This window comes from Sturnus vulgaris, chromosome 11 (genome assembly GCF_052056855.1).
Source record: "Sturnus vulgaris isolate bStuVul1 chromosome 11, bStuVul1.hap1, whole genome shotgun sequence".
In the NCBI taxonomy this organism is placed as follows: Eukaryota; Metazoa; Chordata; class Aves; order Passeriformes; family Sturnidae; genus Sturnus; species Sturnus vulgaris.
In genome coordinates this window covers 2486105-2547149 of record NC_142253.1, presented here as the reverse complement: position 1 = coordinate 2547149, position 61045 = coordinate 2486105, and the positions used below count along the sequence as shown (strand labels likewise).

The 61045-nt window shown below is 41.5% G+C and overlaps 2 long non-coding RNA genes across 3 annotated transcripts; both read left to right on the top strand.

Annotated features, from left to right (window-relative positions):
• The first annotated feature begins 16722 nt into the window (after positions 1-16722).
• LOC148222461 (uncharacterized) lies at positions 16723-25331 on the top strand. The gene is made up of 4 exons (XR_015805959.1): positions 16723-16952; positions 17853-17954; positions 19956-20012; positions 25155-25331. It is a non-coding gene; the product is annotated as an uncharacterized LOC148222461 (long non-coding RNA).
• A 70-nt stretch (positions 25332-25401) lies between these two features.
• Positions 25402-37885, top strand: LOC148222460 (uncharacterized). 2 transcript variants are annotated; one of them, XR_015805958.1, is made up of 3 exons: positions 25402-29001; positions 34374-34489; positions 34929-37885. It is a non-coding gene; the product is annotated as an uncharacterized LOC148222460 (long non-coding RNA). The 2 variants fall into 2 exon arrangements; XR_015805957.1 differs by having other exon boundaries at positions 34371-34489.
• Positions 37886-61045: the final 23160 nt, after the last annotated feature.

Sequence of the window (61045 nt, the reverse complement as noted above, 5' to 3'; positions counted from 1 at the left end):
GGTCCCACTGCAGGATTGGGCTGGGCTTGCCCAAAGTGTGTGTGAGACTCCTCCTGAGATGGATTTCCAGAATTTATTAGTGTGAGTGAAGCAGGGAGCCCAGCTTTAGAGTGCCTGAGCAGAAAAATTAATGCAGACACTGCATGAAACCCTGAAGAACAGATGCATGGGAGAGGTTTATCAGACACCACAGAATCCTGGGATGGTTTGGGCTGGGAAGGAACCTTAAAGCCCATCTCATTCACCCCTGCCATGGGCAGGGACACCTTCCACTAGCCCCATCCAACCTTGAAATAGCAGGTACTGCAGAAAGAGAAACAACATTCTGTATGTCAGAATCCAAAAGCAAGAAAAATTCCTTATTTTGATCCAAAAAGCAGAGAACTTGGTGTTCCAGGTATGGGAGCCCATCCTGGTGGAAGTGCCAGATGGGTTGAAATACAATCACAGCATCTGAAAGGAAATTGGAAAAGGAGAAAAAAGGAGGTGAAATGCATTTTACAGCAAGATTAAGTTAGCAGTGTGAGGGAGGTGTCCAGAGGGGTGACATTTCTGAGAGCTCAATGGGCTCCCAAAAACCTCAATGGGAGGTTTGGGGTCCCCATCCCTGGAGTGTCCAAGGAATTCCTGGAGGTGGCACTCAGAGCTCTGGGCTGGGGACAGGGTGGGGATTGGGCACAGCTGGGACTCTTTGGATGATCTTTGAGATCTTTTCCAACCTCACTGATTCCATGATTGAAGGGGAGAACTGTGGCATCTCCATCATTTTCAATGGTCAGTGCAGAAAATTCACCAATTCTTACTGTACGTGATTTCCTGAAAAATAACTTAGTTTTCCTTGCCAGCCCTACTGTCATTTCCCAGAAAACAAAGATACAGCCAGGAATAATTGCTTTAGCCTTTAGTTTTGAGTGGAATTTTTTCTTTCCCTCTGCCAAACAAATAGAAAAAGCAGTTGGACTGGTTTAACATATACTCCTATCTAAGAAAAAAAAATCCAATAGAGATGAAGATAACTTTATTTCTGTCAGCAAAGAAAAATATGTATTTGATCCAATCTACACTAAACTTTTCTCTGCAGTTCTTGAGAAATAAAAATGAAAAAAAAAAAAGTCTATATATCACATTCTTGGCCAGTATTTGATGACATTCCCCTTCAGTTTTTCCTTCTGTTTTCTTACTAACTACAACAGAAAAGGGAAAGTGTAAGTTTATGTAGCAGTAAAGGTAGAGCAGCAGAGCACCTCATTTCACATTTTGCTTTGACATGAAGTGAGAAATAACTGAGCACAACCTTTACTACAATAATTGGATTTTTGCCATCAGGAAAAGCTTGTTACATTTGTGTCCTCTGAGAAATAATACACTTTTTAGGTTGAGTTTTATAGACTCCACTCTCTGTAACCTTAGAGGGATGTGATGTGCAGGGTTGGATCCTTCCCTGCCCGAGTTGATCCTCTCTCATTGTTCTGTCAATAGTGGGGTTTGGTTTACCCCACCACAGCCTCAGAATCATTTTGTGAGACATGGTTTAGAACACAGGCTCATTTTAGTGCAGGCTCCTCTGTCTTCCTCTTTTTTTTTTTATTTTGCTCTTTTTTTGCTTCTGTTGTTTCGGGTTTTGCCAGCGATTTTTCGCCCTTTGCGCAATTTCCTTGAAGAATCATAGGAAAATAGAATTAATTATAAAATCTGCATGGCTATTGCACCCAAAATGTCAGGTCAGAGCCCAAGGATGATTGAGCTTTGTCAGCTGGAAATAGGAAATTCCTTGAATTTTAGCATCTCAGGTGGTTTGAATTTGCCTGTGGTGATTCTCTCCATCACATCTGGGCTCCCCCAACCCAAAAAACTGCTTCATTTCATGCATCTCATTAAACATGTGAGTAATTTCCTAGATTTTATTAGTACTACCTAGAACTTTACCATAAACATTGATGATGATGTACAGGTTTGTCAGGGATAGTTTTTGTTAATTTTCCAACCTATGCTTGAAGCTGAAATGAAGCACATATTGAAAAGAATATAAAAAAATTACTACCTTAGAATTTTTTATGATACCAAATTCCAAAATATTTGTACCTATTGTGATATTGCTTTGGTATTGTGAGTACGTGAGCAGTGAAAAGATAAAATAGGAATTTAAAAATATGAATTATGATTTTTTTGTAGTGTAAAAGAAGCAATAAGAACATTGCACGTGAGTATCACCTCTGGTGACCAATTCATGACCCCAAGAGATTGGCATTTCAGCATCACCAGGATTATTTATCCTATGAGGAATATTAGATTTGATAAAAGGATTAGATATTAAGAAGAAATTGCTGTTGTGAGGGTTGGGATGCCCTGGCACAGGGTGCCCAGAGCAGCTGTGGCTGCCCCTGGATCCCTGGCAGTGCCCAAGGCCAGGTTGGACATTGGGGTTTGGGACAGTGGGAGGTGTCCCTGCCATGGCAGGATTGGGACTGGATGAGCTTTAAAATTCCTTCCAACCAAATCCACTCTAAAATATGATCTGAACCTGTTTTATTTAAGTATAACCAATGTGAGATGGGAAGTGTGGAGTGGTAAAACACCATTTTAGGAGAGGGAGATGGATATTAAGTTAAAGTGCCTTGTACTCAAAATCAATTTGGATTTACTTCAAACTTTGCATAACCTTCTCCTCAGAGTTATACAAATGTCTTGATAGACTCATTAAAATCTGGAAAATGGGAGAGAAAAATCTCAAGATATGAGACTCCTGAACGAGTGGAAATAAAAATCTCTAACTGAAGTGTGAAATGAGAGTGGATCAGTGAGAATTTTAAGTTTCAATTTCTCTCACTCGTTGGCTTTATCACACACTGTTACTTCACCACTTTTATGGAGCAGAACGTACACGTTACAACCTATTTATTCCTATAAATATTCCTATTTATTGATTTCTGCAGGGTCTTCTCTTTGGGTGTGTTCTCATTCTGCTTATGGAGCTCAAGGTGAAGACCCCTCTGGTGTCTTCGAGAGAAGAGAAGAACCAGTGCTGGTGAATCTATGGAAATAACAATTTTTGAGCTCTCCTTTCATTTCCTTGGTGGCCAAAAGAGGAGAGGTTCTGATTAGGGAACCTTTACAAGCTCAAAGTTCCTCTCCTCCTCCTAGAAACAGATCTCAAATGCAATGTTCCTCATCAGGGGATGGTGCCTGGATTCTTTGCAGAATGTTCTGACTGAACACCAGATCTTGTATTTCAGGTTCCTGTCTCCCTCCATTCAGCACAACTGGCAGCATTTTATTTACTCTCACAAACCACAATTGTTTTCTCATATCTGCTGTTCCACTGAGCTTATGGCTCTTGTCCTTAAGGATACCTTGAAATGTGACTTTTATTCTGACAGTAGTTTGGTTTGTTTTTTTTGTTGAGACTCCCATTTACACCCCAAATTGATGGAGAAAAATAGAGATTTTCTTTATCATGATGGTACAGTATAAAACAAATTGCTTCAGATTATGATTCCCTCCAGTTTAAATTGTTCCATTGTTTAGACTGGAGCTGCCTGACAGTTTCTTCATTTATCTTTCTTGGCTAAAGCAGCCCTGGACATATTTGAGGCATTAGGCTGGGGCTGGTTTGTCAACCTTGACCTTGTGCCACATTATCTCCTTGCAAAGCTGACACTCTTCATTTCTCAGCCCTACATTTTGTTCTAAGCTCTCTGAGCCAGGATTAGGCACAGCTGCTTGTGAAATTTGTATGGGCAGGTATCAAAAGCCATCATACAGGGTTTTCTTTTTCACACTCCCTCTTTTCACCAGCTTGTATTCTAGATCAGAAACAAAAATGTCATCATTCACACCTCATAACAAAATGCATTTGCTATTTGTCTTAACTCTATTTTATAGACTTGTCTGGCTCAAAACCAACTTTTTACTCTTAAAACCTGGGCCATCAAAATTAGTAGTGAGTTCTTGCTACTCAGTGATTAGAAGTTATCTGTGAAGGACATCCTGGTGGTCTCTTCTAAAAATTGGCTTTGGTCAACTTAATCTGTAGGCTTCATTTTAGGAAACGAAGCAGCTTTGGAGTTGAAAACTGAGGAAGTTGTGTGACTTTAAGCTGATAGAATTCTGTAAATACTTCCATGAGAGCTTGGAGTTTATTCCACGTTCATTTTAAATTGGATAAAAGTAACCCCTGTTCCAAAGCCTCCTGGAGAGGCAGCCAGCGTGGTCTCATCTGTTTTTTGGGTTTGGGTTTTGTTTTTTCTGGTTTTTTTTGGTTTTTTTTTGTTTATTTTTTTCACCAGGAGGGTGGTTTCCCTTCTTCACAGCGATTTCTTGCAAACTTTGCATGTTCAAAGGCTGAGCCTCGTCTTTGTTCCTAATGGGAATTAATAGCAGCAGGAAGTTCTAACAGCAGTTAGAATATTTGCAGAATGATGGTGTGACTCACTGAAAGTTGCCTGTTTGGTTTTCCTGCAGGTAGGAACCCATGGGGGAAAAGAAAAAAGCCACATTATTCAAGAACCAAACAAATAAACCAAATTCACAATGACCCCACTCACAGGTAATCCCAGACTAGCTCATCTTTTTTAACTCACAAACCTTAAAAAAATCTTTTTGGCCTGAAAAGGTCTCAGGTAAAATTGTGCAAACCCAAAGCATTTGGGAATCAGCTGCTGAAGGAACACAAAAACAAAAATGTTGATTGCAGGTCCTGGGAGAGAGCAGGGGAAGCTCATCCCAGCAGGGAGGTTTTTCCATGGCTCGTGGAGGAGAGGGAGGTGTGTGGCACCCTGAGCCCACATGCAGATGTTTGGCTGCCAGATGTTGTGGTTTTAATGGGTGGATCACAGCTGCAGCCCTGAAAACGCTGCACTTCACTCTCCAATCTCTGCTGTCACTCCTGATGTCTCATTTTCACCCTGCAGATTATTTTCAGATCTTTATAATTTTTATTTTTTTTTTTACGATGGTTCTTTCTTTTTGTTTTGTCCTGTGCTGTTAGAGATCTTTGTGAGTCATGCAATTCTGTGTGGTTATTCAAGTAAAGCTTAAAATACTTGAAGCCAAAGATATTTTAATGCATTTAAATATTACAGAATATAGCCCCAAATCAATCAAATTGAAAACTGTAAGAAACTTAAATCTGCCATGTAGGAGGCCCTGGAGGGCTTTTTCTCTCCCCAGGATAAATGTTGTGTTTCATGTGGTGACAGACACCCAAAATGCAAATAAGGCTCCTCTCCTAAATTTGGATTGTTGTTCCACAGATTATTTACCTGTGTGGTTCTTCGTCACTGAATGGGTAAAGAAGCAAAAATATCTGCCTTTGGTGACCCCCAAACGATGGAGGAAGGCCAGTGAGCTGACAGGAGGGCTATCAGGGAACAGCTGGTGGCTTGCAGGAGCCTCAAATCAGAGTGACTGTCAGAGGACACGAAGGCTGGCCATGTCCAGAAGTGGAGTTTCTCATGACTGTGCCCTTCCTGTGGGGATAAAATGTTAAATGTTGATCTTTATCTTGTCTGAGCTATCTGCATAATCCCTGGCTGCTGAGCTTTCTCAACAAATCCTGCAGCTCAGGCACAATAAATTCTATTTTCTAACTCGTTTTGGGAAGGATCCATCTCACCCAGCACTGCAGGTTTTGGAGAATGAAAACCACCAACATTTTGTCTTCAGTGGAGCCTGGACTTCATCCTTCAGGCTGGAGCCAGAGGAAGCTGTGAATATCTGATAGAATCATGGAAAGGTAAAGGGTTGGAATGGGCTTTAGAGATTATTTAGCCCCAACACCAATGGGCAGGGACCACAGTCACTTGTTTACTTGTGAGAAGTGAGAATGATAATTCCTCTCAAGATCACTTCACATATTTTTCCTGAATCAAAACTATATAATATATTATTTTTTATTGACTTTTTATTTCAAGTAAGACACGGATGAGGCTATACAACACTTATTGTTGTATTTCACTTATTTCTCATCTTACAATAATGGTAATTTATGTCAAGAGCTGTAAATTGCCAAACCACAGGAAACAACATGAAATAAATATTTCCTAAAATGCTTTAATATGAGAGCTGATACTTCTAATGTGTGTGTCTTGTAACTTGGTTTAGTCTAAACTGGGAGTTAATTGGATTGTCATATTTACATGGGTAAGTATCCAAACATGTCTAAACTTCCTAAAACCTTCTGAAAAGAGAGACAGGCAGTGTCAGAGCAAAATCAAACCCAAACTTTTAAGCCTGTTTGCACAGCAAGCTCAATAAACATTTTGCTGATCTGTCTGAAACCTGGACAATTTAAATGCCATTATTCTCTTTGTCAATGCTCAGGCAAGTTCTGGTGCTAGTGGAAAACCTAAAAATATGAAGTTTTTTTTTTAATAAAGCATATTAAAATGGGTGGCATGAAACGGAATTATTTCAACTGGAATGTATACACTGGGGAAAAGCAAGATCTTGAATATTCACATTACAGCTCATTGAAAAGGCAATGGGCTATGCAACAAGATTGACAACAAAAGGAAAAATGATGAGGAAAATTGCCTTACTTATCTGCTAGAGTGCTCTTGACTGCCAACTGTAATTTTATGGTTCATTATATAAAAAAATACCATTAATGTTAGTACTTGTGTATCATAATCATGAGAAGAAGGGAAAAAGTTCATTGAAATGTGCTCCATTTTTAATCAAGACACTATAATTGTGTGTTTTTCAGGCATCATCAATTTCCATCAATTTTACTGCTGCACAAATAATGTGCTGCTATAGTTCTTCCACAGGTCAATTCCTGCATGAGGTACATTGACTGCAGGGATGTAAACTGTAAATAAACAGTGTCATCATTTATCTTCTCTGATATTACTTGATACACCACCAGCTTTACATTGATAAGGGGAGCAAATGGAAGGGCTGGGTTTGAATTGTGTGGTGCATCACAGACTTCAGAAATTGTTATATAAACGTCGTTAGATAAAATGTCAGGCAAGAGCCAATATTAGCATCGCAGAGCCACTGTCACACAGCAAATGTGTCTGTCAGCTTAGCTGGGTGTTTTTGGGAGTTCTGAAAATCAGATTGGGTGGAATTGTCTGAAACCACAGCAGGGGCTGCCCCGGGTCTGTTACCAGCTCAGAACAGCTCTGGCCATGGGACAATCCAGGTTCCTCACACCCAAAGGGAAGGGAAGGTGTCACTAATCCATCTCTTTTAGGAAAGGGAGCTCAGTGCCAGCTCTGAGTGCACAGAAAGGTTTGTGCTGAGCACATTTTCTGAATTAACGTTGGTGTTATTCCACAGGATGTCAGGGGACAAATCTGCAGCTGAGTCTCAGTCCCAGAGCAGAGGAGAGCTCCCAAGGAATTTCCTTCTTGATACAAGAGAGATGATTCCCAGATGATGCTTTCCTAGATGGAGGATGCTCAAACTTTCTTTATTCCGTGAGTTTATGGTTGAGAGTGACCTTTGGTAAAAGCTGCTCTTTTCTCTTGGGAATGTGCTGAGTTTTGAGGCCTGGGTAAGCTAAATTTTGTTTACAAAATTGAAGTTTAAACCGAGTCACAGCTGGCCAACCAAGTGCAAAAGGTTCATTTAAGTGTGCTATCAATGTTTTTTGAGAGCTTTTTTGTCTACTGATGCAGAATATTGATAAAAATTGATGATTTTAATGGGCAACCTTTATGGTGTCTGATCCTTAATCCCATTGAGCACACCCTTATCTTGAAGAATTAATCATGGAACACAGAATGGGTTGGATTGGAAGACACCTTAAAAATCATCTCATTCCAACCCCCTGCCTTGGGCAAGGACACCTTCCACTAGCCCAGGGCCAGAACTGCCACCAGGGTTTGTCCTCCTCACTCTATTAATCCCAGTCTGAGATTGGGATTCTAATCCCAATTAGAACTGGGATTTTAATCCCAGTCTGAGATTTCTTGCAGAGCAATCTCCATGTAGATGCCTGAGAATGGAGCAGGTTGTTGCACCCCATGAAAGCAGCCCTGGCACACACACCACAGCCAGGAATAAACACATTTTCTCTCCACTCTCCCTCTTTTGAAAGCTGCCCGTCCTTAAATAAAGGAGGAAAAGCTCAGTACACAGGACAGGGCTGGTGCTGAGTAGATCATGTTAGGGCAAACAGCTCATAAAAGTGGTGTGGTTTGGATGATATATTCATGTAGTATTTCAGCTGTGTTAGTGTCAGACACGATTGGATTTGTGGAGCTTTAATTATAAAATACTTGATGAAATAAGGTCAGCTGTCAAAAGCCCATTCCAGTGCCTGAGGCACTCCAAGTTTTGTTTTTTGGGGGGGGTTGAAAAAAGCAGTTTATTTTATTCCTGAAGAGTCTGGGGAAGTGGAGGATGGTGAGACTGAAGCTGAGGGGCTTTCCTGAGGCTGACAAACCCTCCAGAAATCCCAGCACTTTGCCAAGGCAGCACCATGCAGGGCCCTGGGAACAAACTGCTGCCAGCTGAAGCTCTCCTGAGCTGAGCAATAGGCCTGAAATAGCCGAAATAATACAGATATTTCTGCCTATTTTCAGCTAAATGTCACTGCACACCTCACTTGGGAGTGGGATCCTCCTGCAGAGGATGCTGAGCAGTGCTGGAGCAGCCTCTGCTTCCTCCTGCCCCCAGCAGAAGGGAATGTCTGGGACAACACTTTGCAAATCTGCCTGGAAAAACATGGCATTATTCAGAGTGTATGATTAGTCTTGCACGCTTTCCTTGTTATAAATATGTAACACATGCTCCAGTGCAGAATGTGATAATGTATTCCAACATGATCTTTATTGCTGATATTTAAAAACCTGTTCCTGAGTATGCACAGTTTAAATTTCACATGAATGTACATCTCCCATTTTTTCCTGGTTTAAAGCATAAAGTCTCTCAGGCAAAATGTAGGTTTTATGTCAATCCATTTTTACCCCTTTCCTCAGCTCGTTTGTCTACAGTTAAATATTTTCTTCATCTTCCACAGGAAAATATGAATTATTCTAAAGCACCAAGTGCTGCAGTGTGTGTGCATCTGTGTTTGTTGGGAAGTCAAAATACAAACAGTGGAGAAGATATCCTCATTTGTTTTCCATTCCAGTTTTTAAGTGATATGTTAGGAAGTAATCATAATAAAAAAGAGCTGAAAGAGCCAAAGAAATTATTTCTCAGTGAGACAGCAGCCTGCTGTTATCTCTAATCTAAGAGGCACTGGATAGAGGTCATCTTCTGATCAATGGAGTGAATTTCACTTTATGATGCTGCAAACAGACAGGGAATGGTACCATCAAGTGCTTCCTAAGAGAAAACACAAGCAGCCAGAGAGCGAGGGGAGCTCCATAACAAAAATAAACAGATTTATTGCTATACAGAGCCTGTTTTAGAGGGGCCCTGTGGTGTAGGAAGAGGGTTCTGCCCTCCTTCAGCACCTTGGATATTGCCAAGAGCTGAAATCACTTTACCTGCCCAGGACAGTCCTCTGGAAATACAAAGTGAGGTTCCAAGCAACTTAAACATGGGATATAATGTGACTTTCAGGAATTCTGCACAAGGAATGCTGACAGCTTTTGTTCCACAGTCTCCAACACTTCAGGGCCTGGCTCTCTGCTTTGCCCATATTTTGCTTTTCAAGAGGAATTTGACTCAATCAGGTCTTACAGCACTGGCTGATATGATTCTGTATCTCTAAATGATAGAGATTTCAAGGCCTGATCAAAATGTTTGCTGCTGAAGTTTTGTAGTTTGGAGTATTAAGCATGAGCATGTCGTGGTAACTGAGCAAGAGTTGGATGTGTGATGCAGCCTGAAGCCACAGGAAAGCCTTAAAACAGTGTCTGCTGCTTTTTTTTTTTTTCTCTTTTTTTTTTTTTTCCCCCCCAGAGCTTGCAAAATCAATGGAAAGGTAACAAGGGCCCTTTCTGTCAGCATGGATTAATCTGGAATTTCCTGGCATCTTCAGATCCTTGTGCATCAAGACACGAGTTTATATCAAAAGTTTGAACAGTGGCTCAAAGTGCTCAGGAGTTCAAAAAAATGACAAGAGCCAGTGAACTAAAACGCCTCCAATTTCTATGGTTTGCAAACTTCAAAAAGTGTGATTGTGCTGGGAGCCTTTGATCTCAATATTACTTTTTTATTGCCTTTGAAGTCCAAAGCAAAGGGCCACTGTAGCAGGATCTGGAGGTGCTGAGTGTTAATTCCCTATAGCCACGTTTAGGGTACAGCTTATTAGTTATTGACCACTGGATGCTAAAGAATGTAACCATAATAGAGAGGATTTTCTCACTAAAGGAGGTTTCACACTCAGCAGTGTTGATGCAGTTTGAGTTTTCCCAACACAAAGGTCGCTGAGGCTCAGGACCTCAGGAGGGCATTTTCCAGAATATCCCACATTTTAATAATCAGCTGTTACAGCTAAGCAGGAGTTGGAATTCTGTCCAAATTATCCAGCAAACAGCAGCATGTGTTCATTTTGGAGCTGGTGAGGGGAACCTCCAAGGGTGAGGGGCTGGAAACTCTGCCTGCTCCTGAGATGGGAACTTAACTCTGTAAATTGGCACCAGCCTTTGAACAGCAGAACTGGAAAGGAAAAATGGAAAAATGGAAAGGGCTGCATTTATATGGCTTGTAAAATATTCATTTATGTGCTGTGCTTGAGGAGAATCGATCTCTGGAGAGCAGGAGGTTTCTTCATCTCAGTCACGTTGCATTAGAGGGAAGAGCTGAGTGGGGTGAGATGTCATGGGGACAGGGATGGGGCCAAAGATAGCAGCACTTGCTGGCCCTGAGCTCTGGATGGGGCAGGGGGACAACAGGGCAACAGGAGAGGGACGTGAGCTCATCCCTGTGCCTCGGGGTTTTGATTCCTCTCAGTGGCAAATCAGAATTTTTTTGCAGATTTGGTGTTCAGCGACTCGGTTTTTTTCTGCTGAATTATAGCAAGGTTAAAGAGGGGGCAGTGCTTTATTGCTTTTGTGTCCAGGTACGTGCTGGGATTCCTGTGCAGGGCCAGGAGTTGGATTTTGATGCTCCCTGTGGGTCTCTTCCAATTCAGAACATTTAATGAATCTATGATTGTGAAAATGAATCTCTTCAGGTTTTGTTTTACCCCTCCACAGTTCCCTGCTGCTCCCAGGCCCTGGCTGTGCTGCAATATTCCAAGTGATGGGATCTGTGCAGCTGGTTTGACTTTCTCGCTGTGGCCTCTTGAAATCTTGAGCAGTTTCCCCACGAGCTGAGGAAATTTCCATCCATTGGCTTCTCCAAACCTGCCAGAGCCCCAGGCAGGGCTGTGCAGACAATGTGGGATGTGCTGTGGGCAGGCACAGCTGGCTTTGCCAGTGACCAGCGCCACCAATCCAGTGGTTTTTCCAGTTAAAAATACCCTTTCAAGATTTTAAGTGAGGCATTCTGTTGTGAACGGGATTCTTTCGCAATTTTTCTGACGTTAAGGACCCATAAAGATTTTTAACAGCAGACTTTTACATAGTTAAACTGAGAAATAGCTTCTCTAATGTTTTCAGCTACTCCTGACAATAATGTCTTTACCTCAGGAGCAAAGTATTCATGCTGATGTCAATAAAGGCAGTGGTTTTGACAGCAGTTTTATACATCAGCATAGATCTGGAGTGCTGAATATTACCTGTGTTATCAATTGGCTAACACTTTCCACGAGAGACATGTCTCTTTAGAAAGCTGCTCCTTTTATGAGTGTCATCAACTCCTGTCAGCCTGACAGCGCTGGGTTTGACTGGGTTTGAAGTTTTTGTTGTTGTTTAAATTTGTGATAACATAAGTGAGTGCTTTTTGAGGAATGGATGTTGAAAAATGTGTTCTGTTCACATATAAACGGCTTCATTCAGCTGCTGCTTTGTGAAAGCTCTGAGATGTGTGGAGGAAAATACTTAAGTAATGGAGTGATTTGCTGTGCTTTTTGGTGCCAAAACAGCACAGGTGGAGCTCTCTCAGAGGCAGTGACTTATTGCAGCTCTGAGTATCTCTCGGTTTAAAAGCTCTGGGGTTTAAAGCTTTGTGCACAATCTCCTTTGGATTTTGGGTGACCCAAGGGCAGGCAGGCCCTGGGAGCACAGGGAATGTACAAGTGCAGAATCTCATCCCAATAAGGAACACTTTATTAGCAAGTATCAGGAATATTTATTTTTCCATGTTAAGAAAAAAGAAAACCAAACTGACTTTTATATTTCTAACAGTGCAAATTGGCGTGGATTCACAATTTATGGATGCAGAAAGAGCACAGGCTTGCTGATAAACTTCAGTTTTTCACTGTTGGTGAAAGGAACACCAACAAAAACAGATGTAACATGTGGCAAGCTCAGCACCTGCTCCTGCCTGTGGCTGCTGGTCCAGCCAGTCCTGAAGAAGACCAAGGAGGCTTCAGCCATGATTCCACCAGATGACACTAAATCTTCCCAAAATGTTCATAAGGGCATGGCATCAACATAGAATCCCAGAATCCCAAGAGGGATTGTTGGGAAGGAACTTAAAATCCATCCATCCCACCCTGCCATGGCAGGGACACCTCCCACTGTCCCAAATCCCAATGTCCAGCCTGGCCTTGGGCACTGCCAGGGATCCAGGGGCAGCCACAGCTGCTCTGGGCACCCTGTGCCAGCCCTGCCCACCCTGCCAGGGAACAATTCCTGCCCAATATTTAATATCTTGTACCCACACACTGCAGTTGAACATGGATGGAGAGCAGGGAGCAGCTGCTTTCATTATGGGAGGCCTCTTTCTGAATATTTACATCTGAGATATAAATCACCCCTAACGCATCACTCAGTGTAATAGGTTCCTGTAATTAAATGAGAGCTTTATTGAATAAATTGCACACTGTTAATTATACGTGTAAGACTCTCTGGCAATTCCTTTGACTTTATTGCAGATAAAACAATGACCTTGTCTGTTTTCATAGTGCTTGATAATTTAAGGAGATTGAAGAAGTGTTAATTGTGAGTTGGCCAAGAAGTCTTTAAAATGCTTTAATAGCTTTAATAGTATTAACCCAATATTGAGATAAGATTATTCCTTGTACTTCCTGTGTACTCAGTGCCAGGAACTGCTCCTCTCACCTCTGCAACTCACCTGTGAGAGAAGTGGAGCTTGGGGTGGGGAAAAAAAACCCAGGAAAATCTTGATTTAGTCTATAATATCCACAAATCGATTTTTCTTGATGGAGTGGAGAGTCAGGAATTATCTGCATCAAATCATCAAGGATTTTATGCAAATGAATGCAGAATTAGAATAGCAGAGTGCAACTTGATGACATTGGCCTTATTTTTTTGTATATTAGTCAATAGTTGCTAAGTTTACAATTTTCCCTTTCCTTTGGCATCTTTATTTGAAATTAAGTTATTTATACATGCACACAAGTACAAACTCACCCATTGGACACTGAAATTAAATCCCAGTGAGGCTTTATTTTTATTTACTGCTTCCTCCAAGAAATGCACATCTTTCAAATCTCTGCAGAGCTGCATCGATTCCTGAAGTATCATCTCCCACTTTATTGAGTACAAGTGGTGACTGATTGTCCCCTGGCACTTCAGCAAGAACTTAAATGTACAAGAAACAAGTTTTAAATAGGCTATGACTTTAGTAAGATGCCACCACATCTGGGAAGTTATTTGGGATGGTTGGGAAATTCTTGATAACTTTTTTGGTCATCCCCCACTGGGAAAAAAAAAAAAACCTGCTGATTTGCCCAAATCCAAGCTGTTTGCTAAGCAGAATTGGATTCACCAGATCCAATTAAGAAGAAAAAAGCAGCCAGAGCAGTAGCAGGTTGACACTGTTAACAGGAGATTGTGCTTTTCCTTGTGATGGCAATTTTTCAACATTTTAATGAACTTTTCCACTTGGAAAAAAAAAAAAAAAAAGTTGAAACCGATTAATTTGAGTGACCTGACAAAAGGAAAAAAAAAAAAAAAAAAAAAAAAAAAAAGCAAAAAAACAACACCAAAAAAGCAGGGGGAGTGTTGGTGGGTGGCAATGTGAGATCACAGCTTTACACCCTGTCTCGTACAGAACTTCCTGCAAAGTGCTGAAAACCTGGGGGAAAACCAAGCTCAGTCCACACCCAGTGGGAAACTTCCTTGCTCATCCTCCAAACTTAGAGAAAACTTGAGGGTTTAAAGGGAAAATCAGCATTCACAGCCTGGTTTTTATATTTTTGGTGAATTCTGCTCTCCTGAGAGCAGCTTGTCTCCATCTCAGAGCCGAGTTTGGGGTCCTGCTTGTCTCTCCTCTCTTCTTAGGAAATTCCAGCCCATCCCAATCCTGTTTAGCTTTGCTGGGATCTTCCTGAGATTCTCCTTTTTTGCCTCAATCCTATCGAACATCAAATCTTTGTGCTAAACAATATTGATCCATTTCTAATCATGAATCTGCTCGAAATTAGCATTACTGCAACACCAGGATCCCGATAAGTCAGTTTGAAATCACTCTGGTTCACAGAAAACACTTGAATTTAAAGTTTGAAACCATCTTTCATTTAAAATAACATTTAAAAAAAATAATTTGCACCTGTGCTCAACAGGGGCACGGGAAGAACAGCAAAGCTTTTCAGCAGGGTTTGAAAACTACAGCAAATAACTTCTTCAGTCAGAGAAAAAATAACCTAATAGCAACTTTCTCTGGGAACTCACAGGATTTCTCTGTTCAACAGAGCAGGAAAATACATCTGCTTTGTATGAATAGAGAAATGAGGAAATAATTTATCAAGCAAAAATACAGGTATTTCTTCAAGAATTTCCATTGCTGTGGAAATATATATATATATATTTTTTACATAGTTTTGCTGCTCTGCTGTCTGATGGATTGATCTAAGATGGGAGAGGAAATGCTTTCCTACCTTTGATGATAAAGAAAAGGGAAGAAAGAAAAACTGAGCATTAGGATGCCAAGATTTGTTTCATCTACTTCAGTTCTGCCTCAGAGAGCTGCTCAGTTTCCCCCTTTGCAGAAATTATTGGGTTTTTTTTTTCTGCCTCTTTTCACAAGTTTTCCTATTTCTTCCTTAGTTTCTTATTTTTCCTTTATATTTTACCATTCCCAAGAGAGTAAAGCACCTGCTCCCTAAGGTTTTCCAGAAATATCCCACCTTGGCAGGTGAGTGAGGACAAAACTTCTGCTTTGCTATTGAGACTCTAAATTTCAGAATTTTTAATTTAATTAGTACATTTTGCCAGTTCACTTGGAGAGGAATATTGATCAGTTCTCTGTCCTCGATATTATTCTTATTTCTCTGAGACCTTTTAATAGAAAAATGGTGCCTTTCTATAAATGCAGAAATTTATATATTTTAATCTCCCTCCCCAATTACTTAAATTAATATAAAAATATCAGCTGGAGAGAAAGTGGAGGAGCAGGGGTGTTTTTCCTTGGTTGAGTTTCTATTTGTACATCTCCCAAAGCAAATAAATCCAAATAAATTGAATTAAAGGGGTTCACACCCACATTTTCTATTGGTTCATTCAATAGGTATAAAATCCACCTAATTTAGTGAATTCCATGCAAAGTATGTCAGCTTGAGATTTGTTTATGGATTCATCCAGGCATGGATCTCTGTTATGGGAGTTGTGGTTTCCTGAAACATGATTTTTTAAATTGTAAGCAATAATCTCTGTGTTTTTTTAAGCAAAATCTTCTTTATCCACAGGGGTTTTTTTAAGAAGAAAAGGTTTTGGATGACTTGATAGACATCTGTCAATGGAGACATCCCAAATCACTTAAAATATTGAATATTTTTGTCTAATTTCACAGCTGGACTCTTCAGGCATCTCCAGAAATCAGGTTACCAGCTCTGCTGGACTTCAGTTTGAGGAGGTTCTCTAAAGCCTACAGGAACCTCAGATTGCCAGTAGAATTAAGAAAATAATAAGATTTCATTAATTGTAGGATTAAGAAGCATGAGAAATGTGTTTAGTGAATTCTGATAGTCTCACTGTGATCAAGCATAATTTTCCTGTTGCAGTTCTGGCAGTTGGAAGAACAAAACACTAAACACAATCAGATTTAAAAAAAAAAAAATAATAATAAAGCCCTGGGGGTAACAAAGTGTGATGTGAAATACTTCCAGAAAACCAGGATGGGTTTTGCTCCAGTGGAATTCCTCAGGTAAGGAAAATCATCACTTTTTCTCCCTGTTTTTATTCCAAGCTCTCCATTTTTGGGTGGAATTCTCCTGTTGTACAATACACCAAGAAATCTCAGCGAGCCCCCAGCTCCACCAGCATTTCCCCCAGTTCAAATGCAAACCCATTGCCCCTTGAAATATTTCAATATTTCAATCTTGAACTTCAGCACAGGCAGCAAGGCCTGGTGGATTTTCTCTGCAATCATGAACAGAACGGTGACAAATTCCCAGCAATGCCTCAAAGGAAGGTCAGCACTCCCAAAATGACACTCAGCCTTCAGCTGGGGCCTTGCTCTGCAAAACAGGAATTATTGGAGGGTCCCAAATTTCAGGATGTGAAGTTATTTAGTTTGACTCAATGACAGGCAGTGGCACTGAATTTGTGAGCTTGCAGCTTGATTACAGACCATAAATTGTGCCAAATCAAATCCACCACCTAATTCCACACGGATTGAGAGTACAGCAGCAATGGGAAATACAGGAAGCTCAGCAATTTTTTTCCCCCCCTTTTATTTATTTGTTGGAGAAGGGAGAGGATGTCGTTGAAATAAAACCACCTCATTTTGTGCAAATTTCTCAGCTTTGCTGGAAGGTTCAAAGCCCAGCTCTCTGATCCACGATTTCATGGGTTCTGCTAAAAGACAACATCTTCCAAATGAGATTATTTTCCTGGATAAGGCAGGGAAGGATCTATTTTCAAAATGTTGCTGTGAACCAAGCCAAGGAAAGACTCAAAGCCACCAAGTGCAGGCTGTACTCAGAGCTGACAACACCACCAGGCTGGGAATGCTGCAAGGAAAATCACAGGCAGGTAACTTCTTTTTTTTATTTTTTTTTTTTTTTTTTTTACCAATATTGATTGTCTGACTCTGCAAAAACGCTGCAAATGTGGCAGGAGAAAGCCTTGCTGATGTTCATGGACTGCAGGGTGCTGGGGTCAGGGAGCACCACGAGCCAAGGGTGCCCAGTGCACACTTTAATGAGCTCTGACATCGAAATTCAGCCTGACCTTGTGTTCTACAAGAGCAGGGATATCGTGAGCTACATCAATAAAACCCCAACAAAGTCCCTTTCTTCAGCTGAAAGGAGTCTCTGACACCTGAGCTCCTATAAATATTCATTGCTAAAACAGACCAAATGGTGTCGAGGGTTATTTTTGGTAGGACTGGTGGTTGCAATTGGGTTTATGCCACAAAAAAACCTAAACAATGGAGATTTTATTTATGAAAATGTAATATTAGAAGGAGTAGATTAACTTAGACTTTCAAATGGGGGTATAGGAATCTTTCTATATGCATTTGCTGATGATATTTAAAGAAGCTGGGCACAGACTGGGGCTCACTAGTGATCAAAAAGTCCTGAACTGTTTTACAGTGCATGGGTGCAGGTCATGATGAGATTATTTTACAAGGCCTCTTCTCTATTTAAATTCTCATTTTCCTTTGGCCTATCCCAGGATATTATCTGAAATAAGAGAAGTACTTCATCCTTTCTTATGAAGAGTTTTCTGATCAGGGCAGAGCAGTTTTTGTTGCTTCAAATAACATCTGCATAATCAAAGTGTGGTAACACAACTTTTGAATATGCTTGTAGTTGGCTTTTGTTAGTTAGTATCTTGTTTTTTTCTCTGGAATCAGAGAAAATCTTGGAAATCAGAAATCCTGGAAGATCAGGACCAAAGTTTATTAACTTCAGTTTTGTCCCATCTCAGCTGTGGGAAACTTCTCCAAGGTGAGTAGAGGATGGAGCAGCTCTGCTGGGAGGAAAGGCTGGCACAGCTGGGATTGTTCACCTGGACAGGAGAAGATTTGGGGTGAGCTCAGGGTGACCTTGAAAGGGAAACAGGAAAGATGGAGAGAGACAATTGACAAGGGATGGAGTGATGGGACACAAACTGACAGAGAATTGGTTTAGATGGGATATTGGTCAAAAAATCATTCCTGTGAGAATGATGAGGCCCTGGCCCAGGGTGCCCAGAGCAGCTGTGGCTGCCCCTGGATCCCTGGCAGTGCCCAAGGCCAGGCTGGACATTGGGATTTGGGGCAGTGGAGGTGTCCCTGCCATGGCAGGGGTGGCACTGGATGGGATTTCAGGTCCCTTCTCACCCAGCTATTCCATCAGTTACACATTTAAATAAATCTGCACATGTGGATAATTCCATCTAGCTAATTCCAGCAGCCAGCTGTCCTGCCCAGAGCCCACACACACAGACCCTGCTCAAGCCCCCTCCTGCAGGAAGGCAGCCCAGCTGCTCCACGACTGGGGCCATGGAAGTGGCACATCCCAATCCCAGCAGAGGAGCCACTCCAGCCAAATGTAGGGCAAGCTCTGCTCTGCTGCTTATTAAACACCATTCATCACAGCACACTTCATGTGCCACAGCTGCATGTGGAAATGATGGCATTTGTGCACAGAAAAAAAAAGAAAAAAAATCTCCTTAAACTACTTTTTCAATATTATTTTTAGCCTTTAGCTATTGCTCAAACTTAAGACGCAGGCATTGTTGTTTTAGGACCTTTTTAACATGTTCTGGCCACACTGAAATCAAGAATTTAAAAAATATCTGCTTATTTTAAATGACATTTATAACTATGCTTCCTTAGCTCAGGAACAGCCACAATCTGGCTTTCCTTTTAATTTTGCTGCTTTCCCACCTTACAGCTGCAGTTTCCATGCAGGCAGATTTGATGGGAGCTTTGTGCATGTGAATATTGTTGGCAGAAGCTTTTTGTTCCACTTTTATTAAAAAAAGGAATACCTGTATTTGTGATGCACTTAACGATGGATAAATACATAAATATAATTGCATAGTGTATTGCAAATGCACATATTTATGTATAAATACATAAATCAATAAGTACATAAATTTGTGAGTTATCAGAATTTTGGTTTTGTGATTGTATTTTTCCTAACTCTTTACTCAGGGGCATTTCTGACCCATCATGTGCTGATTTATTTTTCCAGAAGGCCATGCAGTGTTTTTATGTTGCTCAGCTGCCTGGGTTGGTGCTGGGAGGGCACAGAAAGGTTGGAATGAGTAGATGTGGGAGGAATTATATCACATTTTGCATTCAGACAACCCACAGTTGGGATTCTGACATCACTGCCCGTGTGTGTTTTTAAGTCATTGTATAAATATGAAAAATCCCAGGTAAAATTAACATGACCTCCAGGTTTTCCCAAGCTTATAAAGTTATTTTAAAAGGAACAGGGTTTTCCCTAAATTTACTGGAATTTTATTAATACACCCCCCAAACCCTGATGTGGCAGAGTGGCAAATCCACAGCACAGGATGGTGAGGGATTTGAGGAGAAGCAGTCCTGTCCCTCTTGCAGGTATCTTCATGCTGGGGAGATTTATGGAAGATCTCAGGAAAAATTTCCCTCTGTAAAAGCTGTCAAGGATTGGAACAAACCACCCAGGCCAGTGGTGGAGTCCCCATCCCTGGAAATGTTCAAAAAACATGTGGATGTGGCACTTGAGGACAGGGATTGGGGTTGATGGTTGGGCTTGATGAGCTTAGAGGTCTTTTCCACCCTTAATGATTCTCTGATTCTGTTCAAGGCTAAAGGATTAAGAATTTAAAAGACTCCAATCCTTGATGATGTTCTTATGTGCCTGTAGAATAGTCCCTAATTTACTGCTCAGACACAATGAAGAACAGACTCTCCAGAGAGAGAAAAAGAGGGAATTTAGCCCTGAAAAAAAGGATGGAGAATAGAAAGGAAAATTAGTAAAGACACAGGAGATGCAATCTAAGTTCAAATGAAATATCTCTGCCTGTCTCAGGGGTGGTTCTTCTCTTATTTGACAGGCTGTGCTGATCCCATGGAGTCCTCACCAGAAAAAGTTCCCAGTGATGCTCTAGAAGGTGAGTAAATGCATGTCAGGAGGAAAAATAACACTCCCATGCAAGGATGATTTAAGATTATTTTTCCCCACTTCTGCCTGAGATTGGATCTATTGTAACCTTCCTAAACCTTTGTTACCTTTGTAATTTAAACTGACACGTTAAATGCTAATGCAATTGATGGGGGTGAACAAGTGGTCAAGGAACAGCCTGATCTGACTGCATAATGCATCAGAGAATTGCAAAAATATGCAGGTCAGATATAATTTTGACAGAAAATGGCTCGCTGCAAGGGTTTATGTTTCCCTGGATGGTCTTAAAAAGAGTTGGGCTATGGTAAGTACCAGAGTGCTCGAAAAAAATACCAAGTTAAACTTGATGGAAAAAATCCAAGTTCTCAATATCCTCAGATTTCATTATCAGTTTTTATTGGAGCTGGGATAATAAGATTATAGAATTAAGAGAAAAGTTATACCCATTTTCTTCAGCTCAGCAGCCCTAATGTGCAGAAAGGAAGTGACACTCATTTCTCACCATAAATACAGCAAAAATTGTATTTATGCCTGGAAAATGAAGTCTCTGACCATGTACAGGTCCTTACTGAAAATTCTGTTACCTCAACAGGCACTGGGGCGTGCAATAACCCTTAGGGGTGGGTAAAAAAGGAGTTTGTCATCAATTCATCCTGAAGTTGAAGACTTTTTATTTGGCATAGCGTGGCTGTGGAGTGGGACCAGGGTGTGAATCCTGGAGCAGATGCCCACAGGAGGAAACCTCCCTGTTCCAGGGGTAAAATGTGTAAATGAAGTGAAACAGCAGAGAAAGTCAAAGGCACTTCAACCCAGACCTCTTTATTTTCAGTTTAGGGACATCCTGAAAAATAAGACACACATTAAAAACCCCTCTGCTGCCTGGTTGAGATGATGTGAAGCAGAGGGAAATGGAAAGTTGGGCAATGTTCATGTCCACCAACACTCCGTGGATCCCACCTTTATTTCCTGATATTAATATATGTGCTTTGAAAAGCCCTGGTTTAGAGCACAGATTATTTTCCATTTTGGGGGCTTGATAACAAACTGTTCACTCCAGCCTGAGCATTACCAATATTGGAAGTATCAGTTTTTCCCTGGACCTTTTCTGAGCAAGAACAGAGTGACTTCCAAAATTTTCAGCACTGACATTATGCCAGTATGGATTTTGGTACCATATTCCTTAGAAGAGTGTCAGGTTTTTTAACTCTAAAAACTCAGGAATCCCTCAGACTTTTTCCACAGCATTCCCCACTCCAAGAAGCCACCAGCAGGTGCTAAATAAACCAGAACAAAGACAGCAATTAAAGATATAACCATTCCCTTCAAGAATCTGACTTATTTTCAATATTTTCCTGATTTTTTTTTATTACTTCAGCGGTTTTTTTTTTTTTTTTTTTGTCCTCAGAGGAAATTTCAGGTTTGAATTTGTCCTCCTGCCCGCACAAGCGCTCTCTGCATTCTTCATCTATGTAAGTGTTTAGAAAGGAAAATTGAAATGTAAATTGACTCAGTGCCTTTAAAAACCTTAAAAAAATAATAATTCAGTGCTACTCTATGAAATGGAACTCTCCTGGCTGCTTTAACCTGCCGAGCAGGTTAGCATAACATGAAATCAATTATTGTACTCGCCATATAAAAGCTGTCAGGTTTAATACTTAACTGCAGTATCTCCCCTGAATGTTTGATTTCCAATCATCATCCCTGTGAAGCTCCAGAAATGCAGAGACATAAGAAAGATTCTGGGGTAAGAAATTTATTAGACTACCCTGAGTTATAAAAGTGAAATCAGGAAAGAATAATACACCCTGCAAACACGGCTCCCTTTTTAATCAAACACTTCCCAGCCCCATAAAACAAAGCAGAGAACAAACTGCAGAACAAATATTGAATTTCTCGTCTGCATTGTAATAATTGTGACACCATCTCACTTATTTTTCAGCTCGTCTGGAAGCAGCTTTCACTGGAATATTATTCCTGTTCTTTTCTGTCCTTTTTCTTGAATTTCTTCTTGGGTTGTTTTGGGGTTTGATTTTGGTTTTTGTGGGGTTTTTTAATGTGGGTTTTTTTTTTTGTTTGTTTGTTTGTGTTGTTCTTTATTGTTTGGTTGGGTTTTAATGGTTTGTTTGGTTTTATTTTAAATTTTGTTTGTTTGCCGTTTTGTTTTTGTTTGGTTTTGTTTGCTTTTTGGGTTTTTTCAGTTTTTGTTTAGTTTTCTTTTTTTCTTTATTTTTTGTGGTTCTTGGGTTTTCAGGGGATTTTTTGGGTTGTTTGTTGTCGAGGATTTTTTTTGGGGTGGGACTTTTTCTCCAGAGGGAGAATCAAATAGAAAAATGCTTTAACTTTCCCAGCTCTTCTACTGCTAAACTTTATTCTGTACTTATAACACACAATGCAAATAATTATTGATCTCTTTTCTGATTTGAGCTTTACTGTGTGACCTTGCTGTGGCTAAAATTGCAATCTTAGATGTTCCACCTGTAGTGGTGACCATAGGCAGCAACTTTATCATTTGAGAATCCTAAAAATGATGAATTAAGGGTTGTGAAGTGCTGGTGCTGTGACGAGAGTGGGAATTGTTTGTAACAGAGCTGGGACAAAGACCCGGGGTGGTGGAAAAGGAGTGAAAATTGTGACTCTGACTCCTCCTTGCTGTATTCCTGAAGGGATGGGGAAGGTTTGGAGTTCTGGGAAAGCTGAGAATGCAGGAAATGGAATGGCAGGACACAGGGAATGGCTTCAAAATGACAGAGGGCAGGGTTAGGTGGGATATAAAGAAGGAATTCCTGGCACAGGGTGCCCAGAGCAGCTGTGGCTGCCCCTGGATCCCTGGCAGTGCCCAAGGCCAGGTTGGACACTGGGATTTGGGACAGTGGGAGGTGTCCCTGCCATGGCAGGGGTGGCACTGGGTGGATTTAAGGTCCCTCCCAACCCAAACCATTCTGGGATTCTTTCCCTCTGAGCAAAGTCACCTTGGAGCCTGTGTCCCTCCCTCTGACCCCAGCCAAGCCCAAACACCAGGACAGGTTTCTGAGAGCTGCTCCTTGTCTGGTTCAAGGATTCCAAAAGCAAAGCCCAAACCATCTGTAGGGTCTGGTTTGAAGCTGTGCCACCTGACAGCTTTGGGGGATTGCCTCTAGCAGCAGAAATATTGCCTGCCCATGGTCCATAACAGCTTGGAACAAAGAGCTATAAAAGCAGGGGGCAGGAGACAGATTTATCTCGGTGTGTTTCAAGAAATGATGATCCTGAATTGATTCCTTCTCTGAAATACAAACTCCATGTTTAGCTCTTCTGAAAAAAGGGGGGTAAAAAAAGGAAAACCATAAAATAAAGCAGGATTTATCCTCAAGATCAACTCTCATTCTCTTTCAGAAATTACATTCTAGACAGTAAGTGATCATTATGTGCCAACAGGGCTGAGAATCTGATTTTAACTTTCAGGTAACATATTAGGGCCATAACCAAATCTGAGAACTATTATCATAGCCAAATGACTGTAATGCTTCAAGGCTGTAACAGTCATCACCTTTTTATCATTCAGATTACCAGCCAACCCTGAAACAATGAATTTCTTTAACATTATTCTCCCATAACCTTTAACTGTATGCATTATTTCAAACATCTGAAATAATCCTTTATATGACACAGTAGAATAATACTTTTGCCACTCACTGCACACTGGAATTTGTTAAGCCCAGAGTAGTGCAAAAACTCCAGTCTGTTCTGTCTGCCATGGAAATACATTTATTTCAATTGTGCTGGAATGATGTTTAAGTGATAAATAATTTGAAGGAACACTGATAGGAAGCATAAGGTTCATAAAAGTCCAGAAATGCTGCTGCAGTTTTATCACCATTATAAAAGTGTCCTGCTTGCCTTGTTTTGGGAGGGCTTTACTTGGGCAGCTCTCCCATATTTCACGTGGAATGTGCAGCATAAATATTCCATGGGTTCATTACAGAGCTGTGTTTGTGATAAACCTTCCCAGAGCCCTTTCAGGAAATGTTTATTCCTGTTCTGTCAAGTGGGTGCTAATGCCCCACGCCAGGTCTCTCCATAGGCCATGCTGATAAATAATCCTGTGTAAGCTCTGGTGATTCTGTGCATAAACTCTCCTATATGTGAGTTACTGCAGAATCACATTTATAAACACAACACTGTGTTTCTTACCTGTGTGGAGGTGTATTATGATGGCAGAACTGGCATTTATCTGGACTCTTGGTGTGAAAACGTTTCCAGCCACACGAGCAATGCATGAAAATACCAAAGCAACTGCTTGAAATATTGCCAGGGAGAGGGGTCTGAAAAAAACCCCAGGAGCCTCGAGGCTGCTGAGTACAGAACACTTTGGATCAGGCCCTTGGAGAGCACAACCTCTAAAATAATAATTTTGAAGGATTAAATTGTGTCTTCTTCAGTGTCCTCACAAAAACCAGGATGCCTCAGAAAGGTCTCAGCAATACAGAGCAGCAGCTTTTTAATGAAGTTCAGCTACTTCCAAGAACTTGAAAATGTAGGCTTAGAAAATCTGAATGCATTTAAATATTTCACAACTGCTTTAAGGAAAAGAGATTCAGACACAAAGGATTCAGGCTCTGGGTAAAGGACAATTATTCTTGTGCTGAACAAGCAAAGAGGTGTTGGACTTCAAGTCCAATTTTTCTGTGATTGCTTGTGTGACCTTTCACAAGCCACACACGGTCTGCCCAGGGAAACCAGAAAGTGATTTCCACTGGCTTCAGTGGAGGGGAGAATAAGCTCCTAATTTCTCTTTGAATCAGTTTTCTCATTAGTAAATTACTGATCTCAGAGCTTAATGATTCCAATGCTCTTCAGTATCCTTGAAGGGGAACTGATATTGGAATGTTAACTGTCCTTACTGCTAGCAGCCAGGGAGCAGAAAATCCAGATTAATAGGGGCACTTTGGTGGCCATGGCCACCACGTGGACTCGCGTTCCCCCCAGCCCAAAAGAACAAGGCAAGAGTCAAAAAGTTTAAACATTTCAGCTCAAGAGAACGCTGCTTCCTCAGCAGCTCCCTGGAATTTCCTGCAGGTTTTGCTGTATTTTAGGACAGATTTTCATTTGCTGTCATCTCAGCACTCCACTAAAGCATTTATTTCATTCACAGAGTTAATCAGCAAGTTCACATCACCTGGATTGGAAATTTCTGGAGCTGAATTTTCCCCTTGATCCAGGACTTCAGGGCTGGCAATGTTACTCCAAGCTCAAGGAGAGGTAAAAGTTGTTCATGCTGGCAGAGCTCAGCCTCCCACAGCAACCCCTGGCAGGAAAAGGTGACATTCCAGGGGAGGAGAAACCAAAGACTGACAGCAAGTTTGCTGGTAAGTATTTTAAAAAAAAAAAGGTCAGTCCTGAACCTTAAAGAGGGCCAGCAGGAAATCATTAAATCTAAGTGATAACCTGGGTTTATTTTAATTTGCTCACACGGATTTTCATTGACAATGAATGGATTGTGGAAAATAAAATAAACTCCATCAAAATGTGGAGTTGTCTATAGCTCACTGCAGGACTTAGAAAATAACTGTAATAAGCCAGCCAGATTTCCTACCCCTTTCTCCTGGATTAATCTGTATTACCTGCATCACCAAAAGAGTGACTTTTATACAGTTTAAGTGCCACCTGCTAGTCCCACTGGAGGATTTCAATAATTTTAACTGTGGGTTTTGATGCCAATATTTCAATTAAAGCCCTCAAAGCCTTGGCTCAGATGCCACCAATCCCTGAAGTCACAGGGTGCTACATGGCCATGCAGATGAGCAAAATCCCCCAGCTGTGATTCCTGAAGGATCCAACCCAGCAGTCCATGGACTTCATGGGAAGGTGGAATTCCTTCCTCTGGATGTCCTCCATGGACCAGGTCACCATCAGGGACAGCTTCTCAGGGATCTTTCAAAGTTATTCCTAAATTCATATATTTATGAATTCCATAAATTCAACTGTTAAAGTCTTCATAAACTCATTGGAATAGGGGCAAAAAAAAGATTTTGTCCCTTCCCAAGGTGGCTGCTTGAACCTGTAGTCCCTGTGAGAATCAGAAAAGTTGAGGTTGAAAAGACCTTCAAGAGCCTCGAGTCCAAGCCAGGGGATTGTGCCTTTTCACTTAAATTAAAAAAGAAACATCCATCTCTGCTGCAGAGGATCACCTGGCACGCCTGCTGATTTATTTAACTAATTTTTCATCCCATAATTCTTCCAATCTGTGTTCAAACGATCTCATCCTGCATTTCTTTGCTGAAGGTTACCAAGCTGGCAGAGCTGTGTCCTTCTGATGACAGATCTCTCTGATGCTCTGTTTACCTGCCTTTCATCTGCTCCAAGGCTATCAGAGTTGGTTTTTTTTGGTTTTGTTTTTTTTTTTTTTGTTCTCATCCACAAGGAATTCAGGAATACCCTTCCTGCTATCCCCCACCCAAGCAGAAGGATTTTTGCACGGTAATAAATCCTTCCCCATATGTTATTTTAACTCCTGAGCTGGTGGTCTTGTCAGAACAGCTCTAATTGAGTAATTAAATAATTGATCATGGGAATCAGCTCAAACTGGTACCAGTGGTCACCAGCAGCTGCTCAGCTTCACTCTTTGTAGTCCCAACAATGGGATTTGTTCCATTCATTCCAGTGCTGGATTCATTCCCAGTCCCAGGGGCCAGCAGGCGCCGTCAGGAGGGCAGGAATGTTCTCAGGTTATTTGAAAAGCCATCAATTTTCCAAAGTGTGCTGTGCTGAATTAAAGCTTGTCCAAACTCCTCACCCTGGCCATATTTCCTGCCCATCACGTTGGAGATGTCAGCTGTTGTTTCACCACCTGTGAATCCGTCTGTGCTCGGGCTCTACGTGTGATTTATGAAGGTTCCTCTATCCTGTTGCCTACATGTGACCAATGCAGCATTTTATTCATCATTCTTCTTTTTTTTTTTTTTTTTTTTTCATGCTACATCCACCTATTAGTCACAATTTTAAGACAGGGAAATATGGAAATTTTTATTTCCATAACATTCATTGAAGTTTTTTCTACCTTTTTTTTTTTTTTATCATGAGCTATTGAAGTTGTATTGACACAACAGCTGGGGTAGATATTTTAATTTACAATTTTCACCACCCACACCCACATTCACTGCTATGAAAAGTGAATTTTAACCACGAGTGATACATAAATGAACCTGATGATTTGTAATCATCAACAGCTCAGGTTATAAGGAATCTCCTGCTGAGGTTACACATCAACACAGACAGGAGCAAAATTGCTTTGCTCATAACCTGTGATAGATTTAATAATTTTATTTCTATTTCTTTCAGAATACTGGGAAACATTAGCCAGATAATGATGCCTTTTCATTACCAAGCTTGTTCCCTCTTTCAGAAAACAACTTTGGACTGCAAGAATCACCTCAAAAGGGATTTATTTTGTGGGCTGGTTTTGCTTTTCTTTTCCTCTATGTTATCTTTGTGCCTGAGCATTCCTGTTTTTCAGTCCTACTGCTCTGCTCCAATATGCTCCCAATATTTTTGTTTTTACTGGCTCATTTACCCTATGCAATAAAGATGCTTGTCATGTCATAAGGTAAGTATTTTCCCTAGAAATTGCTGTAAAACTTTGTATCAAACTGGACATTTCTATTGATTTTTGAATTGATATTTGCAGGTCTCTTTCTGCTTTCTTTTTAACAATTGACTTTTAGACCCCCACATTTCTTGAAAGAAATATGGCTGTAAATTGCAGTGATCTTGACCTGCTCTTTTTCTCCTTTTATCCCTCAGAGCTTTGCTATTCTAATAGCTTTTCTTATGCTCCTTGCAATTAGTTCACAGAAAATTAGAAGAGATAATGGTTAATGAACAACTGCCACTCACTGTCAGTGAAGTGCTGCGAAGGAAAAGGCACTTTCAGAAGTCAGAGAAATGAGAAAATAGTACAGAAACAATGAGCATCCAGAGTTGGGGGAAAACTGTGAGAAAGTGAAATTTTCCTTGATCAAGACCCTTTTGAGAATATTCATCACACATCAAGCCCTGAGGAACTTTCCTAACCCAGACATGCAGTGAAATGATTCCATGTCAGTTTAGGCCAGTGATATTTTTAAAATATCTTTCATAGGCTTGTCTTGGACCACTTCAAAGATATATGAAAAAAAACCCCAATTATGATTATTAAACGTGTATAACATAAAGTATCAATATTGACACCCTTCTCACCAAGTGCCTGCATTGAAGTTGTGGTGAGGGTGCTGATAATACCAATTTATTCTTTCTCCTGCAGAGGAACCCACAGTGTCCACCTCATTAGGAGAATGATTTTCCTTGTAGGATTTTTACTTTCATTTCTCCAGGGTGAGAACGAAAATCCCAGAGTGGTTTGGGTTGGAAGGGACCTTAAATCTCATTTAGTCATGGGTCTAAATCTCTACAGTACCCAGTGAAACAGGGAGAATCTTTTATTCTGCTTTTCTCTTGGATCTAAACCAAATCACATCAAATTTAACGTGATTACCTTCAGAATTAGATCTCACCCAGGATAAAGCACTCCAGCAGGATATTCCTGTTCCTTATTTCCCTAACCAAGCTTAGTCACAAACATCCCAGATGTGGTTCTGAATGTTGTTTGTCCTCCTCCAGGAGAAAGATCAATTCTGTTGTGGAAACAGTGCTCAGCATGGGATCACTCTAATCAATTTGAGCAGGCTTGGTAAAACTATCTGGTAGTCTGCAATCCAGCAGCATCAAAGCTAATTAATACTTTAGTCAGCTTAATGAATGTATTAGTGGTTAATATTTGTGTATAAGCTCCTCATAACTCAATAATCCTATCCCATTTGCATTATTAATAGGACAGGTATGAGCTGATTGATCATAAAACCCATTAACTCAGATTTGTGCTGCCTTCAGTTCCCTCCAAGGAAGAGCAGGAGTCACTGAGGATTGCAGGGAGCAGACTCTATAAAGGCCTTTTCAGATTCCAGGTGAGTGGGGCTGAAGAATTGCAATGGAAAGTTGCATTTTAAACCAGACCTGAACTGATCTAGAAGGTGATGGGTGTCTAAACCCAAGGGCTGAATGCTCTGGTTTATGAGATGCCCAAATTCTTTCAGGTCAAGGCAAGAGAAACAGCCAGGAAGAAGGAGGAGAAAGAGGGAGAGGTATAATCCACTCCACAAAATAATTTCCCTTCATTTCCCCTCCTCTCTTTGCCCCACTCCTCACATAAAATCCACGGAGTGGGAGCTGATTTATTGAAATGAAGCTGGAGGTTGGTTCAGGTGGGAGACGAGTAAATAAACCAAGTGCTTCCAACGCCTGCTAGAGAAGAACAATATTTTTGCAATTTCCCTCCTACAGGCTTTGTGTTCTACAAAGAGAAATAAAAACGTGCTTCAACCTCTTCAGCAGCCTCGGAAAAGCTTTTGCTTATTCACAGCCCCTCACAACAGAGGCCAGCTAATCCTCTGGAAGGGGAGAGCACCGTTCCAGCACTGCAGAGAGTGTGCAGGCAGATGAATTCCATTGGAACAACAATAAAAAAAAAAAAAAAAGAGATGAGGAAAAAGCAGCTCCTTCCTTTGGAGACTCATCTTTTTAATGCACCATTTCCACAGGATCTTCTAATTGCTTCTTGTGGGATTGGAGTGTTTTCTCTTGCAGCCTCTCTTTGGAAATGTGTTACATTTCCTGGTACGATGTTCTGCTTTTTTATTTCTAGGTTTGAAGAACTGTTTTCTTATCTTTTTTTTTTTATTATTATTATTATTTTTGTTTTCCTTCCCTGAGATATTTTCCCCATCTCTCCCATTTCCATGTTCATGTTGTTATTATCAGTGAAATTTAAGCTTCTGTGGTGCTGTGAGGCTGAATCCTCTTTTATTGCCACACTTTCTTATGTGGTGGGACAGCAGCCAGAGCTGCTGGTTAATCACTTCTGAAGTCCTCCATGTGGCAGGGACATGTGCTATGAATTATCCAGTGAGCTGTACCTGCATGATTAACGAGAATCCATTCTCCACTCTGCACTCCAGTGCTCCTCCAGTTGCAATTTCTTTGTTAGAACCGTGTACAAAGGGAGTGAAAGAGGAAAGGAGGCAGGAAAACATCAAGGAAAGGAGTTTGTGACTAAAAAAAAAAAAAAAAAAGGGATAAGAGCAAGCAGCAATGCTTGCTCCCAGGGCTGGCCAGATGTTTGCTCATCTGTTCAGGCACAGCTCTTTATTGTCAGCTGCCACACACAAGTGGTAAAGTTAGAGCTTAATTAGTAATTAGAAGAGTCTGCCATGAAAATGAGAAGAAAGAGGGAAACAATCTTTCACCTCTTCTCGTATGATTTAACTGGTTAAAAATGTTCCTCTGTTTTGCATAGAGCTGAGCAAATCACTCATTATAAATAATGTATTAACCTAATTTCATCACTTTTACTCTGTGAGATGTTCCTGACTAGATTTATAACTATTGCTTCTTGAAAAGTACTGGTACCTGGAAGCAAATCACCAGATATGTTATATGCTCATGGTAATTCCATACAAACAGGTTGTGCTGTAAATTGAGAAAGTCTAATATTACCTCTCCAGGTAGTATTTGAGAAATATTTAGGAAATAGCTTCAGAGAAAATATTTATAGCTAAAATCAGTGTGTTGGGAACATTTTGTGCACCTGAAGCTCACTGATGTGTGTGAGGAGAGTCATTGTGAAGGACTCAGGGCCAAGTAAAAATTAAATATTTCCTAATATGCCAGTTAAATTATTGCTATCACTAGATTTGCTTAAATTAACAGAGTCATAGCTTTGTGAGATAGAGAATATCACCTCAGGTGTGCAAAACATCCAGATATTGCACTGCTCCAACACAAACTGTCAATCTTTAGCTAAACTTGTCTCTGGGTTACAGCAAATCTTTTATTTCCCTTGATGCAATTCCATTTTTTCCTTTGCAGATCTCTGTGCAGGGAGTTCAAATAGGAGGGGAAACACCTCCTGAGGTAATGCAGGAAGACAAAATATGCAAAGTGTGTCCAGATCTCTGGTTTGGAGAAGGGATTGCATTTCTGGGAAGCAGCAGAGACCAAACCAGGCAGTGAGAGCCTGGCTGCCCCCAGTCTGTGAAGGGCAGTGAGAGTCAAGGCAGGTCAATACATTTTGGGGAAGGCCTTGAAACTGGGATTCTGCTTTTAGCATCTGGAAGGTGCCACCAAGAGGAACTTTGCTTTGCAGTTAATGTTCACCATGCTGGTTTAAGAAGTGTGGCTAAAGCTCCATTAATCAGATTTACAAAAGGATCTGGTGGTCTATTTGTTATACTCTTGGTGTTAGTTCATAACTCTCAGGAATTCAAATTAAAGCAAGATGCAGGGACAGATTACAAATATTTGTAGATGTGGCTGCAGCCGCTCCAAAAACACCAATACAAAAAGCAGATCTTGTTCACCCATTGAAAAATTATCATTTACTGTGCAATTAATCCACAAACAAATTTATTCTCTGCCTACTTAGCAATCCTCAAACCAGCAATTTTTTCCTGGTTTAATGACTGAAGGAACTAAACCATATGAATAGATTTCCTTCTATTTACTCTCCTGTGACATTGGACTGGCATTTGAGAATTATCATTGGAACTCTCTGGTGCTTTTAGAGCTGAACCCCAGGAAACTGAAAGATACAAAATCTATTTTCAGGATGGGATTGTGCATATCCTCTGCCATAATGTATGTAACATAACACAGTGCCTCTGCCTGCACTGACTGCTACAGGATACACTCAGACTCTCAGTCTATTTATTAAAGATCAATTTTTGTGATATCATTGATCCCCTGCACACTGGGATTGTCATCCTCGCTCAGGAGTAGCTGCAGGAGCAGCTGAATTCAATCCTTTCTTCTCCATCCCTCTGTGGATTAAACCCTGGGACACATAATAGACACTCTCTGGGAAGATAATGTGCCACTGGTATTAGACAAAAAAATGACAATAATGAAGGAATATGTTGTTAAAAATGGTGAAGAATAAGAGCCCAATCATTTCCTGCTCTGTGCCCAGGAAGATACCAGGATAAACAGACAGCCAATCTATTTAAGCACTCAGAAGATAAAGGATGATAAGAAAAGAACCAGCATGGATGTTCTGAGAACAAATCATATCAAGCCACCTTGTGCAGATAAGGTGATAGGGAAGAAGGGAAGATGTGTGCAGGAGCTGTGGTGATGGGTTAGTAACAAAGAGAAACAGAGAGAAAATCATGATAAATGAGCAGGAGCAGCACATTTTCAAGGTGGAGCAATTCTTCAAGGCTACTCCTCAGCAACTCCACAGCTGGAACATCTGGCTTGTCTTGGATTGAGGAGAATTCTTGGAGGAACATGGTCAAAATTTCAGAAAAAAATGGAGCATGAGGAAAGCCTGGCAGGATGGAGCTGGGTTAATCCTAGGGGGGATGGTGAGGGAGGGGAAATATCTTCACATGTGGGAAGTTCCTTTAGAACCTCCTCAGCATCAGCTCCAGCTCTGTCCTCCGTGGGAAGTGTCCTGGGAATGGGAGAATTTCCATGATGAAATTGCAAGGGCAATTTAGGATGAACACCAGGGAAAAGTCCAGCCTAAAGGCCAGAGAGGTACTGGAGTCAATAATGCAGGATCTGTGGAAGGACAGGTTAAGCAAACATCTGCCAGACACAATTTAAGTCTGGTTTATGTCATCTTGAGATAAAAATAATGTGGGTGACTACACTAAAAAATCCTTTCCCATTATCCCTGCTTTCTATGTTTCTATTTTCATTTTTGTCCTGACAGACAGCTTAAACTTGGAGTAATTAAAATATTTGAAGCCAAATAATGAATCTAAACTTTTTAGTGTTTTGTATTTTGTTAGGGAAACTCAAGAGACTGTGTTTCTTGTTAGTTGCAAGGATCCCCTCAAACCCAACCTCAATTAAAGATATTGATCTTAATTTTCTTATTTTTAGAGCAATGAAGGCTCAGGTATGATCTTGCACTGTTAATTCCATGGACTTAACTCATTCTGCAGAGGCAGATCCAAAGGTTTCTTTAAATTAGATGCCCAGCAGCCAACAAATATTTGTTGCAGTTGTTTATGAAGTCCTGTTCTCATGAGATCAGAGGCAACTTCTATATTTTCCTTTGTTGAATTAATTTTATAAGCTCTTCAGGCTTGGTGTTGTTTCCTTGCTTATTGTGTGTTTTGCTTTTCAAGATTGTTTTCATCCAATTGTCCTTCCTTAGATTTACAGTGAAAACAACTGAGGACACTTTGTACATAACCCTTTCATCCAAAGTGATTGAAAAGTTCAGCTGAATATGCTCAGTGCTTTTTTTTTTTTTTTTCACTTGTCATCCTTCACAGCTTCCCTTCTTTACATTCCACCTCCAAATATTGTTTTGTTTAAGGAGGAAAAAAAAAACCACCTCATCCTGGTGACAATTTGCATAATATGTTAATGCTGATATGCATCCAGACATCTGGATGGCATTTTAATATCTCATTCTCATTCAGACAAGTAGGAACCACACAGATGGGAGAGGCAATTTTAAGAGCATTGTTGTAAACAAATAAGGCAGCCAGGAAATCAAACACACTCCACGATGGGCTTTGTGTGTGAGGATGTGCCCATGGCATGTTGTGGCTGCAGGAGAGAGCTGCCTGCTCCACTCCCAGCTACACCAAGCACTGGAAATGGAGATTTGGGATCATTTTGTGGGAAATTCCTTTCCCAACCCAATAAAACTGGCAGCTCAGATCATCAGATCATCAGATCATCAGATTGGGGCTCTGCTGTGGGCAGACAGACAAACTGTCTGTGTGGGGTCTGGTTTAATCTTATTTCCAATTAGCAATAGAAATATCACCAATCCTGATTGCTTCAGGAGGGAGACCTGGAAATGGTGTTCTCCTGCTCCACACAACCACGGCATGTGAAACCCTGGTAGTGATTTGCTCCTGCTGTTAAAAATTCACCTCCACAGAGGTCTCAGAAATTCCCTGCAGTCCCCTTTCATCTGCTGCTCGTTTGGAGCTCTTTACAGGACTGGAATGGTTTTGAACTCGAGCATCCACAGCCGGTGCTGAATTTTGGGAGGCTGCTCCAGGTGTTTGTGCAAGAGCCATGAGCAGCCTTTGCTGTAGGTGGAGCTGACAGCTCAGCAGATGCTGCACAAGGGTGCCTCTCTCAGGATTGCACTAAAGTCACAAAATCACAGATATTCCCAGTAATCTGAGCCCCACAGGTATCATCCCAGTCCAGCTCCTGGCCCTGCACTGGGCAGCCCCAAGAATTGCTCCTATCTTTTCCAAATAACACCATAAACTCATTTATTTTCCCCTTCATCTCTTAGCAGCTATGGCTACAGATCCCACACAACTAAATTCCCAGAAATTTTCAGGAATTCAGCTGTGTTCAGTGAAATGCATGATAAAAGAGTCCAGGACTCTTCCTTCATCTCCTGAAGCACAGGTAAAAAATTGTAATTTAAATTCTACCCCTTCACTATGGAATTGGACAGGGCTCTGAGCAGCCTGCTCTAGTGGAAGGTGTCCCTGCTCATGGCCTTTAAAGGTCCCTTCCAACCCAAACTATTCTATCATTTTAATTATAAAGGCATGAAAATATGAGGAAAAAAACCAATTAATTTTACATTACCAAAATAGATATCTAAGCCTTTACTGGAATATTTCAGGTAGTGAACATCAGTGAGCTATTTAGGAAATCAGTTAAAACTTTGTGCCTGGTTCAGTCTGGTGGACTGAAAACCAGGGGAGTCTCTTGAATAATAGAAAATGGGATTAGAAACTCAAAGACATGGGTGGGTAATGACCTCAGAAAGCAGTTTAGCAGGGGAACTTGTGAAAACAGCAGTTCCTAAAATAATTCTGTTTTTCCTCTCACCTCAAAGCTGCAGATTTGCATGTGGCAAATGCTAAGGAGGGGTGGAAGACAAGTCCCAGGAATGAGAGACAGAGGTAATGGAAGCACAGAGGAAAAGCCTGAATTCGTGGGTCAAACTTAGGAATAAAAACAAGACTGCAGCATAAAATAACCTGACAGGAGCTTTTCAGAGAGAATGGTGAATAAACCAATTTTCCTTCACAATTACAACCTGCTCCCTGTGTTGTAGTAATGATTCCAGGGGACCATTCCCATCAGCCTGGGGATGATTTCCACCACTGCCTCTTCCTCTTTCCATGACAGAAGTTTCTCTCATGCTCCATCTCTCTCACTTTTCCTTTTTTTTTGAGCCCAAATTTGGGTGCTGTGTCCAAGCTGTGAGCCAGGTAGCAGCAGATTGAAACTGTCACCAGGATTGGGAGCAGAACTGGAAGCTGGAATCTGGGCCAGGAAGTCTTCTAGTGCAGCTATAAAAACTTGATGTGCCATATCTTAAGTTTGCCTTAAAACAATAAAAAAAAAAAGAGTCAATAAAACTTTAATTCTAAGCATGCTAACGTTGACAAATTTAGTTAATGTCTGGCAGAAAAGGGAGGATAAAAATAGTAATTTGATTTTTAGTGTGCAAATTGTGAAATGGCAAACAGTGTCTGCTCTCCAAGAGGATTCTGTACTTTGTTCACACAGCTGGATTTTTGTGATGGCTGAGACAGGCTTAAAGAAAATCTAAAAATGATCTAATTGTTCCTCCTTCAAGCCTGGTGATGATGGAGCTGCTGTGGCAATCAGAATATCTGGGAAAAAAAACATTAATAACCAATGATTCTCTAATCACAAAGCACTGGAAAGCAGGAAAACAATTAAATGATGATGGGAATAGTCAGAAAACAGGGGATAGAGGCTTTTAAAGCAGAGATTTGTTTGTTGAAGGCAGATGGGGCTGATGTGCTCCTTCACCAGGCTGAGCAGGTCGTGCTCATTCCATGATCATTCCTCCACCTTCCCTTCCTTGGAATTTCCCCCCTCCCTGAATTAAGGAAGCAGCTCAGAGAACCCAAAGTTATTTTTGAAGTCAATCATTTTCCCAAATATCAATCTTCCTGCACCTCAGCATCCAGCAGGAGCTGGCGGTTTTATGGGATTGCAGGAGCTTTTGGTGAAAGGTTTCCATAAAATATGTATGAATTCATTGTATACACACAGCAAAAGGAGAACAGATATATCACAGCAGATCATATTTTTGTGTCGTCTTTGGTGAGAAAATATAGATCAATCGATTCTAAACTGTTTTCTGGGACTGGAACAGCACAGAAAGCACTGGGTACCTGATGCTGACACCACAGGAAGAGTTATTGTCTAATGAGTTTTCTCCATTTGGATCTGTAACAGACACTTCCACCTTGAATGAAATGAAATTTGTTGTCTCCTATTCTTTATCAACATGTGAAAACCAGAAAAGCAGTTCCAGCTGAATAGTTTAAACCACAGCCACATTAAAGCCCTTCAGCTGAAAATTTACAAGAACTTTTATGTGAATAATGTCTTGTTCCTCAAGCCTGTTTCCAAAGCGAATGTCTTTTCAAAAACATTGCAATTTCTCCAAAACAATGAAGCTGCTCATTCAGGCTGCATGATTAAATTTGAGGATTTGAAAGCAAGTGAACACAGAGTATTAAAGCAGCCAGTATTGATCTGCATTATGAGCATAATCCCCACTGCTGGAAGAGGTGCAGAGGAGCAATCACAGTGCCTGGAGATGACTTAAAGCTGCTCTTAATTTGTGCAGCCCTGGTTTGGTAGCAGAAGATCAGTCAGTAAATTGAGGGATCATGAGGGCTAATCTTTTAAAGGATTTTTTAAAAAATATTCTCAGGAACTTGGATACCTTGATTTCTGGAAAGCAGCTGTCAGTGCAGGTGTGCTCCTCAGCAGCATCAGGTGGACACAGTAAACTTTCTAGCAGTGATTTCAAAACCTACTTTGTTCAAAAGAGGTTTAATTAAAAGGGAAAGGGCTCCTTTCAAGTTGTTCCAGGCATTAGCTGCTTACCTTAATCAATTAAAAAGAACAAAAAGGTGGGATTGTCTCCTCCAAGAGATCTTTTGGAACTGCTCCAATACTCTGTGTAATTTTAGACTTAGGACAGCTCCTCGTTCTAACCAAGAGAATAAAACTTCACAGGAAAAGATGCATCCCATTGTGTGCAGAGCTGCATGGAGGCAAAGAAGCATCAAAATGCTCCATTTCTCTCCCTGCCTTGAGCAAAGTTCCCCCTGCTCTCAGCACCAGTGCTTCAGAGGGTCCCTTCTGATGGGGCTGAACCTCTCTGGGGCTCTCTCAAAATTGTTTAGTTTGGTTTTTTTTCCAAAGCCAGGGGTTCCAACACTTCCCCACCGATCTGCTTTCCACGTGTTCTTGGATTTCAGAGTGGAAAATCCTCGCTTTTTACAGAGAAGTTGACCAGTGAAGGCAGAACAGAGAGACAAAGCAAAGCCCTGGAACTCCAGGGAAAGGGGATCTGATTCTGCTAATCCTCTGTAATTCCTTTATTTTGTTTTGTGGACCATGCTGCTCCTTTCTCCTCTATCATCTTGTGTTATCAAAATTCCCTTCCATCCTTGAGTTTCCCTGCAAAATAGATTGTGTCCTAAAATGGTATCAACTCCCAAAGTCAGCCTGAAAGAACAGGGAGCACTCCTCAGCAATTTGCATCAAAATTGTAGATAAAAATTGTGGATTCATCCTCTGTCCCTCCAGCTGGCAGGAGAGACGAAAGGCTTTGTTTTTATCTGTGTGTTATGTACAGTATTCATAATTGAAATGGTAATTTTTAATGTTCTTGGCTGGTTTTTGTTCAGCGAGATCCATTTCACCCTCCTGCCTTGGGAGGGGGATATCTTAATCATATTTATAGCACTTATAAAAGTCATTCAGACCTTATATTTTATGAGATCTGAGGCATGTAGTGAATTTCTACTGAGATTCCTCTTTCCCCCCCCTCCCACCCTACCAGGAGATAGGACTGCATTAAATTATCTGAAATTTAAATGCATTAGCTGTTAGCCAGGGCGAATTTTCATATAAATTAATACTGTTATTGTATTTTAATAAAGCCACAGCATTTATGGAATTATGCAGACATCAATTACTTGGAGGTATCTTGGAACAATTATTGACTTCATGCATCAGCTATTCCCTCCCTTCCAAACCAGTTGCACTCTTCAGGAACACCATCCATCAACAAGCCATAAAACCACATTTTCAAAGCCTTGCAGCCCATCACTGTTCGAAAAAGCCCCCTGAGCCCACGACATCCTAATGTGTGGCTGTGTAATTAAAATTTTGACATATGCAAGGAGTTGTAAGATAGATAAAAGAGCCTGGGCTGCAAACAGAAGTTGAAAGGCTCCCAGCAGATGGCTGGTTTGTGGGAGAGGCACGGGCAGAGCCAAGAGATGACAAACAGATGGTTTAGGTGTGAAGGACAGGCTGGCCATGGGATGGGTGACAGCTCCGTGCAGTTTTGCTTGGAGAGGAGGTCAAACGTTTTACATGTTTCTATTTGCACTCACAGAAATGTGCCGGTGGAAAACGGCCAGCAGGACAGGATAAGAATAATAAAAATAATAATAATAAAAATAATAATCAGCATCAAGGCATTCCAGACTGGCTTTAGGGAGGAAAAGCTGTTTGTTGGAGCTGCAGCTCTCACTCGAGGGAGAACACAGCCACTTCCACCCCAAGTCCTGGCTGTGGGTTGAGCTGTCGAAATTCCAACAGAAATATTCCAAATTGTGGCAAAATCAGACTGCCAGCATCTCCAGGTGCCTGAAAAGCAGATTTAATCACGTTGTAAATGAACTGGAGCTTGCAGGCTCCTTGCTTGTCTCTAAGTGTTGTGTTAATTGTGTGATGAGTTCAAATTTAGGTGATTCTGCACCAAAACCATGACCAAAAGGAATCTCCTCTGGGCAGAAAGGATCAAATCAAATATTACTTTTTTTTTTTTTTTAAACAATGGCAAGACTGAAATCATAATCACATTAAAATTACAATGCTGTTAATCCTGTTCTTGAGTTTCGTTCCCTGTTACATTTTGATTCTCTCTTATTTGTCAGACAAGCTCAAAAATTGCATCAGCAGCTACAAAATGGAAGAATTTCTGCACAATAATGGGCAAAAGATTCATTTAATAACCAAATCAAATTTCCTAAGAACAAAAATGGTGCTGGGATTTTGAGGGTGCTCTTTGACATTGTGAGAAATTTTGATCCATGTAGTAAAAGGGAGATATTTATGAAAAGTATTCAACCAATATTATTATTTCCCCTTACTACAAAAAGCTATTTATATTTGAAACAACATTTCTATTTATGAGAAGTGAATTTCTGCAAAGCAAAGTTGTTACTTGGGAAGCATTTTTTAGGCCTAAGTAAGTTTTAACTTGCAAAAACCCAATATAATTGTGAGCTTTGTGTAGGTTTTTGCTCAATATTAATAAGAAATTGTAGTTTTACTAGTAGGGGAACACTGAAGTGCTGATAAAACTGGTGCATTCTATAAAAGCTTGGAGTTTTTTCTCACAACTATTTGAAAGATTGGCACAATCTGTTGCTCCAAAAATCATACCAAAGGAGTAAATATTCCTGAAAGCAGCACCCGCTTGTCTTTGAGGACAATTCATAAAGATAATTCGTGTTTTCCTCCCTTACCAAGCCCAGGAGTTGTTCTAAGCCTGGCCTGGGCAGGAGGTGCCTTGGGAGGTGCAGGTTTAGATTTTATCTCTGGCCACAAACTGGTGAAAGATAATTCATTAAAATAATTTGTGTTTTCCTGCCTTAGGGAAGTTGTTCCAAGGCTGACCTGGGTAGGAGGTGCCTTGGGAAGTGCAGGCTTAGATTTTCTCTGTGGTTTAACTCCATCTGCATCCATTTTGCTGGCTGAATAATCTCTTCAGTCCCTGCCAAACTCCCTTTCCTTGCTCTTTTGTGGCTGTCTGTGCCTGGAGGATCCTGGCTCAGCATTTCTCAGGCACTCCCAGCTGTCACCACTCCTCAGGGTGACAATCCCTGCTCCTGCCAGCTTCTCCCTGCTTTTCCCACTCCATGCCTGCTCTCCATCCCTCTGGCACTGCAGTCATGCAGCATCATCCCCATCACTGATCCACGCTTTTTTCCCACCACGTTGGCACATTTATCTCCTTTTTCTGCCTGGAGGGGAGCTGGGTATTGGAGCTATAAATTATTCTCAGGATTAACTTATTTGACCTCCTCTTTTTTTTTTTTTTTTCTTCTTTTATTTTGGCTAAGAGACTGTCATCTGTGGTGTTTTTTTTAAAAAATCTCACCCTTGTATCCATGGTTGTTCTCCTTTTTTCTTTTTTTGATTTTTTTTCTCTCTGCCAGATATCACTGTCCAAAGGAAGTGAATTTTAGCAGCACTGTGCTCTGACAGCTGAGCCTGTGTCACAAAAATATTACAAACTACACCTTGCACAAGTTTCCAATACCCATAAACATTTGTTCTAAAAATCCGTGTAGGATTTTGTTGAGGATATTATTTCTATAAATCTGGATGATATTTCTATAAATACTTATTAATAATGTGCAAATAAAATATATTGATATATTCTCAAGGCCTAATGGAAACCACAGAAGCACAAATGTCTAACAGAAATAACAGAAGCACATAATAAATGTGAGTGCAGATTGGGGGGATTGTTCTCATGTAAAAATGATATTTGAATATCAAAAAGCCAGACCTATTTGGGGATGTGTATTTTTTTTCAATGTATTTAAAACATTAACATTATATTTAGAGATTTTATATATATATATATATATATGCAGTGTGTAAAATACAGGAAATACAGAGTGTGTAAAATGTAGGGTGTAAAGTACAGGGAGTGTAAAACACAAAGAGTGTAGAATACTGGGGGTATACAATATAGGGTGTAAAATACAAGGTGTGTAAAATTATGGTGTATAAAATACAGAGTGTGTAAAATGCAGGAGGTGTAAAATGTAGGTGTGTAAAATACAAAGTGTGTGAAATACTGGGTGTGTAAAATACAGGGTGTATAAAATACAGGGAGTGTAAAATACAAGGTGTGTAAAATACAGGGTGTGTAAAGCACAGGGTGTATATATATGTATATATATGCAGTGTGTAAAATAAAGGAAATACAGAGTGTGTAAAATGTAGGGTGTAAAATAAAAAAGGTGCAAAATACATGGGGTGTAAAATGTAGGGTGTATAAAATACAAGGTGTGTAAAGCACAAGGTGTATAAAACACAGAGTGTGTAAAATACAGGGTGTGTAAAATGCAGTGTAAAATACAGAAGGTGTAAAGTACATGGAGTGTAAAATGTAGGGTGGATAAAATACAAGGTGTGTAAAATACAGGGTGTATAAAATCCAGGGTGTGTAAAATCCAGGGTGTGCATAGTGTAAGAGAAGATGTGTATCAAGACACAGAAAGAGCTGAAAAGTTTGGGATTTGGGAAATTATTCCAGTTCATTTGGGAGAGGAAGCCACAAAATCAGGGGGTGAGCCCCACTCACCCCCCTGCAGCACCTCAGCCCTTCCTGAGCCTTCTCCAGACCCATCCCCTCATCCCAAATTCCAATCCCAGCTGGATTTGGCAGAGCTGCCTCCAAGGATCCAATTTTCTGACCCAGCCCAGCTTTGCTGCTCTGTTCTTGGCCTTCCCCAAAACTGTGCTGGGAAACTGTACACAAACATTTATATATGAACATATGTATAGGTCATTGTATATATATTTATGTAAAAAAAAAAATATATATATATGTGCAGGTTGAGATTGCAAATACAGATTGAACCCAACTCAGTATATGTTAAAAGAGAACAGAAGCTTTTAGCAAATGAAGGTTAAAGAGATCAGGTTGTCAATGAAAAACTCCCGTTAGAAAGCAAATAAAGCAGTGCTAAGTACAAACATTGTGATCTGGTTTCTGATACATCATTAAAAATATTAAAAAGTATTTTAAAACTATTAAAAATAAGAAGGAAGCAGAACAACTTGTAGTGCTGACACTGAAACAAATGGAATCAGCAAACCCCACAAAGCACAGCTCTCCTCAGAGCAGAAACACGTCATGGACAGAGGGGGTTTGACCATTCCATTTGTTGACAAAATTATCAAGATCAAGATCATTAGGCTGAGTAAGGAGATGAGAGTTACAAGAAAAAAGAACAGTAACATGGAGAGATAGAGGTGAAGGGTTTTATTGGAACTGAGAAATTGCATTTATTATTTAAACATGATCATCATCATTTGTCTGGACACCAGACACAGCCTGGAAAGATGAGATTTAAAAAGAATTTAAATATGAAGCTGGAGAGAAGATTGGCACAAGGGCAACGAAAACCAGCCCAGAGTGCTGTAAATTGGAAGAGCAGGTTTGGATATTGAGAAAAATCCTTCCCTGTGAGGGTGGGGAGGGGCTGGGATGGAATTCCCAGAGCAGCTGTGGCTGCCCCTGGATCCCTGGGATGTCCAAGGCCAGGTTGGACATTGGGCTTGGAGCACCTGGGACAGTGGGAGGTGTCCCTGCCATGGATGGGGTGGGATGAGATGAATTTTAAGGTCCCTCCCAACCCAGTGTGCCTGTGCCATAAACATTCTGCCTATGCCATGGGACCAGCAGCAGCAACATCCTCAAAATACCCAGACACTGCATAATTTATAAATTAAATAATATATAATGCTGAGAAATGCAGACTCAGAAAATGTCCTTTCATCCTTACTCAGAGTTTTGAGTACACACACACACACAGATGCTCACACATGGGGATAGAAATGCATTTTTTTCTGTCTCCTCTGATAGCATGAAAAGGCAAAATAATTCAGTATCAGGTTGGAATAGATCTGTTGTGAGCAGCAATGCATCTGGGGCTGTGATAACCTAAACAATCCCAAGCAAAATTTTATTTCTCCAGAGAGTCTCCCTGCTGAAGCTGCCTTCCCTTATCCTTCAAGGCTGTGGCCTGTATTCATCTGGAGAGATCTTCTCCAACTCTAAAGCACATTTCTGAACTTCACTCAAAAGCCAGGGCTCCTCTGAGCTATTAAACCATTAAAGGCCTCTGTCACTCCCAATATCGAGGTAACTCATCAAGTCATTAAAGCAATTAAAGTTCCAGCAGCAGCAGGAAAAACACAGCACCCATTTTGTGAGACCCAGAACAATCCCAGGTGGGTTTCACGTGTCAGAGCTGTGTTGAAGCGTTGCTGATGGAAAATGAACTTAAAATATTGTTCCTAATGCTCTGAAAAGAATGTTGGTTGGTTCTTCTCTGAGCTAAGGAAATTTATATTTCATTTAAATGTATTAAAAAATCCTCCCTCCGTTTGATTTGCCTGAGTTCCTTTAGGTTTGGAAGCTGAAGGTGCTTCCAGATGGGAAGTGCCAAATCAGAACCTTTGCTGTGCCTTTGCTCTGAGCAATCAGCAGCTGCTTTGATCCTGAAAAAAACTCTGAAACCAGGGAGTACAAAGTCCCCAAACATCCCATACATGTCCCACGACTTTTTGACTTGGAAGAGCTGGAAGAACAATCCTCGTGCAGGGCTGAGCCTTGAGGTGAGTTTAACTCCTGTGTTAGACCCACCTTGAGTGAGACCCTTGGTCTGGTGGAACATTTCACCTGCCACAAAAGATAATTCCAGCATGGAGCACCCTAATATCATGGGAAAAAAAAAAAAAGTTTGACTTCCCTCTAATTTCTGTGGAGCTGCAACTTCAGTGTTGGTTTATTTGTTGATTTTTTTTCAGTTGCTCAAGGCCTCGAGTGCACCTATGAGCTCAGATTTACTAGGAGCAATCTAGAAAAAAAAAATCCCTCGTTTTGAGCTAATTTTCTCTTGGAATTTTTTGTCTCCCTTCATGTTTTGTGGAGGGTGACCACTCAGTTATTTGTAGCCCCATCAAGCAATGCTAATTTAATAATGATCCCTCCTGCTCCAGCTTGTTACATTCTGGATTTGGGCATCCTTAATTAGTTTCTTTATTGCAACCACCAGAATTATTCATGTGCTTATCTGTGTGTCTGAGCATTTGGCTGTTCAGAAACTTCTTTTTTAAATGCTAACCAACAGCTGGAGTTAATGTTACATGAAAAAAATATTAATTCAACTGATATTTTCAGTAACTCTTCACCTCCTGAATTTCTGCATTTCATCCAGACTTGGCTTTTTAAGTGCAAGCTATTCTAACAAAAAGACAAAAAATGAATTGCTCAACAATTACATGTAAATGTAGGAGTGTGTATATACATAAATATTTGCAAGCTGTTTTTAATAAGCAGTGGCAAGATGGAATTTGCTGCAGAAACCTTTGCTGCAGAAACCTTTCCCTGGAGGAGAGATGTGTTAAAATTCATTCAAGAAATCTTGCTGACAACTTCAGAGAATTCTGTTCTCTGCTGCTTCTATTTTGGGCTGGTTTGTGAAGGATTTATCAGGTTTGTGAAAAGCTAAAAGATGGTGCTGTGCATTGTGTGGAGTTACAATGAATTCAGCTTTCCTGGTGCCATTCAGATTTCTGCAGAATGGTGCAGAATATTTCAGCTTCATGATGGGATTCTGCTTAACAGGCAGCACCTGAGTTTTGCTTAGAGAGTGAAAAAAAAGTTATGTCCTTGAATGAAAATGAGGTGTTGGGGCACACCAAAGTAAAATTATAATTAAGGTTATTAACATCTCTAATATATCCAGGCAAAAAAAAGCCTGTTTGAATAAACTACATCACTCATGCTTCTGGATTAAAAAATCATCTCAGAAAACAGGAATGAAATACAATATTAGAATCCCAAAATTATTTGTGTTGGAAGGGATATTAAAGCCCATCCTATTCCAACTCCCTGCCATGGGCAGGGACAGTTTCCACTATCCCAGGTGGATCCAAACCCCCTCCAGCCTGGCCTGGGACATTTCCAGGGGTCCAGGGGCAGCCACAGGGAAGAATTCTTCCCTAAGAAACTCAGTTTTTTCCTGGGACAGAGCTGGGCTGGAGCTCAGGGTGGAGTCCCACACCCCCAGCCTGGCTGTGGGTGAGGCTGTGCAAGAGAAAATTATCCAAATTATTGCAGTTTCTGCAACAAAGCCCTCCCAGAGAAAGAAATAACCCCAAACAGTATAAAACCACTCTTCCTCCCCAAACGCCAAAATAAAACAAGCACAGGGCTAAAATCTCGTTCTCTTTTATAACTCACTATAATTACATTTATGACATTTATGATTGGCTTGTTTTAATCTTCTTTAGACACACTAGGAAAACATTTTCTTTTCAAGCTGAACAAAACGTGGAGTTTTAGATTACTTGTATTTATGGCAGGAATTATGTGATGTGATGTGCCAGTAAGAGACAGGATATGCCAACCCAGGAGATCTTTTCCCTCTTCTATTTCCCTTTCAGTGTTCCTGTGTTCCTACTTAGGAGCCTGCTATAATAAAAGTAGTGCTCATAATATGCAATATACTTTTCATGATTACTTTAATAGTGCCAAAAAGATAACCAATGAATAATCATAATAAAATATATGTAAAGGGGATCACAAATCTCACTGATGCAGAACAGGAAGAATTTATTATCAAAGTGTTGCTAATGACTTTCTCTCTGCCCTTTTGAATATGGCTCTGAGCTTAGCACTGTCCCTTGGAAATCCAATTCATAAATCCACAAGCAGCATGAAATTCCAGAAGGAAATAAAGCACTTTTATTCCAATGTATTCCAGCCCGTTAATGCTGTTTGTTAGAACATGAACTGCCAGAAACACCGAAATTCAAACAAGGAGTGACCTCAGCGTGAGTGTTGAGAAAGTTCTGGCGTTAAAAGCCAAAGCTCAGCTCACAGACAACTCAGAAAAAGGGAAAAACAGAACCAGAAGAAATTCCTAATGCAGTCAAAGAGCTGCTGGGAGCAGAGCATCCCTTCCCTGCGCTGGGAATCGCTGCAGGAGCTGCAGGGACAGTGACAGTGCACAGCCCTGTGACAGCAGGTGCTGCAGGCCTGCCAGCAGGGAAGGATAAGGATGATTTTTCCTGGGAGCTCTCTCCAAAGCTTTTCTCCAAGTGCCTGCTCCTCGTGGCTGCCTCTGCTCCCATTTCCCTCTGAGTGCTCCTCTCCAGCACACTCAAGTGATCTGCTCTGCCTGGAGGAGGACACAAAGCTGCTGAATTCCTAAATATTGCCATGAAAACACCCTGGCTGGTAACAGGGCTCTGGAAATAACTGGAAGTCTCCTTGTTTCATATTCCCAGAGCTCTGCTGAACACTTCTGCTCACTGCAGCTGGAAAAGGGTTCTTGTGCTGCCCTGCATTGCCAGGACAGATTTGGCTGCCTCATGGCAAGAGCTGCTCATTCCCTTTTCCTCTTCTCTGTTTTTAAAGGAAAATAATCAATATCAATAGAGAGCCAGCAGAGGAAACAATGCAGGTTTATGAGTGAGAAAAAATGGGGAGCTCAAAAGTCCAGAGAATCCCAGAATGGTTTGGGGTGGAAGGGATCTAAAAATTAATCTAAAAATTCCACCCCAGCCATGGCAGGGACACCTCCCACTGTCCCAGGCTGCTCCAACCCCAGTGTCCAACCTTGCCTTGGGCACTGCCAGGGATCCAGGGGCAGCTCTGGGCAATCTCAGGGCCTCCCCACCCTCACAGGGAGAAATTTTTTCCCAATATCCCAGGCAGACCTGTCCTGTGTCACATGGAAGCCCTGCCCCTTCTCCTTCCTGTGCTGGGGACCCCAGAATCAAATGGTGCCTCTTTGGAAAAAATAAAAAAAAAAATCCAAAAATCTTTAATTACAAATCAGAGTAATTACCTCTGAAAAAAGAGAAGATTAATTAACTGCAGCTCCTATAGGTCCTGGGGAAGGGGAGGTTGTCAAGCCCAGCCCAGTTCTTGAGACAAGAAGTGAAGGATCAGGCACTTGGAACAGCACCACAGGGATGTGGCTCCCATGGGAAACCTCACATCTCTCTCAGCTGCAGTCCCTTCAAAATATGAAAAAGCAAATGAAAGTGACCTCTGCTGAACACAAACTTCTTCAATAACCACAGAGTCCCTCTCCCCATAGTTCACTCTTAATTGTAATTTCATTTTTTTTAATAATTGTTTTTAGTGCCTGATAAAGAAGAAACGGCAGCTCCACCATCCAGGATGATTGGACTGCTGGAATGACAGAAAGAGGAAAAGAAGGGAGGAAATACCAAGAATTGGCTGATTTGGGATCAATGCTCAAAAATCTATATGGATCCATAAATGCTGTATTGATATCTCCATAGCTGTATGATTGATCTCCACTATCAGTGTGTTGATTTATCAGAAGGCAGGTTAAAGCTGCCTGTGTTCCTAAAAAAGCATTTTCATCCCATCTTTAGCCCTGGACTTCTTCCCCCTTTCTTTTTGAGCTCCAAGATCCCAGACTGAGTAAAATGCCATTGTGACTTGAGAGATAAAGAAACAAAATCTGCAACAGGACCTGCCCAGAGCAGCTGTGGCTGCCCTGGATCCCTGGCAGTGCCAGGTTGGACACTGGGGTTTGGATCACCCTGGGACAGTGGGAGGTGTCCTGCCCATGGAAGGAACTGGATGATTTTTCAAGTCCTTTCAACCCAAACCATTCTGTGATTTCAAGTTCATGGGTATGGAAAGAACCTTATTCCAGTTTGATGGCAAAAGACCAATTTTTGTGTTTCCCACTTTGCTCTTTCTTCCATCTCCAGGAATCCAGTGATGAGGATGAAGAACAAACTCTGCTGCAGTGACTGATGGCCTCTCCTGCTGACTCTGCTGTATTTGGTATTCCTGCTCCACAGCCTGGGAAGAGTTTAGTCCAGTATTAAACACAATTCCAGCTCTGTCTTGTCAGGCTTAATGCAGCTGATGCTGTCTTTGAACGTCAGGACCCGAGACAAGCTCCTGAATGTCTCTCTGCTTAAAATGTGACATCTAAATCCACCTTACACACCCAAACAAGCCAGAGGAGTTCTCACAATGCTGAGAATCTCTAACGTGCACAGCCTCAGTGAGACCAGGTGATGGCCAGCATCTTCAGAAACACAACTCTGATCAGCACAAAACAGCTGTGAAATGCCTGCTACCCACACTTGAGTATCTTCTGCAGGGAACTCTGTATTTCATCCCCTGAAATGTTTTCATTTCCTGGAATAGCTGTGTTTATTACTTTAATAAACTGAATTAGGAAATATGGTTATTGGTTTCCTAACTAGGCTGAATTAAGTTTCATTAAGAAATGAAATCCAGGATTCTAGTTTATACTTGGTATAAATGAACTTAAAATGTTAGAACAACCATACTCCTTTTCCTTTTTCTTTTAATATGCATATTAAAAAAAAAAAATCCTTCCTGTATTAAACCCAGAGCTATTCTCAACATTTCAAATGGACTAAAATGTCATAAATAAAAATTGTAATTAAAACACCTAGTATATAATATCTCTGGACTTACTACGTGTATTTTTTTTTCTGCTTGCTGCAGACCACAGAAAAAGATCTGTAAAACACCCTTATTAAACCAGAAGAGTGATGCTCCAAAGATGTCACCTGGTCTGGTGGTGGTGGCCACAATCCCTTCTCTGGAGTTGGGGCAGTGAGAGGGATGTGGCTGCAATGTCCCAGCAAAGTAAAAAGCAGGGAGGAGCAGGATGGAGGCAGTGCCCTGGGCAGGGATAACCCATCCTGCCACATCCCCACCCCGCCCTGGGATCATCCCTCCCCACCTGGAGGGCAGCAAAGCTGCTGGAGCAAAGCTTTTTTTGGTGGATACTTCACAATAAAAGAATTTGTCCATTCCCTGCTGCCCTCCTGTGATGTGGCTTTGCTGCCTCTAAGCCAGAAAGGCAAAGTTCCTGCTCTTGAAGAGCTCTCACCTCCCTCACAGCCCAATTCCAGCTGCATTTATTGATGGAGAATCATTGAAGCACCACTAAATCTTTTAGCTACACTTTTGTCCCAGCAAACTGGTGTTTAATTGTCTGAATGAAAAAAAAAGTAACCTTTTTTTTGTCCCAAAGACAAAACCCCATCAATTCCCATCACAGAAAGAGTTAAAATGCTGATTATTTCCACACAGGAGCCTGTTCAGAGTATTTTAAAAATCCACAGAGCTGCTTTGGACTGTGGGTGGGTTATTGTGGACTCATTTCCACTTGCAAGGTTTTCAAATTACAGATTATCTCCCACAAAAACGATTGTGGAGCTGAGATGAGAAGATTCCCTGAGCTGAAAAGGTTTGGTTATCTCTAAATATAACAGCAGATTTGCTAGTGTTCGACTCATGTCATGAAAATGACTGCGAGTGTCACAGGGAGCTCCTGCAAACTCCTTTTCCACACTCATAATTAAATCACTGCTCTTTCCACTCGCCTAATTTGAATATTGCAGAGCTATAATAGGGGAAAAAGAGAGAAAAGCATTAAAAACACATTGGGCGACAGAAGTTAGGAAAAGAAGAAATCCTGAAAAAGCTTTGGGGGCTTTGATAAGTCACTAAATGACCAAAACCAGAGAAGTGCTCAGCACTGGGAAGTCAAGCTGTGCCAAAGCCCTGTCTGCAAATGCTGAAGGTTTAATGACACAACCGTTTAATTCTTTGTTTAATTCTTTGTCTCCTCTTTTTTCAGCCTTTTCTCTTTCCAGCTCTGTGAAGGGGACACACAGTGCAGCTTTAGCTAAGCCAGGCTGCTGAAATCAGGCTCGGGAGTTCTGCCAGAATGCACTTCCACACTGCAGGCTGGAGGAAAATTGTTGGTGCTTCTATTTTATAACAAATTTCACGACCTTCCTGCACCCTAATCCAGCCCGAAGCACATTCTTTATCAATAGTTAAAAAGGTAATTTATATATCCGAAGTGAATGATCTGTCAGACAGTGTAGGTTCAGAAATCAGTGTCTTAAAATGCAGATTTTCCTGAGGGTTTGAGCCTCTCCAAGGTGCACTTGTGCAGGCAACAGCTCAATCCACATTCCCCAGGTGATGTGTGGCACAGACAGAATGCAGCAAATGCCAAGGAAATGAGAAGACGCTCGAGAACAAAATGCTTTTTCGAGGGATGCTTCACATGTGGGGCTGCTCCTTCTCCTGGAGGAGGGCAGGACAAAAGCCTGGATTGTCCTGGATTGGGGACAGGCATTTCTGCCTCTTCCCTGCTGCTGCTCTGAGCCTTTCCAGGTCTCATTCCTGGAAAAGCATTAATTGAAATGATCAATAATGCTGAGAGGAGCAGCAGTGAAGACTCAAATTCCAATCTCAGGTTTTGGTTTCACATCTGCTTTTCGTGGAAGCAACAAGAGAACAGAGCAGGTACCACCAGGCAAGAAAGGAAGAGTAAATTATGAATTAAACCAGAAATAAACCAGGATTGCACTCTTGCCTCAAACCACCATTAATCTTCACAAAGGCAATAATTCAATGGTACATGGAATATTGGCCATTGTGGCTCTGTCTTAGAAACAACTCCAGCTCTGTTAGAGACAACTCAGCCACACTGTCCCCACGTGCTCACTGTGTATTCTCATCTAATCTACTGGAAAATCTGCTCAAATCAACAGCAATTTGGCAAAAGGAAATATTACAGCACCTCACATCATCATGTTTAGGTTGGATATTAAGAAGAAACTCTTCCCTGTGAGGGTGGGCAGGGCTGGCACAGGGTGCCCAGAGCAGCTGTGGCTGCCCCTGGATCCCTGGCAGTGCCCAAGGCCAGGTTGGACACTGGGGTTTGGGACAGTGGGAGGTGTCCCTGCCATGGCTGGGGTAGCACTGGGTGGGATTTAAGATCTCTTTCCACCCAAACCATTCTGGGATCCTGCACAGAACTGGGGTAAATGGTTTGAGTAAAGCTGATTATCAGCTCCATACAAACAGAAGAGTAATTAAATGGGCCGAGATGCAGCTCACAGAAGCAAAGTCAAGATCCCAGGTGTTAGAAAGCAAACTGAGCAAGAATTGCCAGGGTTTGGATTTTCCATGGCTTGGAGAAGCAGAACTCCTGATGATCTGATGTGTTTCACAGGACTGGCTGTGAGCAGCACGGCACAGAGTCAGGCTGACGTTGTAATGAGGAGATGTAGGATGTAAAAATAATTAGTCAGGGTTTATGGAGCCTACCAGCGAAACACAGGGAGCTGTGAAGTTATCAAAGGCTCTGTGCAGGGTATGATAATAGGAAAATGTGGCGTGGCAGATTCAGAGAGAGAAGTGCAGGCCCTTGTAGCACAACTAATACAACTTCATTGCATTGCTCTTGGGATTAGTCATTGTAAGCAGAGCAAAACGTGGATAAAACAGCCCACTGGCACTGTATCAGCACCTGCTTTATTGATCCTATAAACTGCTCCTCCAGTCCTGTTCTTAACACATTTTGAAGCAAAGAATCCTTGAAAGGCATCGATGGCACTCAGCCCCTGGTTCCCCTTCAAACAAGTGGGCTCTGAACACCAAACCCACAGCTTTTTTTTTTTTTTTTTTTTGAGCAGCTTTGCCCACCTTCATCTTTCCCTTCCCTCATCATTAAAAATATTCCTCCACATTGCCAGTGATTTTCATCAGCCAAGATCAGAGAATTCTGCACGCTGGGGAGGATTTTGGAGTCACCTAAAACACAAGCACGTCCTGTATTGTATCACCTGCAGGTAATGCAGTCACAAAGCACAGAAAGGAACCTGCAGAAAGCTTTGGAGCAAACAGCCATCCCTGGGGAAGGTGCAGACTAATTAAAACCAGTGCTACAAAAAGATGCTGCTGTTCTAACATGTGTTACTGTGAGCTGGTGAACGGGAGAGCAACAAAAGAAATGTCAAAGGAAGTGAGGAATCGTGGAGGAGCCTGAACTGAGGGAGGCACAGAGAAGAGTCTGGGGAGGCAGGGCACAGACTGTGGGAAACAAAGCTCTCTAAAAATGCAAATACGGGGAAGGAAGGTGCAGATGAGTCTCTGCCATGGGGCCAAGGTCTGATCAGTGCTCTTGGAGACAGCTGCTCCTATCAGAAGGGTGATAATTCCAAATGTGACATTTGATCATCATAGTATAGGACATGCACTCACCTGGGTGCATCCACAGGGCAAGATAACCATTTCTCCAAGATCCTTGTAGCTGTGCTGGAAAAGAAAAGAGGAAACAGGTTTCCAGCTGCTCTGCAATCCCCAAATCCCTCCCCAGTGCTGCTGGTCAGCTCTGTGCCCACCTGCATCACAGAGGTGCCCTGGAATGCACAGTGGACCCCCCATTCAGCTCGGGAGAAAGGATTTGTGTGCTTGTGTCTGTCCCCTTGGCTCTGGGATCACCAGGGATCACCTGATATGACTTCATTCCCTGTTCCCATCCATGGCCTGATTTCATTCCCCTCCATGGCCTGATTTCATTCCCAGCCATTCCCATTTCCCATCCATGGTGACAGAGAACAGACCTGGATCTTTGCTGGCACAAAGTCACCTGGGTTCCATCAGTGTCCTGCAAACTGAAGCCTAAGGAGAACCCAACCCTTCTCACAAAGGAACAAAAGATTGAGAGTGCAATTTCCCTTCCTGTGTTCAGCCTCTTGCAAAAATGGGAAAAAAAAATACATAAAATTAAAATACCAAGTGCTCAGAACTGGGCAACAAGAAGTGCCTCTGAAAGCTCTGTGAGAAATCCTTCCCCATCTGGTCTGTCTTCAGCTAATTAACTGACATGGTTGCAAATGAGCAGCAGCTAATTGGAGCTCTCTGTTCTGCCTTTCCCTGGCAGGAATGGAATGGATTCCAGATGACCAATGGTTCAACACTTTCCAAGTAATCTCCATTCTGTGCTGGGCCAGGCTCCCAATAACTTGTCCACATCCTCACCTTGGACTGCAAATCCAAAAAGCATCACAGGAACTGGAAACTTGTAATGGGGGAAGCATGAGGCAGATGTGTGCAGGCTCCAAATCCAAGGATATTTTGGAAAACAAGGCACCTGCAGGCAATGAGAGGCCAGCTGAGTCCCAGCCATGACTTCTCCCTGCAGCCAAGGGAACTCTCTGAGCCAGCCCACGGAACCTGCAGGCACACAGGCCACGCTTGGGGCACATTGCAGGAGAACTGCAATGTGGGAAAGGTGGTTCTGTGGGTCTCCAGCAGCTCATGGGTCAGATCTCCAGCCAGATCTCCAAATCTGAGGTCCAAAAAAACAAAAGCACCAGGTTTTCCTGCTCCAGCCTGTGCCAGCATTCCTTCCCTGAGCTCCCAGCCTCTTTTCCAGTGATGTTATTTGACATTATTCACCCCCAAACACCAAGAACAGCTTTACAACAGCAAGAAATCCCTTAAACGCTCTCCATATCAGAGAATTGCAGAATGCTTTGGGTTGGAAGGGATCTTTAAGATCACCTAATTCCATCCCCCTGCCAGAGACAGGAACACCTTCCACTATTGCAGGTCCAATCTTGAACACTTCTCCTATTGAACAGAACCAGTGCAGCAGGTTAAACTGGGACCAGTGATGTCCCTGTCCTGTTGGGGTCGTTGCCCACAGGTGATTTAAACACCTCAAACACAATCAAGCAAACAGAAATCCCCTCCCCAAATACCCAGGTGAGCAAAATTAATTCCAAAAATGCTTGGAGCAACTCGAGCACCACAATGCTCCAAAGATCAGAATGTTGTGGTTAGGCTGGAGTGGGAATAATATTGCCCAGGATTTCCCTGAAAACCAGGGATGAACATCATGTCCATGTGAACATATCCTAGACAGAGATGTCCTTTAAAACAAGAGCACACCCAGTGATGGATGCCAGCCACAGTTATTGCCATGTGTTTTGCTCTTAGCTGCAAAATGGTAAAACAGGGTTAAACCCACTGAGATTTTTTGTTGGGCTGTAATGAAGCCAAATTCTGTGAGGAGACTCATTTCTAATGAAGGTTTTCCCCATTTCTCCTCAATATGAATTTTTAAAATTCTCCTGCCCTTTCCAGTTGTCTGGTCTTCAGAGGATGCTAAAAAACCCCACAGACTTTCAGTCCCAAACTATGGCAAGTTCAAGGAGTTGGGAATTTTTTTTCTATTTTTATCTCAAACTATTAAATTCTAGAAAAATAATATTAAAAGCTGGATTAACTAAGAGGAGTTCTATGTTTCTGAGTTTGGAGTCTGTGTTTATCAAGTTTGGAAATAAGAAAGCATAAATAAAACATCTCCATGGGATACAAATTCACTTCTCTGTCTCGAAGACAAGAAATGCAGCTGTGGAATACAAATCATCTTCTACCCAGAAACATCATTTAATATTTATTACTGCACACTTGGCTCTGTGGATTTAGGGAAGGTGCCCCCCACTTATCTGTGACCTTTTGGGGTCCTCACCTCACAATGTGCCACCACTAAACGGTGCTGGAGCAAAATTTATTTTACCCCATTTAAAACCGCATCAGTTTGGATGTTTCCCACTCTCAGACTTTTAGAAACACCAACAAAAGGTTCTCTTTTTTTCATTGTAAGACATTTGGGAAACCAGTTGAAGGATATTCTTTCACTGTGAAAATGGGAGAACAATGCAACTGGAAGAAATCTCATGAGTGAGGGCAGAGTGGTGCTGGAATTGCCTCTGCAGAACTTCCCAAAGGGCTGCAGCCATCGAGAGCTTTCCAAGAGCTTCCAGGAAATGCAAATGACTCATTTTGATCCAAAAGTTAACTCAAGTTTTGAGGAAAATATGAATATATAACAAACCAAATTGAGTGTGAGGAAGCTGGAGGAGGAGGCTGATCACAGGCAGTGATTTTTAAGTGCTGCTCACCTCTGTCCTTATTCTGTGCACCTCAAAAATGGTCAGAAGAGGTAACAGCAAATTTGCTGGCAGAAATCGCCCTGGAATTCCTGTGCTCCCAGTCTCTGGGTGGGAATGATGGTGTTTGGATGAAGGTTGAACTTAATGATCTTGGAGAGCTTTTCCAACTTAATGATTCTGTGATTTTAATGCATTTTGAGTCCTAGTAATAAAATTAACACCATTAAGGGGTCCATCTCCCCAGTGGGTATGACACAGGGTTATCTAAGGAAAAAACACTGTGGATTTCAACAGCTTTTCAAAAAAGTGTTTTAAAAACAGGGAGAGCTCTTGGGAAGATTTTTGACTATCAGGACCCTTTGAACAGGAGGCAGAACCATTTTTTAGCTGTGTCTTTACACTCCCTCTCAGCTGGCAGCACTTTTCCTTCCAGCATGAGAAATGGGTGCCAAAAGGAGGACGGTTTTGGGGGGGAAAAAAAGCATAGAAAGAAGAAGAGTATCTCTATGATAAAAGGGTTAAAAAGATCTAATTCTGAATTTCTACCTCTGCACCCCAAGATGCTTCTTTTCTGAAAGTCAAAAACTGATTTACGTGCCACACTGTCATTTACAGACTGAGGCAACAGAAGCATGCTTTACCTGCTTCCCAGAATAAAAAAATAATCCAAAAAAAGTAACTTTTCCCTCATTATTATGAACTGGCAAAGCAGAAATCAGCCAATTATCCTATGAGAAATATCAGCACCTTCCCCCAGAAGGGGACAGCCCTCCACTGGCAGGTGACAGAAACACTGAGCCCACTGTGACAATGTTCACTACACCCCACAGGGCTCCTCTGTCCAGCATCCAGCATCCCACTGCACTCCTCTCCCTGGATTTTTACATCCTCGTGGAGATTTTGTCAGAAGCAGCAGCAAGAATGGAAGGTTTGGGATGTGCAAGCAGCTGGAATAACCAGGAGTGCAGCAAAATGTCCTAAAGCTGCTGAAATGCAGGTTAATTCAGGGCCTGCCTTCAAGCAGTGCTGACCCCGAGCCTGCTGAGGGTCCTGCTGGCACCATTTATCAGCTGCTAAAACAGACTGCCCAGAGCTCTAAATATGCTTAAAATACACACAGCCACTGCCAGGGCAGAGCTGGGGACCATAAAACACTGGGTGCTGCACTGCACAAAATTTAGGGAGTGAATGCTGGAGGTGAGGACACTGCAGTGACCCTGAACACCACAGGACATTGACAGCCAGCACTGGTAAGAGGGTTTTTTTTTCTGTCAGTGTTAACAAAATTCCAGGTGTTTTCCATTTCCAGAGGTGGAACCACCCTTCTGTTACCTGTACCAAGAGCCAGCTCCTGTTTTCTGATCACCTTTGGCTCTTGCTTATCAAGGTTACACACATTAAAGTGATTTTTTTTACTATTTTAATGTGAGTTATTTCGTAGCAGCTCTTGGAGCACTGATTCTGTAGCTGCTGAGGTGAATCCCAGAAGGTTTGGGTTGGAAGGGACCTTAAAGCCACCCAGTGCCACCCCTGCCATGGCAGGGACACCTCCCACTGTCCCAGAGTGCTCCAAACCTTGTCCAGCCTGGCCTTGGGCACTGCCAGGGATGTACTTTAGATTATTTTTCCTGCACACATAAAGGCTTCTGTATTTTTCTCTGTGCTATCACTTTTTGTAGAGTCCTTGTCCAACTGTTTTCATGCTCAAATTCAGCACAGAAAAAGAAATTCTGGGACAGGGCCACGCACATCTCCAAATTCTCCAATCCATTTTCCTGTGAAATGTTCCCTCACAGGTGCTCCTTGCTCCCAAGCACATCAGGATCACTGGAAAATGCTCAAATCCTTTAGGAGCTCTCACATTCCCACTGTTACATAATTAACTCTCCTGGCCACCTGCATTTGTCTAATTCCAGCAAAAAAAAAAAAAAAAAAAAAACAACTCCTGTGCCAGAGCCCTCACTTTTGGAAGAGTAAAGAGCACAGTGGCTCAGCCTGGTGAGAACAGCCACCAAACTGCTCAGCTTTGGGATATTTATTAGGAATTGCATTGTCTCAGAAATTACCACAGCAGTGCATAATCTAGTGGAAAAAAAAAAAAAAACCTGGATATTGCTGGCTTGGTCCTTTCCAGCAAATGGAGGGAATTATTCCAGGTGCCAAATGCCTCGTCCCCACCTCGTGCACATTTTGTTTTTTATTGTGGTTGCTTGGAGAAGGAGCATCCTTTGGGAAGTTGTGGTCATCGCCCACAGATGGTTTAAACACCTAAAATACAAACAAACAAACAGAAATCTCCTCCCCAAACACGCAGGTGAGCAAAACTATTTGCAAAAATTAAATTTCAGTAACTCAAGCATCACAGTGTTCCAAAGATCAGGCCAGATGTTGTGATCTGCATAGGAGGCATGGAACAAACCCTTACCTCACTCACCTTCAAAAAAGCCTCACTGGTTTTAATTAAGCAGAGCAGAGGGTGGCAATCTGGGGAAAAAAAAAATACAGGGAAAAGGTAAAATAAGTGATCAGATTCCCTGTTTTCCATCAGCACAGCCCCTACACAAACCAAAGGTCAGGGATCCAGTTGGGCAGGGGATGGAATAAGCTTCAAATGTTAAAATTGCCCCAGAATTCACTGAAAAAGTCCCTGCTTTGTGTTCCTATTTTTATTTTTATTTTTATATTTATCTTTTGGCAGAGGTGCCAGGGTATTTGTGGCACAGCTGAGGAGATTTTCTGGAAGGATATTTGAAGCTCCCAGGTATGGAAGTTGCTCAAAGTCTGCCATTATTGTTGCCCTTCAGGAAAAACATCTGTGAGAACTGAGATTGTGTTCACTTTCAGCCTTGCTGTTACATTGATAAACAGAACTGTTGCTGAGTTGGGCTTCTCAAAAGCCAATTTTGCCATTTTTCTGTAGGAAAAAAAAATACCCAGAAAAGTGCATTCCACAGGGATGTCTTGAACAGCACAACTTGGAAAAGTTTCCATCTGCTCCAAGTCCATTAAATGCAGAAATGTGGAATTTTCCAGCCTGTGATTTGGGTGCTGAAGGTTTAAGTTCTGTTCACAGCCACATTTGCAGCCATTTGGGCAGATGGGAATTGTTTAGAGATGCCTGCAAAAAGCCCCAATTTGTACCCACGGACAAGATAATTTTTATTAATGAATCATTTTGACACATCAACCTCCACTTGTGTGTCACAGACTTGGAGTACACAAACACCTTCTGAGAGGGGAATGTGTCACTATTAACCAGAAATTAATTCAAAAATATATTTAAAAAATAGACACTATGTGTCACTGCTCTAAATCTCAGTATTTCCAGCATTTCCTGTCTTTCATAATAATGTTCAATTAATATATTTCTTCATTAATTAGCTCAGTATAAAAATTGAAAAAAAAAATAAAAGAAATATGGTCTTTTTTTGGTTCCAGTTACATAATGGAATCATCTGGGATGGTTTTTTTGCTTAATGAATAATGTGTTTTAGGCTCACTCCCACTTAGCACATTTCCACCCTGCTTCTTTGTAGTACTAATTACACAACATGAACTGTGTATTGGATAGTTATGTTCAAATTTCAAGCCAATAATTACTTTCAGCACAAAAATTAGATATTTTACACCCTCTCTGTTCAAAGGGATGAACTCAGGGATGTAATGGATATAGTAGATACAACTGAAATATTAAATTTTAAGTGCAACTTGCATCTGGCCATGAGTTTTTGTTCATCTCAGCTTTGCTTCATGTGAGTTTTAAATGACAAATAAAATGCAATATTTTATATAAAAGGGGGGAAATCCCCACTCAATCCTGCCTCAGGTTCTGAAGGACAAAATTTAGTGATGATAATGATAAAAACAACTCCATGAACTTCTGATGATCAACTCACAAAATGAGTTTCAATCAGAATATAAATCCCTCCTGCTAATCAAACATAAAAATGAAATTACCACCTTAATCCCCTCCTCCTCTTATGTTTTTTTTAATATACTTAAATTTTAGTAGTTTCTTTTCCTGAGTTTTCGAGTCTAAATAAAATTTTCTTCACCTTCTTTAGCATCAAGCTTTAGTCTTGCTTTGCCTTATGAAAAATCTTAATTGTATTAATTACCTCGTGAGTTATTTATTTAGGGTAGTGTTTGCAACAATTTGGGGTTTTGTGATTTTACTGCTGCATAAAATCTGTGAAATCTGAGACACACGTGGCAGAATGGATACAAAATAAAAATCCTTTTAGCAAAACACTTCAGCTTTTAAAACCCCATAAACCTTGTGATGTTCCTCCATTTAATAGAAATATTTCAATTACAAACAGCATTATTTTAGGGAATATCAGTGTTCAGTGCCACAACCACCAGTGGAAAATGTTTTTCCCTGCTCCCAGTTTTTGTGGAAAATAGCAGTGCACACTCTGCTGTCCATCAGATATGTTGGAGGATGTGCTGGAAAGCTGAGATACCCACGTATGGATTCACTAAGCCTTTAAGAAGAAGAAGGTCTCACTGTTATCCACTTATCTCAAATTAGAATCCAATCCCAGCAAAGGGAAAGGGGAGATAGAGGTATTTATAATATCAAAACCAGACCACATGGTAACAAATGACATTGGGGAATAAAGAAGAGAAAAATGACTTTATCTCTGCTGAGGCCACCTTGGAAAGGCAAATCCTGCATTTAACTGTAAAGTGGAAATCTCCAAATCTCCTCCTCCTCCTTTGGGTGGCAACTCTTCCTTCTTCTGTAAAGCAGACAAGGTATCAACACCTGATCCCAAAATCCCAGTAACACCAAAATTTGCCTCCTGTTGGTTCCTGAGGGAATGCAGCACCTGCAGCACGAACAGGTTTGGGGCAAGGGCTGTTCCCTCTCCTCCAGCACACACTGGATCACATCCAAACAGCCTTTTAAAGTTATAATTGAAGTTTTATATATGCAATAACCTGAGTACTGAAATGCAAATTAAAAATCATTGCTATTGCTGCCACACAGATCTGTCTTCTCCAGGCACCAGTTGTCCTACAGCATTAAAAACCGGGGGCCTGGGGGATCATTTCAGCTTTGATGCCTTGTTTTTACAGGAGAGGGGAGCAGGAGGAAAGTAGCTGGAGGAAAATTTACCCCCTCCCTATTTGCATTTAGCCATTCAGGCTTAAAATCCCCTTCCTGGCTTTGCAGGAGCCCTCAAACACTTAAGCACAGATTCTCCCAGGACAGAGTGGAGCAGTGTTCTTGTTTCCTCTCAAACTGCAGTCAAACCAACTCTGTGTCACTGTTTGTGCTTCCTGTCCCGTTTATTACTCTGTTGTTGCTCCAGTGTGCCCTAGGAGGGATTCCCAAACTGTGTCACGTGGAATTGCCTGAGAGCTTTGTGGAAAACCTGATTGAAAAGCTCAATTTCTCCTCAGGCTGCTGGGTGTGTCCTGTGTGTGGAGCTGGGGCTGCAGAAACCAGGAGCAAATTACACCTGGTGGCCAAAAGTGTTGGGTGAAGGCTGAAGATGACGAATTTATGGGTGGTTGTGCAGAGATCCCACCTGAAAGAAGAGGAGAAACTTTCCCTCTTATCCAACCTGGTGTCACCCAATTCTCCAAAATCCTTCAGAGCACCCGAGGAGCAGAGCCTGGGTGCTGCTGTTTGCCTGAGTACCCAAACCACTTTTCCTCCCTCAACATCTCCACTCCCATCTTCCCAAATCCAGATGTTCCTAATCCAGCAGCTCCTCTCCTCCAGGCTCCATAAACCCGAGGGAAGAGGGTGAGAAGTTTGCAGAGTTGTCCCATAAACTCTGTGTCCCCAAGGAAATGCCAGCTGGGCTATGTGCTAAGATTAGCCAAGGTTGCCACACATGGAGCAGGATCTGCTCTGCTCCATGAGGAACACGAGGATTAGTGGATTTTAGCTGTCCCATTATTCTCCTTTAGGGAAAATGTGCTCCCCCTGTTAAAGCATGGGATCAGAGGTGCCACAACAGGAAATCAGGAACCTGCTGCCACATCCTGGATCAGGAGAGCCAGCCCAGCCCCGAGAATCCCAGCCCAGAATTAAGCAGGAGGAAATGAACCTGTTGGAAACAACAAATCCTGCTCTTCCACATCTCTTGGAAGTTATCTCCAAATAGAGCTTCACCTTTTTTTTTTTTTTTTTTGGATAAAACAGGTAGCAAAGAAGAGAAAATGCAAAGACCAGTTCACCCCTCTGCATCCACACAGGAAACTGCCAACACAAGAATTGGAGCTGCTGGATCATCCATAATTCCTCCAGCAGTTCATGAAGCAATCAAAGCAAACATCTGCTTTTCCTAAAAAACCTCTTTCTCACAA